Source organism: Hemitrygon akajei, chromosome 15 (genome assembly GCF_048418815.1).
Source record: "Hemitrygon akajei chromosome 15, sHemAka1.3, whole genome shotgun sequence".
NCBI classification, from domain to species: domain Eukaryota; kingdom Metazoa; phylum Chordata; class Chondrichthyes; order Myliobatiformes; family Dasyatidae; genus Hemitrygon; species Hemitrygon akajei.
In genome coordinates this window covers 56,859,968-56,932,056 of record NC_133138.1, presented here as the reverse complement: position 1 = coordinate 56,932,056, position 72,089 = coordinate 56,859,968, and the positions used below count along the sequence as shown (strand labels likewise).

Here is a 72,089-nt window from a genome sequence, read left to right as displayed (position 1 = left end):
GGGGCGAGGTTGTTGGGTCTATCTAAGACAGAGATTGATAGGTTCATGATTGGATATGGCATCAAAAGTTACGGGGAGAAGGCCAGGAACTGGAGTTGAGAAGGAGAGAGAGAGAAAGGATCAGCCATGACCTCTGTTGCTGCTTATAACCATGTCTGACACACAGCTATGAAGCCACACAAACTCTGGTCCATTATCAGGTAGTCCATTATCCAGGACAGTCCACGTCAACTAACTACATGCAAGCTCTGGAAGATGCTTTTGGCACTACTGAAAGTGCAGCCGATCTTGTGATGAAGTTTAGGCGCACATTTCAGGAGGAAGGGGAGAAGCTGTCCACCTACCTTTTCAGGTTGGAGAAACTGCTACACTGTTTGTGCCATAAAGGGAACCATCAACTGTCTGAAATTGCATGAGGATGGAGCAAGTTGTTAAGGTTACGCTCTCACATGACATCATTGGTCTACGTATTCAAATAACACACAGCATGCGTCTTCCTCCATCTTACTAAGTTACTCAGAGAAGTTAGGAGCAAAACATGATTGGGAAGTGGAACATTTCCAAAAGCCTAGTAATGTCTCAGTGGTACCCTTTGTTGTGAAAGTGACACCTGATGCCACAGAAATAGACCTTCTGAGGAATGAGGTGAAAAGCCTTCTAGCTGAGCTGACTCAATGGATGCTAAACATAACAAATACACTGAAAAATCCAACCCACCTGTAGTACTTACTAAGCAGAGGAATGCTGCTGAAATGGGTCTTGTGTCTGGAGAGGTGACTGGTATTTTCTTTTATAACTGTGAAGAAGATATTTCAAGTGAGACTGTGAGGGACAGGAAAATCTTTGAAGAGTAACTCAGCCGTTAATGAAGCAGAGAGAAAATAAACAAAACTATGGAGAGGCCCAGTAAAGGAACAGGCTGGCATCTCAGAGAATATATTCCAATCAGTGTATCAAGGGAAATACTAAAGTGCAAAACACTATTCCCAAAGGTTTAGTGAGAATACATCAGCAAGCTCTGATGTATCCATACGGATCTAAGGTGTTTGTGCTTAAGCCATACTTGACACAGTTCTCAAGTTACTTAATAGATCCTTTAACAACCATTATTTGACATATTTACCATTAACACCACTCAGTGCCTCTGAGATTTGGGGTCTTAGTACTGCTGATCACTCATACGATGGTTGCTTGTTGTTTAAAGTGAAGTTTTCAGAAGCAGAGAGTAGCTGAGACTATTGATACACTAGTTCTGGTTTGCCTGGATCTGGTTGAAAAGGGTGAAGCTTCCATCCTGGTGGGAACGAATACTCCCATTGTGAGAAGGCTCATGGGAGCATGCAAGAAGAGAAATGGAGAAAAACTTGTCCATTCACCTGGGGTTCAGAGCTGCTTTTGAGAAGGTGTTAAGTTCTTCCTAAGCAGGGTGATGAGCATAAATGAGGAACTGCATGGTACATCCAGTCTAAACCTGTCATGTTTCATCCTGGAGGAGTAGCTAGAGTAACAGAGGACACTGCTTTCCAAGAGAGGTCTTGCCAGTTAGCACCCGCGGAGGATGAAGATGTTCGGCAGTACCTGCTTAAACTGAAGGAAACTAAGTTCAGTCATGGAGCAAGGGGGACTGAAACACCAGGAGGTATGATTGAAACACTGGGAGGCATTGCCAAAGAAACAGAAATAATCATAAGGAGTGCCTGACCCTAAAGATGAGATAAGATGTCAGAGAGTCAGGAAATCCCCTGATAGGCTGGCATATGTTGCTCGGGGGATACAGTGTTATGTCCATCCCAATAGTGAGATATGTTACTTCCATTTACAAATCGATTGGGACTCCTGAAATCACAAGATTAATTTGAATACTGTGTTATTAATAATGCTTTTAATAAGTTCTAAATTCATGAGGACATTAGAATTTTTGGTTGGGAGAGAATGTAATGCCCTGGTTAAAATTTCTACTGCTATGCTGTGAGCTATTTTTATTTTAGCAGTTTTTTGCAGTTTCCTGTTAGTAAGACTGTTTTGGCTTCAGCTAAAGATAGAGAGCCACTTTGTCCAAGTTAGGAATATTGTGTTAGCCAATCAAGATTGTTTTGGTATGTGTTGTAACTTCCTTCCCAGTGGGTTGTGATGGAAGATTCAGGAGAGCTGGGTGGGATCGGAGAAGATCCTAAAAGGCAGGTCTTATGAATATTTGGAGAGGCATAATTTGATTAGGAATAATCAGCATAGCTTTGTCCGAGGCAGGTCATGACTTATGAGCCTGATTCAATTTTTCTGAGGATGTTACTAAACACAGTGAAGGTAGAGCAATAGATATAGTGTATACGGATTTCAGCAAGGCATTTGACAAGATACATGCAAGGCTTATTGAGAAAGTAAGGAGGCATGGGTCCAAGGGGAAACTGCTTTGTGGATCCAGAACTGGCTTGCCCACAGAAGGCAAACAGTTGTTGTAGACGAGTCATATTCTGCATAGAGGTCGGTCACCAGTGGTGTGCCTCAGGGATCTGTTCTGGGACCTCTTTGTGATTTTTATAAATGACCTAGATGAAGTGGAGGGATGGGTTAGTAAATTTGCTGATGACACAAAGGTTGGGGGTGTTGTGGATAGTGTGGAGGGCTGTCAGAGGTTACAGTGGGACATTGATAGGATGCAAAAATGGGCTGAGAAGTGGCAGAGTTCAACTCAGGTAAGTGTGAAGTGATTTATTTTGGCAAGTCAAATATGATGGCAGAATATAGTATTTAGTGGTAAGAATCTTGGAGGGATCTTAAGGTCCAAGTCCATAGGACACTCAAGCCTGCTGCGCAGGTTGACTCTGGTTAAGAAAGCATTGACCTTCATCAATCATGGGATTGAGGTTAGAAGCCGAGAGGTAATGTTGCAGCTATATAGTACCCTGGTCAGACCCTACTTGGAGAACTGTGCTCAGTTTTGGTCAGCTCACTACAGTGAGGATGTGGAAGCCATAGAAAGTGTGCAGAGGAGATTTACAAGGATGTTGCCTGGATTGGGGAGCATGCCTTATGAGAATAGGTTGAGTGAACGCGGCCTTTATTCCTTGGAGCGACGGAGGATGAGAGGTGACCTGATAGGGGTGTATAAGATGATGAGAGGCATTGATCATGTGGATAGTCAAAAGCTTTTTCCCATGGCTGAAATGGCTAGCACGAGAGGGCACAGTTTTAAGGTGCTTGGAAGTAGGTGCAGAGGAGATGTCAGGGGTAAGTTTTTTTATGCAGAGAGTGGTGAGTGTGTGGAATGGACTGCCGGCGACGGTGGTGAAGGTGGATACGATAGGGTCTTTTAAGAGACTCCTGGACAGGTATATGGAGCTCGGAAAAATAGAGGGCTATGGGTAACCCAAGGTAATTTCTCAGGTGAGGACATTTCGGCACAGCTTTGTGGGATGAAGGGCCTGTATTGTGCTGTAGGTTTTTCTATGTTTCTGGAGGATAGTAGTCAGAATTGGGGTCTTTTGGCAGGGTCTGCAGAGCAGGGCACAAGGGAAGATGCTCGTAGAATGCTGCTCAAAGGAGATAACCTGCTGTAAGAAGTACTTTGTGTAGATGAATGGTTCCAAGCAGGAAGTGCCTACACTCCTGAGTTAGCCAGTTCGTTCGAGATGGTCTTCGAGGGAAGTTCAAACTGTGGCCGGTGTCTTTCACGCAGAATGTGGGTTCAGCACCTGAGTACAGCAATATACTTCACTACTTCAGAAATGAGCTCCAACGTATATGTGCACATTGGACTGTTTTAACTGTAATGGGCCTTTTTAATCTTTCTTTTCCTGTTAACTGTTTGATAAAGTTGAAAAATCGGTAAATATACATTATAATTTTATGCCAGTGTACGATTTGTCATTTTTTGGTGACTGATAATTCTGTATGGAGCACTACTGAAATACTGAAATGCTGCTGATGATAATCCAAATATTGGATGTAAAATGAGCTTGTTAGCAGAGTGATAATTTAATTGAACCATTGGGTCTGTTTATTGGCGATACTCCAGTCAAGTTGGTGCTGAGCTATGGTCTTTGTTAAGGTTGTGCTATTTTTTAGGTTCATTCTGGGGACACAGAGTTAGGGTTTCTGTACCACTCCGTGTCTCATATTCAAAAGCCAGTGATGTGGATGTGCAACAAAGGGCATCTGTGGACAAATGTCAGCTTCCAAGTGCCGTGGACAATGACCAGAGAGGACCCCCCCCCGGCTGGTGGTTCCTGAGATCAGAGGTCAGTGGGCAGGAGGCACAAGGACCGGTGACCCCCTAGGTGTCCAGAGTTTGAGGCCTTGAGTTCACGGTCCTATCATTGGCAAGTCCAGGGGTTGATACCAAAGGTTGGAGGCAGAAGGTCACAGACAGAAGTCAGTGAGTCTTTAAGTCAATGCCCGATGGCTGAATCTATGGCCTGTGTGATTATGAGTCCATTGGGGAATGTGGTGAGTGCATGTCTTTGAATCCATTGGAGGCCTGGAGGTGACCTGTCCTGGGGTTAGACGATTGTCTGAGTGTGGGGATGGAAGGGAGGAAAGGAGATTATTTTGCTGTTAGTGTTTTGTTGCTGTTATTCAATGTTGTTACTTGTTCAGGACTGACGAAGGGTCTCGGCCTGAAGCGTTGACTGCTCGTTTCCACAGATGCTGCCCGACCTGCTGAGTTCCTCCAGTGTGTTGTACGTATTGTTTTGACCACAGCATCTGCAGTGTATTTTGTGTTTACAATTCATATTACTGTTTCAATGTACATGTGATTAATAAATGAATAGAAATTAATTGTCATTGGGCACTACTGGAGAACACATGTTGATTGAGGGACTAAACCGGCTACCATTAGAGCACCAGGAAAAGGTTGACTGATTACTGGGTGCTTTTATTGAAACTGTAGACAAACACTTTTCTAAATTTTCTATTTTGCAGAGATCCAAAGATAATTGTCACAGTCCAATCTAGGTTCACAGTTGTCAGTTTGGTCAGATCTGTTGCATTGGATCCTACTGTTAATCAGCAGTAATTTTTGTTGTCTTTGGATTTAATGAAAGTAACACTAAAAATAAACTTTAGTAAAGAAAGCAAAGAATAGCCATCCAGGGTCATCTGGAGAGAGTAAATTCAGGCCAACGTACAGTTAACTGTGTTAAGACTAAACACTGAGTTTCAGCAGATAATGAGGAAGGAACCTAATTGAATAATTGTTTCAAAGGGAAATAGATTAGGTCACCCATGTTCTTTGATTAATTCATTTTGCATTTTGCAAACAACAGATAAACATTTTCATCACATTTTCAGAACTAAAATTATAAACAGGACTCTGGGGTGAAAGGGATGTATACACTATATAACCACCAAGTTAACAAAAGCTCTTTAACAAGGTAATTAAATTACAGAGCAAAAGTTTATTTATTTTATAATTGTTAAAGCAATGATACAAATAATTTATTTGCAGTAGTACCCCACCAATATTCCAAAAGCTAATTACATAAGTTTGTCATGGTGTTCCTTCACTTCCCTGTCAAGTTGACAGACAAGGAAAGGTTGGAAAAAAGAAAATACTGAACAAAATAAAAGCACTTGGGATTGTAAAGTATTGTGTTAAAAGAGGTTTTGCAGGGACAGGCAGCCCTTCCCAGCATGATACAAGGGTGCGAGGATACAATGTTCGACCTTGCAAAATGGCCAATCCATTGTTTGTGGAGTTTGTAGAATGGGCCTTGCTTGAATAATGGCTCACAAAATCACCCCTTGTACCTGAGAATCTTATTAACCTGGATAGAAGTGGGAAACCTGGAAGTTCTGAGCTGAAAAATAAGATGATTGTTGGGGGGGAAACAATAAATCTGAATGGGGTAGATTAGCTTCGAGACAATCAGGGATTCAGGAAGAGAAACTTGTTGAGCTGGGGTGATAAGAGAAGATGAAGAGAAAAGATGGGAAGAACTGAGTAATGGAATGGGCTGTGGTGCTCAGAGAGAGTTTGTTTTTTAGGTCTGAGATCTGAGAGAGAGGGAACAAGGAACTTGAGGGAAGAAAGCATCAGAGTACTTTGGAGCGTCATGGCTATTACAGCTCCTGTCGCCCACGTTCAATTTAGCTGCTGTCTGTAGTCCCTGAGTACGTGGGTTTCCTCCGAATGCTCAAGTTTCCTCCCAGATGGGCGCCTTGGTGGTGTGGCAGATAGTGCCATGCTATTACAGCTTGGTCACTCTGAAGTTCGGAGTTCAATTCCAGCACCATTCTGAAAGGAGTCTCTGTACGTCCTTGCTGTGGAATGCATGCGTTTTCTCCCTCAGTCCAAGGACATAGTTGGTAGGTTAATTGGTCATTGTTTATTGCTCCGTGCTTCGGTTGGGGGTAATTGAGTTTGGTGAGGGTTTCTGGCTTAACGACCAGAAGGGGCTACTCAAAGTTCAAAGTAAAATTTATTATCGGCGTACATATCTGTCACCACACACAACCCTGAGATTCTTTTCCTGCGGGCATATTTAGTAAATCTATAGAACAGGGACTGTAAACAGGATCAATGGACAACAAACTGGGCAAATGCAGATATAAAGAAGTAGCAATAAATAACGAGTATGAAATAACAATACAAAAGAGTCCTTAAATGAGTGTAGTTACCCCTTTTGTTCAAGAACCTGATGGTTGAGGGGTAGTAACTATTCTTGAACCTGGTGGTGCAAGTCCTGAGGCACTTGTACCCTCTACCTGATGGAGTGTGAGAAAAGAGTATGCCCTGGGTGGTGAGGAATTTTGATGATGGATGCTGCTTTTCTCTGGCAACGGTTCATTTAGGTGTGCTCAATGGTTGGGAGGGTTTTACCCGTGAGGTACTGGGCCAAATCCACTACATTTTGTAGGTTTTTCTGCTCAAAGGCATTGGTGTTCCCATACTAGGCCGTAATGCACCCAGTCAGCACTTCCCACCATACATCTATAAAAGTTTGCCTCGGTTTTTGATGACATGCGAAATGCCTGCAGACTCCTGAGGAAATAGACGTGCTGTCATGCTTTCTTTGCAATGATATTTATATGACAGGTCCTCTGAGTTAGTCACACCCAGGAATTTAAAGTTATTGACCCTCTCCACCTCTGATCCTCCAATGATTATTGGCTCATGGATCTCTGATTTCCCTCTCATAAAGTCTGCTATCAGTTCCTTGGTCTTATTGACATTGCGTGAGTGGCTGTCATTATTATACCACTCAGCCAAATTTTCAGTCTCCCTCCTGATTCATCACCATCCTTGATATGGCCCACAACAATGGTGTCATCAGCAAACTTGTATATGCTGTTGGAGCTGTACTTAGCCACACAGTCACAGATGTAAAATGAGTAGAGCAGAGGGCCAAATACACATCCCTGCGCTGATGGAGATTGTAGAGATGTTTTTGCCAATCTTAACTGACTTCGGTCTACCAATAAGGAAATCCAGGATCCAATTGCACAAGGTTGAGGCCCAGGTCTTGGAGTTTACTGATTAGTTTTGAGGGAATGATGGTTTTAAATGCTGAGCTGTAATCAATAAAGAGTATCCTGATATATGCATCTTTGTTGTCCAGATGTTCCAGGGTTGTGTGAAAAGCCAATGAGATAGCATCTACTGTAGACCTGTTGCTTCAGTTGGCGAATTGTAGCAGATTCAAGTCACCACTCAGACAGGATGCTCAACACTACCCTCTCAAAACACTGTGGATGTGTGTGTCACTGACTGATAGGCATTTAGACAGGTTACCACGCTCTTGTTGGGTACCAGTACGATTGAAGCCTGCTTGAAACAGGTGGGTACCACACACTGTCAGCGTGAGAGGTTGAAGATATCCGTGAATACACCAGCCAGTTGGAACTTCAGGACTCGACCAGGTACACCGTCCGGACCAGACACTTTCCTTGGATGAACAGTCTTGAAGACAGCCCGCACATCAGATACTTATACCAAAGGATCATTGGGAGACATGAGGGGTGCGCAATGGTTCCTCCCTGTTCTGGTGGTCAACGTGAGCATTGAAGACCTGGAGCTCATCTGGAACCGAAGCCTTGTTGTCCCCAAAGTCATAAGATTTAACTTTATAAAAGGTGATGGCATTCAAACCCTGCCACACCTGTCAAGCCCCTCTCATTGATTCCAGCCTAGTCCAAAATCTCCACTTCACCTGTGAGGTGGCTTTCTGAAGATCGTACCTGCACCTCTTGTAGCATTTTTTGATGTCCAGACTTTGAATCTGTCTCTCATCAGATTCTCAATTCATTGTTCATGCAGGGCTTCTGATTGGGGAAACCCCTGAAAATTCTCTGCTATATTACTAAATAAATAAATAAATAAAATGAATTGCAAGACACATGGGTTAGTAGATTAACTGGTCACATGTAATTAGGCAGCGGAGGATCTGTGCTGGAAGGATCTGTTACAAGTTGAGTCTCAAAATAAATAAAGATATTGGGAAGAGATCAGTGAGGGAACTGAATTGTATCAATAACATGATTGATATGGGAGTGATTACTCCAGGCAGATACAAAGATAAAGGAGGAACTTACCTTGAGAAAAGTTGACATATTCTGCATTGTTGCTGGTGGCAAACAGGGCATATTTTTTCCCAACATAGAAGCAGATTGTAATCCTCTAGCTAAAACACCTGCTCCACTGACTAAAGTACAAGATGTTTGTGATTGAGTATACACAAAAATAGTGTGTGTGACATTAATTATGTCTCCTATATACCTTGATGGAAATTTTATGTATGCTCTTAGTGTTTAAAGTGTGCAATATGCACTCAAAATGAAATATTATTGTGCAATGTATAATATATGGGATTTTAAATTATTTTTCTCTATTATATTTACATAAGAATGAAATGAGTAGATCAACCAGTCTTGAGTCTGCTTCAGTATTCAGTGAGAGCATGGCTCATCTAATCTTGGTCTCATTGTCATGCTTTCCCCATATCCCCATATCCCAATTCCTTTAATGGGAATGACATTGGTTAGAATTGTACATAAACTATATAACCAGGTTCATTGCTTAATTTCTAGCAGCTAGTTTTTATGCAGAATATCTAAGGTTTTGCTGTAAAAAGGAAGACATGAAGAAAACAAATCTCTACAGAACCAAACTACTCTGTATAGTTAAATGTAAATGGAATCCAATGATAAGTGATAATTTATAATTTTCCTGGAATGAATTGTACATTAACAGTACATTAGAATTCTCATATACCTAAATTGCTTACATCTTTGGGGAAAAAAGATTTTTTCATTTGGTGTACAGAGTAGTTTGTTTTCAGGTCAATTGATTACAGTATTCATCTGACAATCATTGTATTCTATGGATATCCCTCATCAGAGATCCAGGTTTGTGATTTCAAAACTATGCAGTTTATGCTCATTAGAAGTAGACTGAAGGCTATTTCTTAGTTATAGATTAACTATACCTTCTTCTCTCTGGTAGGGAACAAAGCAAGTGAACAGTATATCACTGCCGTTCTGAGGTCAGCTTCCTCACTGTGGATTCAACAAACTTGTTCCAATTTCCACAGAGTTTCCACATTGTTTTCTTATTTGTTTGATTGTTTCATATTTGTTCACCATTCCATAAACTGTAAAGTCTATGTATTCTTTAAATAATAATCTTTCAGAGATTCCATATACAGTAGTTTATTTTGACCATTGCATTTAAGAGTCTGAAGTTCATCTGAGACCAAATATTAATACTTAAGGAATAGGTCAATAGATGAAAAAAATAGAGAAGAGACTTGGATATTTGAAGATCATTTGTTGAAGATGGCAGTGCCTTGTATGCACCACTGGAGATCAGAGTTTGTCAAAAGCAGTGTATTTTTAGGATTTTGTACATACATCAACAACATATTTGAGTTTTCCTGAACATAATGTTGTGGCTATAATGTAATGCTCCTTAGGATATTAAATGTAAACCAGTCTTCAATGAATAATCATAGGGGGAAAAAGGGGGGTAATTCACAGTAAAACATTATAGATAAACCAATCTTCCACACTGAGACTATGAGGAACTTTCCAGTTTCACTTTGACAGCTTTTTAGGTCAGAGTAATATTAATGAAGCAAGAACAGCACGTACTCTGCTTAAACTGATTAATGTGCAGATACAACAGTCTTTTCAATGTTTGTACTGATAACAAGCAGATGCTTGTCTGCTCTCTGCATAATCAGAACATTAGATTCATGCCCTTAGTGATATTTACCAATTTTGGCTCCAATTGAATTTTAGGCAAAAGCTGTTGTTGGTTAGATGTTATTATCAATAAAACAGGAAGAATCATTGCTGTAATAATTCAATATAAGTAAATGATTAAAACACTACTAAACTGAGTCAACATTCCCATTTGATAAGGTCCCACATAGGAGATTAGTGGGCAAAATTAGAGCCCATGGTAATAAAGGTAAGGTACTGGCATGGATAGAAAATTGGTTGGCAGACAGGAAACAAAGAGTAGGGATTAATGGGTCCCTTTCAGAATGGCAGGCAGTGACTAGTGGGGTACCGCAAGGCTCGGTGCTGGGACCACAGCTATTTACAATATACATTAATGATTTAGATGAGCGATTAAAAGTAACATCAGCAAATTTGCAGATGACACAATGCTGGGTGGCAGTGTGAAATGTGAGGAGGATGCTATGAGAATGCAGGGTGACTTGGACAAGTTAGGTGAGTGGGCGAATGTATGGCAGATGCAGCTTAATGTGGAGAAATGTGAGGTTATCCACTTTGGTGGCAAGAACAAAAGGCAGATTACTATCTGAATGGTGTCAAATTAGGAAAAGGGGAAGTACAACAAGATCTAGGTGTCCAACATGCAGGTACAGTAGGCAGTGAAGAAAGCTAATGGCATGTTGGCCTTCATAACAAGGGGAGTTGAGTAAAGGAGCAAAGAGGTCCTTCTGCAGTTGTACAGGGCCCTGGTGAGACCTCACCTGGAGTATTGTGTTCAGTTTTGGTCTCCAAATCTGAGGAAGAACATTCTTGCTATTGAGGGATTGCAGCGTAGGTTCACGAGGTTTATTCCCGGGATGGTGGAACTGTCATATGTTGAAAGATTGAAGCGACTGGGCTTGTATACACTGGAATTTAGAAGGATAAGAGGGGATCTGATTGAAACATATAAGATTATTAAGGAATTGGACACACTAGAGGCAGGAAACATGTTCCTGATGTTGGGGGAGTCCAGAACCAGAGGCCACAGCTTAAGAATAAAGGGTAGGCCAATTAGAACGGAGTTGAGGAAAAGCTTTTTCACCCAGAGAGTTGTGGATCTGTGGAATACTTTGCCTCAGAAGACAGTGGAGGCCAATTCTCTGGATGCTTGCAAGAGAGAGTTAGATAGAGCTGTTAAACATAGCAGAGTCAAGTGATATGGGGAGAAGGCAAGAACGGGGTACTGATCGTGGATGATCAGCCATGATCACAGTGAATGGCGGTGCTGAAGGGCCAAATGGCCTACTCCTGCAGCTATTGTCTATTGTCTATTTCCTAGGATATTAAACTGTCATTTACTCTTCTTGCTTTGTCTAACTGGCTACAAAAGAAATATTACATTGATAAAAGGAGGGTACAACAGCCTAGAAGGTACAGTATGTGTTAACTTTCAGTGGTACCAGGTAGGTCACCTCTATCAGTAACTTAAGGAGTTTTAATTTGAATAAACCCTTGCTTGAGGTTGCTGAACCATTTTTACCTTTTACCATTTTTACCATTTCATTCCAGTAGCAAAACACTTAATACTAAGAATCTAGATTTTTTTTTAAAAATCAGAAAAGCACCCAGCACCCAGCACCCAGGAAGAGAGAGTTAATTTTTCAGGTTGATGGCCTTTCAATAGAACTAAGAAGAATTGGAATTTTAGCATGTTTAAGCTAAAAGAACAAAGTGTACTTTAGACATAGAATAGAGAACATTACCCAGACTAAACAATAAATTCTTAGCGGTGCCAATTGAGAGGGTGTGTTTGGTTAGTTGCTGCCAAACTGAAGATGGAGACAAGAGACAAACAAGAACAGAGTAATTAAATAACTATTGTGAAAGGCAAAAAAAAGTAATGACAATAGGACAAGTAAGGACTGGACTGAGATGCAGTTGATTACAGCAGAATAGTAGAGGTGGGAAGGAAGCATTGAAAATCTGGCTATAAGGCGGCTCTCACATTTCAGGAATGCAACAATGTGCAGGTGAACTTAAATTAGTCTGTCTGAGCACCGCATCCAATACGGACGTTGGTGACCATGGTTTTCCATACAGATCTACCCCTTGTTATTTGGATGACTTCCATTTCCTCGATGTGTAGCCACCTGGCTAGGCTTTTGATGTACATTGGCCGAAGTCTTCCTCTAGGTTTGCTCCCCTTGATCTTTTCAGAGAGTGTGAGTTTTTCTAGTTCACCTTTCCACATGATGTGTCCTAGGAACCTGAGTTGTCTTTCTCTCATTGTAGGTATGAGTGACCTAACTGCTTGGGCTCTTCTGAGAACTTCTTCATTTGATGTGTAGTCCCTGATATTTTTAACATTCTCCTGTAGAACCATAATTCAGCTGCCTCTAGTCTCTTTTCCATTGCTGGGAAATTAGACTAGAAGCAGCTGAATTATGGATCTACAGGAGAATGTAAAATAAGTAGCGGAATCCAATTCAGTCATACCTCCTCAATATAGGGAAATATAATGCTTCATTATTACTAACTACAGTTTACCTGCCAGAAACATTGGAACTCTGCCCTAGAGGAAGAATCGCTCAACATTGGAGTCACAGAAAACAGAACATTAAAGCACAATACAGGCTCTTTGACCCATGACGTTGTGTTGACCTTATAACCTACTCTAAAATCAATCTAACCCTTCCCTTCTACATAGTCCTCCAATTTTCTATCATCCATGTACCTATCTCTAGAATCCCTAATGTATCTACCACCCCAGCAGCATATTGTACATGCCACCATTCTGTGTGGGGAAAAAACTACCTCTGACAACCCCCCGCCCCCACACACACACTTTCCTCCAATCACCTTATCATTATGCCCTATTGTATTAGCCATTTCCACCCTGGGAAAAATAGCTTTGGCTACCCACTCATTCTATACCTCGTCATCTTGTAGAGCTCTATCAAGTTGCCTCTCATCTGCTTTTGCTCCAAAGAGAAAAACACTAGCTTGCCCAACCTTTCCGAATGAGCCATGCTTTCCAATCCAGGTACTATCCTGGAAAGCACCTTACTAAAGTCCACTGCTCTACCTGAAATATGTTTATTCACATCCTCAAATTCAATAAGCCTTGTGAGGCATGGCCTGCACCACACAAAGCTATGCAAGACTACCCCCAATGTTCTTAAATCCTGTTCCTAATAACCTTCTCCAATCATTTGCCCACAACTGAAGCAAGTCTCTCTGGTCTATAATTCCCAGGGTTATCACTACTCCCTTTCTTGAGCATAGGAATGAAATTTGACGCTCTCCAATCAATTGGTCACCACTCCTGTGGCCAGCGAGGATGTAAAGATCATCAACAAAGGCGTAGCAATCCCTTCCCTCGCTTGCCTTAATAAGCTGGGGCATATCCTGTCCAGCCCAGTGGACTTATCTACTCTAATGTTTTTCCAGAAGTTCCAGTATATCCACTTCCTTAACATCAACATGTCCCAAAATATCAGCCTGTTTTATACTGTTCTCTCAAACGTCAAGCTCCCTCTCACTGGTGAATATAGAAGTCAAGTATTCATTGGTGAATTCCCCTACCTCCTCCATATCCAGCCACATTTCTTCTATCCCTGAGCAGTCCACCCTCGCTCTAGTCATTCTCCTGTTCTTTACATACATATAAAACACCTTGGGGGGTTTTCTTAAGTCCTCCTGACCAAGGCCTTCTCATGTCCCCTTCTAGCTTTCCTCAGTCCATTCTTAAGCTCCCTCCTGGTTATGTAGTAACTTTCTACTGCCCTATCTGATCTTTGCTTCCTAAACCTTAAGTAAGCTTCTTTCTTCCTCTTGAGTAAATATTCCACAACTAAATATTCTTGTCAACCACGGTTCCTTCACCTTACCATCCTTTCCCTACCTCAGTGGGACAAAACTATCCAGAGCCCCATGCAGGTACTCTCTAAACAATCTGTATATTTCCATCTGTTCTCAATTTACAAAGTTTCTGCCTAATAGCATCATAATTCTTCCTCCCCAAATTAAATAATTTCCCATACCGTCTCCTCCTAACCCTCTCCAGGGCTGTGGTAAAGGTCAGAGAGCTGTAGTCAGTGTCTCCGAAATGCTCACCCACTGACAGATCTGGCATTTTACTAGGCTCATTCCCTAGCACCAGATCCAGTATGGCCTCTCGTCCAGTCAGCTTGTCTACATATTGCATCAGGAATCCTTCCTGGATGCACCTAACAATCTGAACCTTTTGCACTAAGGAGGTACCAATCAATATTATGGAACTTGAAATCACCCATGACGACAATAGTATTATGTTTGCATCTTTCTAAAATCTGCCTCCCAATCTGTTCCTCAGTGCCTTTGTTGTTTTTGGGGATTTAGAGAATACTCCCAAGAGTGATTGCTCCCTTTTCTGACTCCTTTCTGGAGCTGTGACACTGTCCCTGATTAGCAATGCCACTCTGCCTCCCTCCCTGTTCCTTTTGAAACTTCTAAACCCTAGAACATGCAGCAGCTATTCTTTCCCTCATAACAGCTAAGTTCTGTAATAGCCACAAGGTCGTAGTTCCATGTACTGACCCATGTTCCAAATTCATTATCCTTGTTCCTGATAATTCCTGCATTAAAATAGACACACTTCAACCCATCCAACTGATGCAATGTTGTCCTGTCCTTCCTCAGTCTCAACACACTGGATCTACCTGCACATCAACTGCCCTAACCTCTGACCTATCACTGAGGTTCCCATCCCCCTGCTAAAGTAGTCTAAACTCTGCCCCCCAACATCTCTAGTAAACCTGCCCACAAGGATATTGGTCCTCCTGAAATTCAGGTGTAATCCATCCTTTTTGTACATGTCATACCTACCCCAGAAAAGTTCACAAACGTTGCCTAATGATATCATACCATGGTAACAAGTGGCAGGATCCATGTTGTCCAAAGGCTATGCATTTGTTGGTGCTTACCTTTGCTGAAGATGAGAATGATGGCTAGCACCACTGAAATACATTTAGTTTTGTAACCAAATATTACCATCTATTGGAATCTGCTGTCTTGTCTAGGAGGTGTAATAGACCACTAAACACAAACTCCTCTTGACTAAAAACTTCACTGATAAGAAAGCAAGAATGATACACGAATTAATTTTAATGCTGATCATCGGTCACTCATTCCATATGACTAGTTGAAACAATTTATTTTTAATGCATGTTTTAGAAGTTCCAATTATTTCATTACTTGGTGCCAAGAAAGATCTGTAATGCTATAAGTTCAAAGATGTCAGTTTGATGGCAGATTTAATGAGCAATCATTAAAAGGAATATATGAGTCCCATGAAAAATATGGTGTGATTCCATTATGTCAAAGAGAATGTTAAAAAAAAAACCACATCTGGATGGTGACAGAAAATTAGTTTGGTAGTACAATTTTTAACAGATGAAAAACATTACTTAAGAGCAAATTTCACTCAACAGTACTTGTACTAAGTTGTTCAATTCTAATTTTTAAATGCTTACGCAAGCCTTAATATATCCGTGATATATCCCTGAGCAATAATTATTGCAACTGGAGAGCAAGTTTGTAAATCTGGCGGGAGCAAAGTATGCTGGGAATGGTGAGGGTGGAGCATCGAGGGAGAGGAGTGAGATAAGCAGTAGAGGAGTGCCAGTGACAGGGGTTGGCACAGGTGCAGACATACCCAGCCCTAAAACACCAGGCAAGGTATTTTGATTCCAAACAATTGATTTATTGATCATTACAGAATATCTCTCTGATGCTTCCCACTCTCTCCCTTTTCCTAAACATGATTCCCTTCTCCCTGCTCCCCTTCCCACTCTGAGTCTACAATAGAGACCCATATCAAAATCAGGTTTATCATCACTCACATATGAAATGTGTATAACACCCTGGGAAAGGTTTCACTTTAATGTAATGGTCTTTCTGTAGAAGCACTGCTAATGTGATGGTTTTTCTGTAGCAGCAGTGTTTGGGATATGGCTAGAGATAACAGGGGCTTTGGAATGTGCGCTGTCCGATGAACGAAGTGTTTTCTACTTCTTGTGTGCCTGACACCAAGGTGATCTGAGTCTTTTGTTCAGCAGAAGATGAAGAGAGAAGATGCCAGAACGGAGAGGTCGTAGACGCCAGAAAGGAGTGGACTTGGAGTGGGGCCAGAAATCGACGAAGCCCGGAAAAATCAATGGAGTACCAGCAGAACTGAAACCATTTGCTCCAACTTGTGCACATTAGAATGTTTCATTAAAATGAGCCATTTTCTTTTAGTTTTACTTTACTAATTCCTTGGGCAAATTAAGAATTATAAAGCTACATCGTTTAATTGCATATGGTGTACTGTCTGTTATTTTGTGGTAATGATTTATAACAGGGTGACACATCATGCAATATCCACACAAGCAGGTTTTGTACTTCAATCTCATATATTTGGTGGGGCCAGAAATTGTCTTCCTTAGACTTACACAGCTGACAGAACCTGACGGTTACAATTGTGAGGGCTCGTCCGGGATTGGCTTTGTGAATGCTGTGTGATTGCCTTGAGCATTGAACCAGTGGGCTGTGTGTATAAGTCTGTGCTAAATTATTGTCCGGTAAAATGATTACGATACGTGGGTATGGATGCTGCCAGGGCTGAGTGGTGCTGTGCATCCACGGGGTTACCGGTAACGAATGTGTGGGTGTTGATTGGGGTAGATATTCATACTCCTGATGAATTGTTAATTCAACTTTTAAGTACTGTTAAACCTGTAGGCAAATTTACGATTGTGAGGCAGAGATTTGATAAAATGGCAGGCACAGACTTTGTTTTAGTGCAGACTAGTGCTGACGTGATGGCAGTGGATTGCCTGGTACTATTGGGGCCCCAGGAGAGGGGGGCCATGGACTGTCCACACTTACTGGGAGGAGGAGAGTGTAGGTGAGCGGGTCAAATCGCAAGTCGAGTCTCCCGTAGCTGGGGGCAGAGACTTCAAAGACAGGGTTCTCTCATTTCTGCTTAGCGAGGGGAAGGAGTGGTCAGATTTGGAATGTCTAATTAGTCCACGTCCCCCAGTGAAGAGTGAGAATTCTGAGTTAGTATCCGCCCTTACCTCTCTGGCGAATAAATGGAAAACTGCCCAGGTCCTAAGTCCCAGCTATCATAGGCTCCACCTATTCTCTGGGACGAAGCTCACCCCTAAAGGGGAAGAGTATGAGACTTGGGCAGAGCAGACATCTCAGTTGTTAGATGAGTGGCAGTGCTCTGATGATGTAAAATGTCAGGGATTGGTTGAAAGTTTAGGTGGGCAGGCTGCTGACATAGTGAGAGCCATAAAGATGCAGAACCCCCTTGCCACATCTGCGGCCTACATGCATACACTAGAAAAGGCATTTGGCACAATGGAAAGCTCAGTGAAGCTCATGATGGAGGTTTCAGAACATATGTCAGGGGCAGGGGGAGAAGCTTTCTGCCTGGAGAGGCAGCTAAATTGCTTGCAGCACAGAGGGGCTATTCAGACGGCTGAGGTGGATCAGTTAAGGATGGACCAAATAGCAAAAGGCGCACAGTCCCACAACCTGATCGCTTGGGGTCTCAGACTGTCTTGTAAGATGCACACCCCCCCCGCCCCCCGATTATTGAGTTGATCCGTACGAGAGGAGGAGAATGCGTCGGAGGCGCAGGAGGCCTCTGTCAGCAGGGTACAGTTCTCAGTAGTGCTCCCGTGTGGTGAAGTGACCACAGACAGCCTGTCCCGGGGAGTGGTAGAGGAGATTGGGGCAGAGTTGAGAACTGAGATGTCCCATTGTTATCAGCAGGTGTGCCCCCCCCCATATGACGGAGCTAAAGGGAGGTGGATCCTCTAAGGGGACAGACTATGCAGAGGACTGCTAGCAGCCGGTGTCCCGTGAGAAGAGGAGCAGCCAGTATCGTCTGTTATAACTGTGGTGAAGAGGGACACTTCAGGAAGGAGCGTAAATGACGGGAATCCCCTCGGAGAGTGAGTCCCCGGGTACCTAAGCAGAGAGTCTCATTGGAAAAACTTAAAAGAGAGCCAATAAGGCAATGGCCTGGCATATCTGGGGGGAACACATTCCCAGCAATATATCAAGAAACAACCTAAAGCAAAAAAACATATTCCTGAAGGCTTAGTGGGGCCAAGCTCCAGTGTATGGCAATAGATAGAGGGTATTTATGCTAGAGCCATACTTGACACAGGATCGCAGGTTATTTTCCTGTACTGTTCATTTTACAACCAGTATTTGACACATTTACCATTGACACCATTCAGTGCTCTAGAGATCTGGGGTCTTAGTGTGGATGATTATCCATATGATGGTTATTCATCAGTGAAGCTGGAGTTTTATGGAGTTTAATGCCCTTGATACATTAGCGCTAGGCTGTCCAGAGGGCAGCGTTTCAATTCCTGTGGCAACCAACATTCCTATTGTGAGGAGGCTCATGAGAGCCTGCAAGGAGGCTTCCTGAGAACATTGTCCATTCACCCAGTGTTTTGAGCTGCTTTTGAGCAAGTGTGGGGTTGCTTTGGGCCGGATAATGAGTTTAGGCGAGTAACTGTGTGGGTCACACCGCCCAAGCTAATTGTGTTACGGCCCGGGGAAGTAGCGAGAGTAATGGGAAACCCCAAATTTCCAGGGATGCCTGAGGGCGAGGCGCTCTTGGATGCTCTGGAGGAGTACGGAGAGGAGTTGGGACAGCCTGCTGGGGTACTGGTGAGACCCGAACTGCAGAAGCCCACGGTTGTACAGGTGAACAGGATGTCAGTGATTGTCAGGAACACTACAAAAAGGGAGGTCACCTTCAAGCAGGGGATGCCCTTGGCACATCTCTTCCCAGTGATGGCAATGCCTAGTGTCCCTGTGAGACAAGCCGGGGAGAAACTGTCTGAAAAAAGGGGGAAAGTTGACCACTGAGTCATTCAATTTTGGGGACTCACTGGTACAGGTGGGTTGGAAGAGGAGGTTGGTAGAGAAGATGTTGAAACTGGAAGGTGTCTTTTCCACTGACGAGTTTGATGTGGGCTGTTCCAACAGGACTCGTCACACTATCCGGGTGACCAAGGACACCCTGTTCTGAGTGAGGTCGTGGCGACTGGCCCCTGCAGAGGTAGAAGGCCTTCAATTTGTGTAAGTTGAAGGAAGCTGGGATCATCACCGAGTCCCAAAGCCCCTATGCATCCCCAATTGTAGTGGTCAGGAAGAAGAATGGGAAGGTACAGATGTGAGTGGACTATAGGACTCTGAACAGACGTACCATCCCTGACCAGTATACAGTCTCAAGGATCGAAGACGCGCTGGCCTGTCTGAGTGATGCAAAGTGGTTCAGTCTGCTGGACTTGAGAAGTGGATATTACCAGATCCCCATGAGTGAGGCCAATAAAGAGAAGACGGCATTTATATACCCACTGGGATTCTCCCAGTTCGAATAAATACTCCAGGGCGTATCGGGAGCCCCTGCAACCTTCCAGCACGTCATGAAGAAAACAGTGGGGGACATGAGCTTGCTTGAGGTATTAGTGTAACTGGATGTTCTCATGGTATTTGGATCCACCTTGGAGGAACATAAAGCAAGGTTACTGAAGGCGCTGGGCTGCCTGAAAGCTGAAGAGTTAAGCTTACCCTGGACATGTGCCAGTTCTGCAAGACATCTGTCAGCTACATTGGGCACATAGTCTCAGGGGATAGAATAGCTATGGATCCATCTAAGATAGAGGCAGTGACCACTTGGTCAAGGCCCCAGACTGTGAGTGCTTTGCGCTCGTTCCTTGGGTTCTGTGGTTAAAATCGGAGGTTCGTGAGAGGCTATGCAAAAGTGAGTCATTCTTTAAATCAGCTTCTGTGTGGTTACCCTTCCTTGGGGAAGAAAGGGAGGATGACAAAAGGAAACAAGGGTAAAGAGTATCTCAGTCCTTTGGAGCCTTTTGGACTGAGATGGGATGTGAAATGTGGAGGCCTTTCAGTCGCTGAAGGACATGCTGACCCAGGCACCTGTGCTGACTTTTGCAGTCCCCTTATTTCCAGATGTACTGCATATGGATGCCAGCAGAGAGGGCTTAAGGGATGCCCTGTATCAGGATCAGGGCACTGGGTTGAGACCTGTTGCATTTGTCAGTCGGCATCTGTCACCCTCTGTAAAAAACTATCGCACGCACAAGTTGAGTTTCTGGTGTTGAAATGGGCTGTGGTGGATAAGTTGAGTGACTACCTCTATGGTGCCAAGTTTCAGGTGAGGATGGACAATTCCCTAGCTTATATCCTGACCTCAGTGAAATTGGATGGCACAGGCCAGGAAGTAGGAACATTGGTGCTGATGCTTTGTCCCAATGTGCACATAAAAGGCTGGACAGGGCTGAAGAGTGGGAGAGTGTTCCTGCCCCAGGAGTGTAAGGCATGTGTGGGTTTACCATCACAGTGAAGGCTAACAGAAGGCAAGGGCAGGATCGAGCGGTAGATCAATTGGGAGCTTCTAATGATACCATTCCACAAGTTTACTGTAACCTGACTGCTCAGAAGACAAATCAGTTACTGGAATTGAGTCCTGGGGAAGTGGCAGCTGCTCAGCAACTTGACCCAGGCAACCGTACCATTTGGTCAGCGGTCGAAAAGGGAGACATGGCCCAAGTGGAGAAGATGAAACACACTGCATTACTGAGAGAATGGCCCAGATTAGAGTTGAGGAACCAGAGCCTATACCGGGTCATGTCGCCTCCTGATCATCCTCAGCATTTCCCGCTGGTTCTGCCTGAGAAGTATCGGAGGATTGTGTTGAAGTCACTTCATGATGACTCTGGACATCTGGGGGTTGAAAAGTCCTATGGATTGCTGAGAGATCAGTTTTACTGGCCCCGAATGAAGCCAGAGGTTCTAGAATGCTGCAAGTCACGCATTCCATGCATGCGGAGGAAGACGCTGCCTACAAGGGCAGCTCCATTGTCCCACTTGCAGAGTACAGGGCCCCTTGACCTGGTGAGTATGGATTTCCTGCCAATAGAGACAGGTGCCAGCAACATGGCAAATGTCTTAGACATCACAGAGCACTACACCAGATATGCACAGGCTTTCCCCACCAAGGATCTGAGAGCATCCACGGTGGTCAAAGTGTTATGGGAGAAGTATTTCATTTATTATGGCCTCCTCAGGCCATAGTGATCAGGGAAGGGATTTCAAGAGTAGGCTCATACACGAGTTACAGAGCACACTTGGAGTCGAGAAGTTGAGGGATACTCCTTGTCACCCACAGGGAAATCCCCAGCCAGAGTGGTTTAATCGGACTTTGCTAGACATGCTCAGAACCTTGGAAATCAGCAAGTAGAACAAGTGCAGTCAACATATTGGACATCTGGTCCACTGCTACGACTGTACACAAAACGAAGCTACCGCCATACCATCTGATGTTTGGGCACCAGGTTGCCCATCGACCTTTGTTTTGGGACCAGCAAGGAAGACCTACCACCGAAGGTTTAGCTGAAGTATGTCTGATATGAGAAGGAAGCTCTGAAAAAGGTTTATGAATTAACTGAGGTGGTATGATCAAAAGGTTAGGTACCCCTAACTCATGCCAGGAGACCAAGTCCTCATAAGGAATTTGGGGCTACCTGGAAAGCATAAGTTGGCTGACCACTGGGCAGCTACATCCTATGTAGTGAAGTCAGATGCCAAACCTACCAGTTTTCAGGCTGAAACCACAGTTTGGGAATGGGCCTGTCAAGATTCTCCATTGGAACCACCTTCTGCCTCTAGGACAAGAGGTGTAGATGGACCGAGAGCCCGAGCTGGAGCCTACACCTAGTAAGAGGACTCTGCGGTGACGCAGGCCAACTGAAGGACCCATAGCAGGAGAGATTAGCCCCCGCCTCTGAATGGGATAGTGATTTGGAGGATGAGGATATGGGGGTGTGGTATATGCTGCCTTTTGCTAACTCCCCACTGATTGAGGAAGAGATTCCCAACCCTTCTCACACTGAGTCAGGTGACATGGGGGGGGGGGGGGGGTGTCTCTATCTGTGGACAGCCTGGGCTTCAGCAGGACCCTGCAAGGGATGAAGCGTGGCTCAGCCAAGGGACTGAGGAGTCTGAGTTGCAGGAGGGCACAAGTGATAGACCGGGGGAGGCCTCGCCAGGTAGACCAGAAGTATCCCCAGTAGTGTCAGAACATGAAGAGGTAGATGAGGGGGTACAGAGGTCGCAAAGGATCAGGAGACTGCAGGATAGGCTAGCCTATGTAGCACCAGGGGAACAGAGTGTGGCCCCTATCGCTTTGGGGAGCTATGTCACTGCCTTTTACACCTGGGTTGGACTTTGTGCTTTACATGAAGGATTGGCAAATTATCTTAATGCCATGAGGACATGACTAAATTTGATTGGGGGGGGGGGGGGGGAAGAAAGAGTGTAACCTCCTGGGAAAGGTTTCACTTTAGTGTAATGGTCTTTCTGTAGAAGCACTACTAATATGATGGCTTTTCTGTAGCAGCAATGTTTGGGTTATGGCTAGAGATAACAGGGGCTTTGGAATGTGTGCCATCCGATGAATGGAGTGTTTTTTACTTCTTGTGTGCCTGACACCAAGGTGATCTGAGTCTTTTGTTCAGCAGAAGATGAAGAGAGAAGATGCCAGAATGGAGAGGTCGTAGACACCAGAAAGGAGTGGACTTGGAGTGGGGCCAGAAATCGACGAAGCCTGGAAAAATCAATGGAGTACCAGCAGAACTGAAACCATTTGCTCCAACTTGTGCACATTAGACTGTTTCATTAAGACAGGCCCTTTTCTTTTTGCTTCACTTTACTAACCCTTTGGTCAAATTAAGAATTATAAAGCTAAATCGTTTAATTGCATATGGTGTACTGTGTTATTTCGTGGTACTGATTTGTAACAGGGTCACACATCACGCAGCATCCACACAAACAGATTTTGCACCTCAATCTCATGCACTTGGTGGGGCCAAAGATCGCCTTCCCTAGACTTAGGCAGCCAACAGAACTTGAGAGTTACACGTATTTTTTGCAGCAGCAGTAGAGTACAATACATAAAATTACTACAGGACTATGAAAAAAATCATATATGCACACACATACATAAACAATATTGATACAAAAAGAAAAAAGTAAAATAGCATGAAATAAGTCAAAAAATTATGTCCATGTTTATTTAAACAGATACAGACAGCACAGGCAACTTTACTAGTAAACACATATCCTTCTAGTCTCTCTCTCTCTCTCTCACACACACACATCACTTTACACAAATTGAAGTGCATTAAGTTGTAATTCTTTAAAATTACTAACTATAATTTGGATAACCAAAAATCTCTGACTTTGATAGTCCATTAATTTAAGTTTCTTTCCATTAGCGACTGGAAACATTAAAGAAATTTTCAGTATATCCTTATTGGTGCAAATTAGCATTTGTGGGATTCAAGTTTTTCCATACTGGTTTTAATTCTACAACGGAATTCAAATTCTTTTTCCCTTCCAAATCTCTCTTCTCCTAGTGTAAAAATAAAATCTCTACACATTGATGCAGTTAGATACAACAAAATGAAATTTCATAAGATGAGCAGCAAGTTAATATCATAATACATTTGAATTAAGGGCAAACACGTTTATGCAATTTATATTAAAATCCAGTTGGAGCTATAACATTTAGATCTCTGCATTCTACTTGATGACTGCGAACAGAGTGTTTTTGCCTTTCTAGTATGGTTAGATCCATTTTGGGTGGGTTTAAATTTGCATGATCTTCTGCAATTTTGGCAACAGTCCCCTGAGTACGCATGATTTCCATAGGTGAAGGTTTTTGCATGCCTTTATATTTCTGCATGGCAAAAGTACCTGCAAAGAAATAACCCATCTGTTAGGATAAAAAATTGGCATTTCATTAAATTAACAGTTTTAGGATAAAATAAGTTAAAATAATAATCTTCCCCTTTTTCTCTGTTTCAGCCACTAAAGCTATACCTCATAGCTTCAGCAGCCAGGTTCAGTCATCATTTCCACCCTTACCTGTGTGCAGTTTGTATATTCTCCCTGCAACAAGTGCTCTGGGTTGTCTCCAACTCAGACAAGGGTGCAAGGTCAGTATGTTAATTGACCACTACAAATTGCCTCCAGTATGTAGAATAGTGGTGTAATTTAAACACATTAATGGGACTATGGGGAGAATAAAAAAATCATGGGAAATTGTCAGATTTAAGCAGATGGATGCTTGATAATCCACATGCATTTGATGGGCCTAAGGATAGGATACTAAATTTTACATAGCAATGCTAAAATCTATAAAATATTAAGAAAAATGCATTCAACAGCCACTTTACTGGAAGCTTTTATGTTCAACTTCTTCAAAGAAAATGCTTTGACTGAACCAGTTTAATATTCTTTTTTTGTAACTGATGTTCCACTAAGTGAGAAATAAGTTACTTTGAAAATAATAACAGGACTTGGCAGCTAAATCAGAAAAGATTTTTGCATTGTAAAATTATGTTTGACAATCAGATTATAAAACATAGGAGCAGAATAAGGTCATTCTGCCCATTGAGTCTGTTCTGCCATTCCATCATGGCTGATTTATCATCCCACTCAACCCCATTCTCCTGCCTTTGCACCATAACCTTTGACACCTTTACTAATCAAAAATCTATAACTTCTGCTTTAAATATACCCAGTAACTGTCCCCACCGCTGTCTATGGCAGTGAATTCCATAGATTCACCACCCTCTGACTAAAGAAATCCATTCTCATCTGAAGGGGCATTATTGTATTCTGAGCCTCTGCTCTCTGGTCTTATACTCCCACACCATAGTGACATCTTCAACACTTCATTCATCCAGGCTGCTGTCCCTACATGCTTCAAATCAGCCAACATCATCCCTGTATTAAATAACTCTACACCTTTAGAACTAATGAACACCTCCCAGTGGCAATGATGCCAATCATTATGAAGTGCTTCGAACAGCTGATCATGGCACACATCAATTATACCATTTCTGCCACAATGGACACTCACCAATAAACTTACTGACAAAACTGCTCTACAACAGATGCAACAGCATACCTGCCATGCACTTGGCCCTGACACCGCTAGAAAACAAGAATACGTATGTCAGAATGCTGTTTCTGAATTTCAGTTCAGCATTCAAGACTATTGTCTCACAAACCTTGGTAAACAAACTCCTACTCATTGGTCTAAATACACCACCAATCAACTGACCTCACATAGTCAGGATGCACAACCACTCCTCAACAAAGGAGCTGCGTGCTGAGCCCACTGCTGTACACTCTGCTCGCACTAGACTGCACAACTCTAAGTCAAGTTCACCAATGACACAGCAGTGGTGGGGCTTATCACCAACAATGAGATAGCCTTCAGGCTAATAACCTCTTCCTCAATGTCAACAAGACAAAGGAGATGGTTATTAACTTCAGGATAACTCGCACCCCACTTTACATTGGTGGCAAAGCAATGAAAACTATAAGCAGTTTCAAACTCCTGGAAGTACATATCTTGCACAACTGCCAAAACACATGCTTCACAATCAGGAAAGCTCACAAACACCTCTAGTTTCTGAGGAGCTTGAAGAGAGCTGGACTACACAATCCATACTCAAGTCCAGCTACAGATGCACAGTAGTTTGCACATCCTAACATGTTGCAACACTGCAGTGGACAGGAAGGCTCTACAACAGGTAGTCAAAACTGCCCAACATTTCACTGGCACCAGCCTACCCACAATCAAGGACATATCAAAGTTCAACGTACATATACAGTGCCTATAAAAGTATTCACCCCCTAGAAAGTTTTCATGTTATATTTTTTACAACATTGAATCACAGTGGATTTAATCAGCTTTTTTTTTACTCTAATCAACAGGAAAACTCTTTTGTGTCAAAGTGAAAACAGATCTCTACAATGTGATCTAAATTAATTTCAGATACAAAAACACAAAATAATTCTAGTCAGTATTTAGTAGATGAATCCTTGGCAGCAATTACAGCCTTGAGTCTGTGTGGATAGGTCTCTATCAGCTTTGCACATCTGGACACTGCAAATCTTCCCCATTCTTCTTTACAAAACTGCTCAAGCTTTGTCAGTTTGCATGGGGATCATCAGCGAACAGCCCTTTTCAAGTCCACAAATTCTCAATGAGATTGAGTTCTGGACTCTGACTTGCCCCTCCAAGACATTAACTTTGTTGGTTGTAAGCCAATCCTGTGTAGCTTTAGCTTTATGTTTGGGATCTTGTGCAGACTGCATCATGTTTTCCTCCAGGATTTCCCTGTATTTTGCCGCATTCATTTTACCCTCTACCTTCACTGGCCTTCCAGGGCCTGTTGCAGTGAACCATCCCCACAGCATGATGCAGCCACCATCATGCTTCACGGTAAGGATGATGTGTTTTTGATGGTGTGCAGTGTTTGGCCTATACCAAACATAGTATTTAGTCTGATGCCAAAAAGCTCAATTTTGGTTTCATCAGACCATAGAACCTTCTTCCAGCTGACTTCAGAGTCTCCCACATGGCTTCCGGCACACTCTAGCAGAGATTTCAGTTGAGTGTTTTCTCAGGAGTAGCTTTCTCTTTGCCACACTCCCATAAAGCTGCGACTGGTGAAGCTCCCAGGCAACATTTGTTGTATGCCCAGTGTCTTCCATCTCAGCCTCTGAAGCTTGTAACTCCTCCAGAGTTGTCATAGGTCTCCAGGTGGCCTCCCTCATTAGTCCCCTTCTTGCATGGTTATGTGGCGACCCACTTCCTAGCGCACTCGAACTAGCTCACAAATAGCCAGCACGCCAGCACAAAGGCCAGTCCCAAAAGGGCGCTAGGTCTGCTTCACCAACAAAGGGAAAAGCCTGCGGGGGATTGTGAGTACGTGCCCCTTACAGCATCCGCGCCCAGGGAGGGCGGGATAAGGGAGGCTTTAAAGCAAGGCTGTGAAGTTCGAATAAAATCTTCTTTAACTGCAGTTTACCGACTCCGTGTCGTTATTTCAGCGCTGCGTGTAGCACACCGCTACAATTGGTGACCCCGACAGTCCAAACGATATTTGGACCGGAGATAAACGACGCCGCATCTGTTCATGCGGTTTCATTGAAACTGCCAAGCTTCTGGATGCTGCGACCTCACCTATGGTTCCAGCAAGCAGAAGCCCAATTCCACGTTCGGCAGATAACCTCGGATGCCACACGTTACTACTACGTGGTGAGCTCCCTCGACCAGGAGACAGCCGCCCAGGTTGAGGAGTTCATACAGTCGCCCCTGGAGGACAGCAAATACACGGACTTCAAAGCCCTACTCATAAGGACTTTCGGACTCTCACAGCGCCAGCGAGCTGCCCGCTTACTGCACCTGGATGGTTTGGGAGACAGACCTCCATCGGCTTTAATGAATGAGATGTTGTCTCTGGCCGGCGGACACACACCCTGCCTCATGTTTGAGCAGGCATTCCTGGAGCAGCTGCCCGAGGACATACGCCTGCTGCTGTCCGACGCGGATTTCAGTGACCCCCGGAAGGTGGCAGCCCGGGCGGACTTGCTGTGGAACGCCAAGAAGGTGAGTGGGGCGTCCGTCGCACAGATCACCAGGCCACGCTCCCAGCAGCAAACCAGACCAGGCCCGGCCTCAGAGCCCACTAACCCCAGAGGCAGGGGTGAGGAGACCAACGAACAACGGTGCTTCTACCACCAGCGGTGGGGCACAGAAGCCCGCCGCTGTCACCCGCCCTGCAAGTTCCCGGGAAACGCCAGGGCCAGCCGCCGCTGGTGGCTACGGCGGCTGGCCATCGGGATAGCCTCCTGTATGTGTGGGACAAGAGGTCGGGACGCCGTTTTTTGGTCGACACCGGTGCTGAGATCAGCGTCTTACCTCCGACGAGTTACGACACCCGCAGCAGGGCATTGGGTCCCCCCCAAGGGCTGTGAACGGCAGCACGGTAAGGACCTACGGCACCCGTACGGTGCAGCTACAGTTCGGCTCCAGCCTCATGTGGGACTTCACACTGGCCGCCGTAGCCCAACCGCTTCTGGGTGCGGATTTTTTGCGGGCTCACAGCCTGCTGATCGACCTGCCAAGGCAGAGACTGGTCCACGCCGAGACTTTTCAGACGTTCTCCCTGGGTGCAGCCCAGTTGCCAGCCCCTCACCTCGACTCCATCACGCTGTCCAACAACGACTTCACCAGGGTCCTGGCGGATTTCCCATCAGTTCTGGCACCGCAGTTCACGGCAGCCATGCCCCGACACGGCGTACAGCACCACGTCCTGACCCAGTAACCACCCCTCCACGCCCGTGCTCGGCGGCTTCCCCCGGACAAGCTCCGACTGGCGAAGGAGGAGTTCAAGAGGATGGAGGAATTGAGGATCATACGGCGGTCCGACAGCCCATGGGCCTCCCCCCCCTGCACATGGTGCCCAAAGCGACAGGGGGCTGGAGACCGTGCGGTGACTACCGCAGGCTGAACGAGGCTACAACACCGGACCGCTACCCTGTGCCGCACATTCAGGATTTTGCAGCAAACCCGCACGGCGCACGGATCTTCTCCAAGGTAGACCTCGTCCGGGGATACCATCCAATCCCGATGCATCCGGATGACGTCCCCAAAACGGCTCTCATCACCCCGTTCGGCCTTTTCGAGTTCCTCCGCATACCGTTCGGCCTGAAGAATGCCGCACAGACGTTCCAGCGGTTAATGGACGCGGTGGGACGCGACCTGGACTTCGCTTTCATCTATTTGGATGACATCCTCATAGCAAGCAGCAGTCATCAGGAGGATGTGTCCCACCTCCGTCAACTCTATGCCCGACTGAGTGAATACGGTCTAACAATCAACCTGGCCAAATGCCAGTTCGGGCTCGACACCAGCGACTTCCTGGGCCACAGGATTACTAAAGACAGGGCAACCCCTCTGCCCACTAAGGTAGACGCAGTCCACCATTTCCCCCGACCCACCACAATCAAAGGCCTTCAGGAATTCGTGGGTATGGTAAATTTCTACCACCGCTTCCTCCCTTCAGCTGCCCGAATCATGCGCCCCCTGTTCGCCCTGATGTCGGGTCCGGGCAAGGACGTAACCTGGGACGAGGAGTCCGCTGCCGCTTTCATTAAAACGAAAGAAGCCTTAGCAAACGCCGCAATGCTACTGCACCCCAGAATGGACGTCCCTACCGCCCTCACAGTGGACGCATCTAACACGGCAGTCGGTGGGGTACAGGAGCAACTCATCGCGGGTCGCTGGCAACCCCTGTCGTTTTTCAGCAAACACCTGCGACCACCCGAGCTCAAATACAGTGCTTTCGACGGGGAACTGTTGGCGCTATACCTGGCAATCCGGTATTTCAGGTACTTCTTAGAAGGTAGGCCCTTCACCCCGTTCACGGACCACAAGCCGCTTACCTTTACGTTCACGATCCCTGGTCGTCCCGCCAGCAGCGTCATCTGTCCTACATCTCTGCATACACGACGGATGTCCAGCACGTCTCGGGTAAGGACAATGTCGTGGCGAACGCGCTCTCTCGCACTAACATTCATGCCCTTTCCCAAGGGGTAGACTTTGAGGCGCTGGCGGAGGCGCAGCAGGCAGACGAGGAGATCCCAAGTTACAGAACCGCACTCTCCGGTTTGCAGCTCCAGGACCTCCCCGTAAGCCCAGGTGAGAGGACCCTACTCTGTGACGTCGCCACCGGCCAGCCCCGTCCCGACACCTTGGCGGCGACACGTTTTCGACTCCATTCATAACTTAGCGCACCCCTCCATCCGCACTACCGTCCGGATGGTCTCCAGCAGGTTCATTTGGCATGGACTCCACAAGCAAGTCAGTGAATGGGCCAGAACGTGCATGCACTGCCAGACGGTCAAGGTACAGTGGCACACCAAAGCTCTGCCGCAGCAGTTCCACCCCACCCTCCGGCATTTCGACCACAATCATGTGGATATCGTGGGCCCCCTGCCAGTGTCACGTGGCGCGCAGCACCTCCCAACTATCGTGGACCAGTTCACAAGATGGCCAGAGGCGATCCCGCTCACCAACACCATCTCCGAATCTTGCACCCGGGCACTGATCGCCATCTGGGTGTCCCACTTTGGTGTACCGGCCCACATTACCTCCGGCCTGTGGTCAGCTATGGCCAGCCTTTTGGGGACACAGCTGCACCACGCAACTGCCTACCACCCACAGACGAACATTTCCACCGTCACCTAAAGTCGGCTCTCATGGCCCGCCTGAGAGGAGCTAACTGGGTGGACGAGCTTCCCTGGGTCCTACTCGGCATCCACACGGCGCCTAAAGACAATCTGCACGCCTCGTCGGCCGAGTTGGTGTACGGCACACCCCTGGTCGTCCCCGGGGAGTTCATACCAGCCCCAAGGGGGCACAAGGCAGAACCCGCAGCAGTCCTGGGCAGACTACGCGAGAGGCTCGGCAACCTGGCCCCCATACCCACTTCGCAGCATGGGCAGAACCCGACCTGCGTACCCAAAGACCTGCAGAACTGTAAGTTTGTGTTTGTACGACGGGGCGCGCATCGGCCACCGCTGCAACAGCCCTACGAGGGGCCTTTTACGGTGCTCAGGAACAACGGGTCCACCTTCATGCTGGACGTTGGGGGGAGAGAGATGGTTTTCACGGTGGACTGACTCAAACCGGCCCATGTGGACTTGGCGCAACCGGTCGAGTTTCCGGCACGGCGGCACAGAAGCCGACCTCCTAAACAGGGTCCGGCCCAGACTGTGGACATTGGGGGGTGTATCGCCGGTTCTGGGGGGGGGTTATGTGGCGACCCACTTCCTAGCGCACTCGAACCGGCTCACAAATAGCCAGCGCGCCAGCACAAAGGCCAGTCCCAAACGGGCACCAGGTCTGCTTCACCAACAAAGGGAGAAGCCCGCGGGGGACTGTGAGTACGTGCCCCCTACAGCATCCGCGCCCGGGGAGGGCAGGATCAGGGAGGCTTTAAAGCGAGGCTGTGAAGTTCAAATAAAATCTTCTTTAACTGCAGTTTACCAACTCCGTGTCGTTATTTTAGCGCTGCGTGTAGCACACCGCTACAGTTACATAGTTTTTGAGGATGACCTGCTCTATGCAGGTTTAAAACTGTGACATACTCTTTCCATTTCTTGATGATTGACTTAACTACTCCAAGGGATATTCAGTGACTTGGAAATTTTCTTCCATCCATCTCCTGACTTGTGCTTTTCAATAACCTTTTCACAGAGTTGCTTGGAGTGTTCTTTTGCCTTCATGGTGTAGTTTTTGCCAGGATACTGACTCACCAGCAGTTGGACCTTCCAGATACAGGTGTATTTTTACTACAATCAATTGAAACACACAGTGATTTCCATCTAATTATGTGATTCCTAAATCCAATTGGCTGCACCAGTGATGAGTTAGTATGTCATATTAATTTGTAATTAATTTAGATCACTTTATATAGACAGGTTTTCACTTTGACACGAGTCTTTATCTGTAGATCAATGTCAAAAAAAGCCAAATTTAGCCCACTGTAATTCAACATTGTAAAACAATAAAACATAAAAACTTCCAAGGGGAGTGAATACTTTTCATAGGCACTGTATGTCACCATAAACAGCCCTAAGATTCATTTTCTTGCAGGAATATTAAGTAAATCCAATAAACACAATAGAATCAATGAAATACCACACCCAACAGGATGGACAAACCCATCAATGTGCAAAGGACAACAAACTGCAAAAATGAAAAAAAAATTAAGTAAGTCAGTAGAAGTAAGTGGTAAATATCCAAAACATGAGATGAAGAGTCATTGAAAGTGCGTCCATAGGTTGAGGGAACAGTTGAGCGATGGGGCAAATGAATTTGTGTGAAGGTACCCCTTCTGGTTCAAGAGGTATGTACAAAAAGCTACAGCAAAAGGGTCAGAACATCAAACAATCCCACCCTGCCTTCTCCTCCTCCTCTCATCAGGGAGAAGACTATACAGCATTCATGCCAGGGCCACAAAACTCAAATACAGTTACTTTTTACAAGCAGTAAGGCTGAACAGCTCAACCCACAAACTCACCCACCACACCCCCTGCCACCAACACTACTTTATCATTTCCTGTCAGAGTTAACTTGCCTGGTGTCAATTTATGGATAAAATCTATGTTATATATTCTTTATCTTACTGTATTTTTGTGTTGCATTGGATCTGGAGTAACAATTATTTTATTCTTCTTTACACTTGTGTACTGGAAATGGCCTTAAACACTTTTGAGTCTGTAGGAAACATCTTCTCCATGTCAACTCTAGGCCTTTCAATATTTAAAAGGTTTCAATAAGATACCCCTCATTCTTTTAAACTCAAGCAAGTACAGGCCCAGAGCCATGAAATGCTCTTCATACATTAAGCCTTTCATTTCTGGGATCAATTTTATGAACTTCTTCTATACCCCTCTAATGCCAGCACATCTTTTCTTAGATAAATTGCCCAAAACTGCTCATAATACTTCACATGTGGTCTGACCAATGCCATATAAAGTCTTGGCATTATATCTGTGCTTTTATATTCTAGTCCTCTCAAAATGAATGCTAACGTATATTTGCCTTCCTTACCACCAACTCATCCTGCAATTTATCCTTTAGGGAATCCTGCACAAGCAATACCAAGTCCCTTTTCACCTCTGATTTCTGAATTTGCTTCAATTTAAATATTGTCTTAGATGTTTATTTTTTTGTCTTCTGCATTAGTGAGTCAGTTTAAAAGAGCAAAATTTAGATTTCTATACATTCATTTTCAAAAAAATTAATTATTAGTCTTTTTGTTTATTTAAAGAAAGTAATATACTAAGTAATAAATCACTTTACAAATAAAAACTTAATTACTTTATAGATATAGCCCAGTGCATGATTAAGCAAAGAAACAAACAGGTGCTAATGATCAATGACATAATGAGTTTAATACACTAAACTGATTAAATAAAACAGAAATGGGTGTAGAAAGAACTAAACTGGGTGAAGGACAATCAAATGAAAAGGGGAGGGTGTGGCAAATGTGATGGTTTAACCTTCAAATCATCAATTCTTACACCATGGCAAAAGTGAACATAGCAAACAGACCGAATGTGGTCATCCTGCATCAGTAAGGTTTCTCCCAAGCAGAAATTTTGTGTAAGAGATTCAAGATGTATGTCCAAGCTCTTCTGAAGAAGCACAAAGAAATGTGCAATTTTGAGGACTAGAAACACACTAGTCAGCCATGGAAACTGAGTGCAGCAGATGAGAGATACGTCAAACTGATGTCCCTTCTGAATCAGAAGTCGTCCAACATTGCTATCAGCTCTGAACTCGCAGAAACCACTGGTACACAATTAGACCACTCTATACGTACAAACAAGCTGGATGAACTCAGCAGGTCGGGCAGCATCCATTGAAATTTCCTTAATGCACCCTAATGCGACCTGCTGAGTTCATCCAGCTTGTTTGTACGTGTTGATTTGACCACAGCATCTGCAGTGTACTTTGTGTAGACCACTCTACAGTCTGGAGAAGGCTTGTCAGAAGTGATATTCAGGGAAGAGTTGCTGCTAAAAAGCCAATGCTCTGAAGTGGAAACAAGCCCAAGAGACCTATCCACAAAAACACCAGGCCTGGGTTATGAAAAATAGCAGCAAAACCGCTGGACTGATGAGCGAAAATTTGTAATTTTTGCCTCAAACAGGAGGCAGATTATCCACAGAAGTGCGGGAGAGAGTTACATGGATGAGTGCTTTCAGCCAGAAGTGAAGCATGGTGGCGGTTCCCTGCAGATTTGGGGCTGCACTTTTGCAAATGCAATTCATGATCAGAATTAATGGATTCCTCAATGCTGCAAAGTACAAGCAGATTGTAATCCATCGTGCAATACCATCAAGGAGATGGCTGATCGGTCCCAACTTCATTCTCCAGCAGGATAATGGCCAAGGTCATAAAGAACTACCTTCAGCGAAAAGAAGAACAAAGTTCTGCAAAATCTGTAGAATTGTGGAAAGATCTCAAATGCTTAAAACCCACCCGCTGATTTTCTTATAAACTGCATGATAGTGTACCTAAGAGAATGTATGCAGTTTTAAAGGCAAAGGGTGGTCATACCAAATATTGATTTGATATAGGTTTTGTTTTTACTGTTTACTGCTCTTTATAGTAATTTTTTATATTTAGGAACTTTGTATTTCATTATTTTTGAAAGCATCTTCACTTTACAGATTTTTTTATACATGTGCCGAAGACTTTTGCACAGTACCATAAAATGTGAAGAGGTCCCAACACCAGCTCTTACAGACCGCTACTAGTCACCGGCACCTAATCAGCAGAGTCCCCCTTTATTCCTCTCTCTGCCTCTTGCCAGTCAGCCAATCCCTATGAAATCTTTCAGGATATAACAAACAAATTAGACAAGGCTACAGTATAGGTTGTAAGATGCAGAGGATTTACACACACTAAGTAAAAGGGCAATAGATGGCAAATGGTTTAAAGAAGTAAGAAGAAGTGGTGTCACACATTGACAACAAAAAAAAAGCAGTGTTTTTTTAAATGATGTGAAATTGAAACATCACTATGGTCGAAGGAACCTAAATGTCCTTGTACACAGATCATTGAAAGATAACTTGCAAGCACAACAGGATATTAAGAACACAAATTACATGGTAGTCTTTACTGCAAGGGGATTCAAATGCAAAGATGGCCTACTGGAATTGTATAAGGGACTACTGTCTATAGAATCATACGACTGGATTTTCTGATGAAGAAAACTTAAGCAGACTAAATTCAATATTCCCTTGAATTTAGAAGCTCAAATGGCTTTCTCATTGAAGTAAACAACTCTTACAGTTCTTAATGGGTTGCCTCTAAAAGAGACATTTAGAACTAGAGGCCACAGCCTCAAAATAAGCTTTGATTTAGATCTGAGATGAAACAGAGTAGGGCCATTCCCCTCAGCAACAAGCATATCCCTTTGGACACTGTTTTGGGGTGAGGGGTGTGTGGCCTATCAGGGCACAGCAAGGCCAGTTGCATTGGCCAGTAGCCAGTAACAGGCAAAAGTAAAGTCAGGATGTTAGTGATAGGAGACTCGATAGCTAGGGGGAATGGACAGTAGATTCTGTGGCCATGAAAGAAGCCAGGATGGCATTGTAGCAGTGTGCTACACGCAGCGCTAAAATAACGACACGGAGTCGGTAAACTGCAATTAAAGATGATTTTATGCGAACTTCACAGCCTTGCTTTAAAGCCTCCCTCATCCCGCCCTCCCCGGGCGTGGATGCTGTAAGGGACACGTACTCACAAACCCCCACAGGCTTTTTCCCTTTGTTGCGGACTTGGCCTTTGTGCCTGCGCGCTGGCTATTTGTGAGCCGGTTCGAGTGCGCTAGGAAGTGGGTCGCCACATAACCCCCCCCCCCCCCCCCCCCAGAACCGGCGATACACCCCCCAATGTCCACAGTCTGGGCCGGACCCTGTTTGGGAGGTCGGCCTCTGTGCTGCAGTGCCGGAAACTCGACCGGTTGCGCCATGTCCACATGGGCCGGTTTGAGTCGGTCCACCGTGAAAACCTCCTCTCTCCCCCCAACGTCCAGCACGAACGTGGACCCGTTGTTCCTGAGCACCGTAAACGGCCCCTCGTAGGACCGTTGCAGCGGTGGCCGATGCCCGCCCCGTCATACAAACACAAACTTACAGTTCTGCAGGTCTTTGGGTACGCAGGTCGGATTCTGCCCATGCTGCGGTGGGTATGGGGGCCAGGTCACCGAGCCTCTCGCGTAGTCTGCCCAGGACTGCTGCGGGTTCTTCCTCTTGCCCCCTTGGGGCTAGTATGAACTCCCCGGGGACGACCAGGGGTGCGCCATACACCAACTCGGCCGACGAGGCGTGCAGATCGTCTTTGGGCGCCGTGCGGATGCCGAGTAGGACCCAGGGAAGCTCGTCCGCCCAGTTAGCTCCTCGCAGGCGGGCCATGAGAGCCAACTTTAGGTGACGGTGGAAACGCTCCACTAGTCCGTTCGACTGTGGGTGGTAGGCAGTGGTGTGGTGCAGCTGAGTCCCCAAATGGCTGGCCATAGCTGACCACAGGCTGGAGGTGAACTGGGCGCCTCTGTCGGAGGTAATGTTGGCCGGTACACCAAAGTGGGACACCCTGGTGGCGATCAGTGCCCGGGCGCAAGATTCGGAGGTGGTGTCCGTGAGCGGGATCACCTCTGGCCATCTTGTGAACCGGTCCACGATAGTCAGGAGGTGCCGCGCGCCACACGACGCTGGCAGGGGGCCCACGATATCCACATGAATGTGGTCGAAACGCCGGTGGGTGGGGTGGAACTGCTGCGGCAGAGCTTTGGTGTGCCGCTGCACCTTGGCCTTCTGGCAGTGCATGCACGTTCTGGCCCATGAACTGACCTGCTTGCGGAGTCCGTGCCAAACGAACCGGTTGGCTACCATCCGGACAGTTGTCCTGATGGAGGGGTGCGCTAAGTTATGAATGGAGTCGAAAACACGGCGCCACCAGTTTGCCGGGACGACGGGACGGGGCTGGCCGGTGGCGACGTCACAGAGTAGGGTCCTCTCACCTGGGCCTACAGGGAGGTCCTGGAGCTGCAAGCCGGAGACTGCGGTTCTGTAACTCGGGATCTCCTCGTCTGCCTGCTGCGCCTCCGCCAGCGCCTCAAAGTCTACCCCTTGGGAAAGGGCATGAATGTTAGGGCGAGAGAGCGCATCCGCCACGACATTGTCCTTACCCGAAACGTGCCGGACATCCATCGTGTATTCAGAGATGTAGGACAGATGGCGCTGCTGGCAGGACGATCAGGGATCGGACACCTTCGTGAACGTAAAGGTAAGTGGCCTGTGGTCCGTGAACGGGGTGAAGGGCCTATCTTCTAAGAAGTACCGGAAATGCCGGATTGCCAGGTATAGCGCCAACAGTTCCCGGTCGAAAGCACTGTATTTGAGCTCGGGTGGCCACAGGTGTTTGCTGAAAAATGCCAGGGGTTGCCAGCGCCCCTCGATGAGTTGTTCCAGCACCCCGCCGACTGCCGTGTTAGATGCATCCACTGTGAGGGTGGTAGGGACGTCCATTCTGGGGTACACTAGCATCGCGGCATTCGCCAAAGCTTCCTTTGTTTGAATGAAAGCAGCGGCGGACTCCTCGTCCCAGGCAATGTCCTTGCCCGGACCCAACAGCAGGGCGAACAGGGCATGATTCGGGCAGCTGAAGGGAGGAAGCGGTGGTAGAAACTGACCATACCTACGAACTCCTGAAGGCCTTTGATCGTGGTGGGTCGGGGGAAATGGCGGACCGCATCTACCTTAGCGGGCAGAGGGGTTGCCCCGTCTTTAGTAATCCTGTGGCCCAGGAAGTCAATGGTGTCGAGCCCAAACTGGCATTTGGCCGGGTTGATTGTTAGACCGTATTCACTCAGTCGGGCGTAGAGTTGACGGAGGTGGGACAGATGCTCCTGACGACTGCTGCTGGCTATGAGGATGTCATCCAAATAGATGAATGCGAAGTCCAGGTCACGTCCCACCGCGTCCATTAACCGCTGGAACGTCTGTGCGGCATTCTTCAGGCCAAACGGCATGCGGAGGAACTCGAAAAGGCCGAACGGGGTGATGAGAGCCGTTTTGGGGACGTCGTCCAGATGCATCGGGATTTGATGGTATCCTCGGACGAGGTCTACCTTGGAGAAGATCCGTGCGCCCTACAGGTTTGCTGCAAAGTCCTGAATGTGCGGCACAGGGTAGCAGTCTGGTGTGGTAGCCTCGTTCAGCCTGCGGTAGTCGCCGCACGGTCTCCAGCCCCCTGTCGCTTTGGGCACCATGTGCAGGGGGGAGGCCCATGGGCTGTCGGACCGCCGGATGATCCCCAATTCCTCCATCCTCTTGAACTCCTCCTTCGCCATTCAGAGCTTGTCCGGGGGAAGCCGCCGAGCACGGGCGTGGAGGGGTGGTCCCTGGGCCGGGATGTGGTGCTGTACGCCGTGTCAGGGCATGGCTGCCGTGAACTGCGGTGCCAGAACCGATGGGAAATCCGGTGAAGTCGTTGTCAGACAGCGTGATGGAGCCGAGGTGTGGGGCTGGCAACTGGGCTTCTCCCAGGGAGAACCTCTGAAAGGTCTCGGCGTAGACCAGCCTCTGCCTCGGCAGGTCGACCAGCAGGCTGTGAGCCCGCAAAAAATCCGCGCCCAGAAGCGGTTGGGCTACGGCGGCCAGTGTGAAGTCCCACGTGAACCGGCTGGAGCCGAAATGTAGCTGCACCGTACGGGTGCCGTAGGTCCTTACCGTGCTGCCGTTCACAGCCCTCGGGGGGGACCCAGTGCCCTGCTGCGGGTGTCGTAACTCGTCGGAGGTAAGACGCTGATCTCGGCACCGGTGTCGACAAAAAAACGGCGTCCCGACCTCTTGTCCCACACATACAGGAGGCTATCCCGACGGCCAGCCGCCGTAGCCATCAGCGGCGGCTGACCCTGGCGTTTCCCGGGAACTGGCAGGGCGGGCTACAACAGCGGGCTTCTGCGCCCCACCGCTGGTGTTAGAAACACCAGTGTTTGTTGGGCTCCCCAACCCTGCCTCTGGGGCTAGCGGGCCTGGACTGGTTTGCTGCTGGGAGCGTGGCCGGGTGATCAGTGAGATGGATGCCCCACTCACCTTCTTGGCATTCCACAGCAAGTCCGCCCGGGTTGCCACCTTCCGGGGGTCGCTGAAATCCGCGTCGGACAGCAGCAGGCGTATGTCCTCGGGCAGCTGCTCCAGGAATGCCTGCTCAAACATGAGGCAGGGTGTGTGTCCGCCGGCCAAAGACAACATCTCATTCATTAAAGCCGATGGAGGTCTGTCTCCCAAGCGATCCAGGTGCAGTAAGCGGGCAGCCCACTCGCGCCGTGAGAGTCTGAAAGTCCTTAGGAGCAGGGCTTTGAATTCCGTGTACTTCCGTCCGCCGGGGGAGACTGTATGAACTCCGCAACCTGGGCCGCTGTGTCCTGGTCGAGGGAGCTCACCACGTAGTAGTAACGTGTGTCCTCTGAGGTTATCTGCTGAATGTGGAATTGGGCTTCTGCTTGCTGGAACCATAGGTGAGGTCGCAGCGTCCAGAAGCTTGGCAGTTTCAACGAAACCGCATGAACAGATGCGGCGTCGGTCATCTCCGGTCCAAAAATCGTTTGGACCGTCGGGGACACCAATTGTAGCAGTGTGCTACACGCAGCACTAAAATAACGACACGGAGTCGGTAAACTGCAATTAAAGATGATTTTATTCGAACTTCACAGCCTTGCTTTAAAGCCTCTCTCATCCCGTCCTCCCCGGGCGCGGATGCTGTAAGGGACACGTACTCACAAACCCCCACAGGCTTTTTCCCTTTGTTGCGGACCTGGCCTTTGTGCCTGTGCGCTGGCTATTTGTGAGCCGGTTCAAGTGCGCTAGGAAGTGGGTCGCCCCAGCATGCTGTTTCCCAGGTGCTCAGATCTAGCACATCTCAGAGTGGAGGGAGAGCAGCAGGTTTTCTAGATTGGTTGTGGGAGGGATTAAACTAAGTTGGCGGGAGGATGGCAGCCGGAGTGATTGGGCTGAGGATGTGGTAGTTGGATTACAAACAGAAGCAGTACATAGTGAGAATGCTAGCAAGGACAGGCTGATGATAGGACAAAATTGCAGTCAAAGGGATGAGCTGCAATCAAAAGGGACACAAAATTGAAAAGGGTGATGAATGCAGGACTGAAGGTGTTATGTTTGAATGCACACAGTATATGGAATAAGGCAGATGAACTTGTAGCAGTTACAGGTGGGCATGTATGACATTGTGGCATCATTGAATCATGGCTGAAAGAAGATTATAACTGGGAGCTTAACATTCATGGATATACACTGTATCAAAAGGACAGGCAAGTAGGCAGAGGGGGTGGATTAGCTCTGTTGGTAAAAAATGAAATCAAGTTTTTGGAAAGAGGTGACATAGGATCAGATGGTGGAAATAGTTCTGGGTAGAGCTAAGAAACTGCAAGGGTAGTAAGACCCTGATGGGAGTTGTATAGAGTAGCAGAGATGTGGTCTACAAATTACGTGATAAAAGGATAATGTTATGATAGTCATGGGAGATTTTAATATGCAGGTAGATTGGGAAAATTAGGTTGGTGCTGGATCCCAAGAGGGGTAATTTCTAGAATGCCTACAAGATGGCTTTTTACAGCAGCTCATGGTTGAGCCCACTAGGGGTATTAGCTATTCTGGATTGGGTGTTGTGCAACAAACCAGAATTGTTTAGAGCTCAAGGTAAAGGAACTCTTAGGGGCCAGTGATCATAATATGATAGAATTCACCTGCAATTTGAGAAGAAGCTGAAGTCAGATGTATCAATATTACAATGGAGTAAAGGGAATTATAGAGGCATGAGAGAGGCCAAATTGATTGAAAGGGAACACTAGCAGAGATTACAACAGAACAACTATGGCTGGAGTTTCTGAGAGTAATTCAGAAGGCACAGAATAGATACTGTACATCCCAAAGAAAAATAAGTACTCTAAAGGCAGGGTGACACAACCGTGGCTGACAAGAAAAGTCAAAGCCAAAGAGAGAGCATATAACAGACCAAAAATTAGTGGGAAGTTAGAGGATTGGCAAGCTTTTAAAAACCAACAGAAGGTAACTAAAAAGGTATAAAGAAGGAAAAAGATGAAATACAAAGGTAAGCTAGCCAATAATATTAAAGTGGATACCAAAAGTTTCTTCAGATGTATGAAGTGTAAAAGAGAGGCGAGAACAGATATTGGACCACTGGAAAATGATGCTGGAGAGGTAGTAATGGAGGACAAGGAAATGGCAGACGAAATGAATAAATATTTTGCATCAGTCTTCACTGTGGAAGACTCTAGCAGTACGCCAAAAGTTCAAGAGTGCCAAGGTCAGAAGTGAGTTAAGTTGCCATTACTCAGCAGAAGGTGCTTCAGAAACTGAAAGATCTAAAGGTAGGTAAGTCACCTGGACCAGATGGTCTACACCCCAGGTTTCTGAAAGAGGTGGTTGAAGAGATTGGGGAGGCATTATTAATGATCTTTCATCTATCAATGGATTCTGGCATGGCTCCAAAGGACTGAAAAATTTCAAATGTCACTCCACTCTTCAAGAAAGAAGAGGCAGAGAAAAGGATATTATAGGCCTGTTATTTAGACCTCAGTGGTTGGAAGATATTGGGAGTCGATTATTAAAGATGTGCTTTCTGGGTATTTGGAGGCACGAGGTAAAATAAGACTGAACTCAGCATGGCTTCCTCAAGGGAAAATCTTGCCTAACAGATCTGATGGAATTTTTGAAGAAATAACAAGGAGGACAGACAAAGAATAGGTGGAGGTTGTGTACATGGATTTTCAGAAGGCCTTTAACAAGGTGCCACACATGAGGTTGTTTAACAAGTTAAGAGTCCAAGGTATTACAGGAAAGCTACTAGCATGGATAGAGCAGTAGCTGATTGGCAGGAGGCAGAGTGGGAATAAAGGGTGCCTTTTCTGGTTGGCTGCCAGTGACTAGTGGTGTTCCACAGGGGTCTATGTTGGGACTGCTTCTTTTTACATTACATGTCAATGATTTGGATGATGTAATTGATGGCTTTAGGGCCAAGTTTTCAGATGATATGAAGATAGATGGAAGGGCAGGTAGTGTTGAGGAAGCAGAGAGGCTAAAGAAAGACTTAAGACAGATTAGGAGAATGGGCAAATAAGTGGCAGATGGAATACAGGTTTCCCCCACAATCCGAAGGTGGAGCATTCCTATGAAACTGTTTGTAAGCCGAAATGTCATAAAGTGAAGAAGCAATTACCATTAATTTATATGGGAAAAATTTTTGAGCGTTCCCAGACCCAAAAAATAACCTACCAAATCAAACCAAATAACACGCAAGACCTAAAATAACACTAACATATAGTAAAAGCAGGAATGATATGACAAATATGCACCCTATATAAAGTAGAAATATTGTAGGTATGGTGTAGTTTCACTTATCAAACTCAGGAAGACAGTGAGCCAAAATTGATTTGGAGAAAAAAAACGGCATGTAAACGCCTACGCATGCATATGCATACGCACGTACAAGCATGCGCAAACAACTACCCGCACAAGGCTTCACCATCATTGTAGTCTTTCTCAGGGTAAACACACGTATAAAGCAGGCGTCTTTTTTTCATAAAAGTGAAAATTCTCTTTGGTTAGTGAAAACAGGTACTAATGTAGGTCTTTCGTAACAGCCAGCTGTCGTAAAGCGAACGTTCAAAAAGCAGGGGACACCTATACGATGTCAGGCAATACACGTTCATGCAATTTGGTAGAAGAAATAAAAGTGTAGAATATTTTCTAAATGGAGAGAAAATTCAAAAATCTGAATTGCAAAGGGACTTGGAAGTCCTCAAGCTGGATTCCCTAAAGGTTGATTTGCAGCTTGAGTCGGTGGTAAAGAAGGCAAATGCAATGTTAGCATTTATTTCGAAAGGACTAGAATAAAACAGCAAGGACGTAATGTTGAGGGCTTATAAAACAGTGGTGACGCCTCACTTAATCGTGAGCAGTTTTGGGCCCCTTATCTTAGAAAGGATGTGCTGAAACTAGAGAGGGTTCTAAGGAGGTTCAGAAAAATGATTCCCGGATTGAAAGGCTCATCACATAAGAAGCATGGGAGTCTAAGACCAGAGGACACAGCCAGAATAGAAGGATGTCTATTTAGAACAGAGATCAGTAGAAATTTCCTTAGCCAGAGAATGGTGAATCTGTGGAATTGTCACAGATGGCTGTGGAGGCCAAGTCATTAAGTTATTTTAAAAGGAGGTTGATAGATTCTTAGTTAGTCATGGTGTCATAAGTTAAGGGGAGAAGGCATGGCAATGGGGTTGAGAGGGATAATAAATCAGGCATGGTGGAATGGCAGAGTAGTTTTGATGGGAGTAATAGCCTAATTCTGCTCCTATGTATTATGGTCATGTGGTCTAAAATATTTTCATTCAGATAGTGAACCTTTGGAATTCTCAACTGAAAGATTATGAGGGTGAAAAGAAAAAAGAAATTGCAGACTTGAATAATTAACAAATTGCATTGATAAAGGAAGTGCATTTCAATTTTGTTAAGGAAGTTTGATTTACATGTCTATTCTTTCTTTAAGTAATGAATTTAGATATTAAAAATCAGAGTTATAAAACACAGAAATATGACCCTTGGTCCACCATATCCACATTGACCACCAAGTACCATCTATACTAATCCCATTCATGAGCACTTGGTCCATGCCTTGGCAACTCTCAGTGCTCATCCACATACTTCTTCATTGTTGTAAGAGTGCCTGAAACTATCATCTGAAAGTGTAATACAGACAGCTAGCTGAAAATTATCTGCATACATGCTTGTAGTTGGATCTCAAACCAACAGCTTCAGTTTCAAATCAAAAATGGAAACAACTGAACGGCACTCGGTATGTAGATCGAAACTATGCAGATCAAAACTATGCTTAGCAAATAAATTTTAATGCTTGTCCTACCTTGTTCAATTCCTCTGTAATTTTGTGAACGCATAAAAGGCCTCCATTTTTCAGTGGTGGCTGTTTCACTAACTGATGTGGTGGAATCTCCTTCTAGACTTTTACTGCTCAAATCAGAAGATGCTCCATGACCAAACAAAGACCTGAAGCCATCACCAGAAAGGGAATAAAATATTCCTTCTCTTCTAACACAATATAGTATTAATTAAAATAATGAACCAAAAAATGCAATGTGTATAAAATCATAAATTAAGACAGTTCTCTGCATGTTTGTTGCAAGATTCTATTAAGCATTACAATTCCAATATTCTATTAAGTATTAAGTTTAAAGCCTTGTAGTTCCACGCATGTACACACGTACACACACACACATATATATGTACCGTAGATTCCGGATTTTAAGCCGCTACTTTTTTCCCACATTTTGAACAGCTTTGAACTTTGCGGCCTTTAAAACAGAGCGGCTAATACATGATTTTTTTCATGCCGCCTCGTAAACATTTTGCCTCATAACAGTAGACCAATAAAATTGATGAGTAGTTCACAGAGGTCCAATGAAATTGTACGATAAATCAAGCGCACTTTCACAATTAAATTATTGTAAATCAGTCATTTGTACTCACCCTCATCAACATGGAAAACACTCGAAGAAAAGCATTGTGCTGCCTTTATGGCAGTTATTTAGTTTATAATATTTTCGCTTAGTAATTCATTTTCTAGTTAAAGTTAGAAGAGTTTTAACTATATTTGTTTTCTGTACTACATCACGGGATGCTATGACGTCACACCCGGTTTCGCCGCGTCTTGTGGGAAAAATGCCGTTTGCGATAAACGGAAAGGAGGGGGGGGAGCACATTACGCGAGCGGCTTTGGATCTGAGTGAACGCTGCTTTTAAGTTAAAGGCGATCAATAACTTTTCCTGGTAGGCTGCAGTATATATATTTTTTACCAGTCGTTAGGAGATATTGGAATGTTGTTCAGTAAAGAAGTATACGCAACGTATATTTAAAAGTAACCGCGTTACGGGCACGGTTCGAAAAAAAGCATTTGCAATATGTATTTGTTTTTGTTACCATATGGATTTAATTAAAAGTTAAAAAATCCTCACGTGTAATATCTTTCTGTGTAAATATCTCATATTACAACGTGGGACACCTGCGGCCGAAAATCCGGTGCGGCCTTTACAAGTAAAAAATTGATTATATTTCTAAAATTAGAGCCAGCGGCTTTTAATCAGGTGCGCTCTGTAGTCCGGAATCTACGGTATATATTTTCTAGGAGATGGGACAGAGATATGGATTGACAATCATTAACAAAGAATGTTTAAAGAAGGAACATAGCTAATGTAAGACATTTGACATTATCTGTCTCAGAATCCTGTAAGTGGCCCAGGTAATGCCAGGGTTCAATCCATTTAATGTAACTGCAAACCAGTGCTCTACCCTCATTTTAAGACCTATTTCAATGTGCACAGCCTGCACTATACATAGTAGAATTTTACAGAGGATATTAAAGTAAGTTTTATACCACATCTGGGTCACTAGCATTTCCCTTGCATAGGTGGATAAACAGAGGATGCTGGTGTGACGATTTGACATAAAATGCCCAGATATACATTTTAAAATAGTTGCACTATACAGTAGAATCTTTAGGCCATGAAATCTAGTTAAGTAATCCTCCCCAAGGACATTGCACCTAATATATAAAATGCATACATTTCAATCATAAAAATGGATTGTATAAATGGACAACTTCAAGCTAAATTATTAATGTGCATTATGTTGAATAAATTAGTAAATGAGCACACATGTTTACAATGTTTTTTCCAACCACAATCAGTAAATTGCCAATAACCTAAACCTGTAAAGTATGATTGAGCTCTCCCTTAACAAAGAATCTCTATGTTTACATGCCTAACTGTTGCAAAGTAAGTTAAATGACAGAGTATATCCCAACAAAAATCTTTCATCACTGCTAACAACTTTTAGCAATTTCACCTCTATTATGGATAGCAATATGGATGCCTTACCATTAATCATCACTGTAGAGTAATTAAAGGTCCAAACAGTATAACTACCGTAGATTCCGGACTACAGAGCGCACCTGATTATTAGCCGCAGGCTCTAATTTTAGAAATAAAATCAATTTTTTAATTGTAAAGGCCGCACCGGATTTTAGGCCGCACCGCTACTTTTAAATATACATACGTATCGGTAACACAAATTACGTTGCATATACTTTTTTACTGAACAGCACGAACAACATTCCAATATCTCCTAGCGACTGGTAAAAATATATATATTGCAGCCTACCAGGAAAAGTTATTGATCAACTTTAACTTAAAAGCAGCGTTTTCGATCGGGTCTAATCGGGTCTGACGCTTGCGCAATGCGATCGGGTCTAATCGGGTCTGACGCTTGCGCATTGCGATCGGGTCTAATCGGGTCTGACACGCTTGCGCAATGCGATCGGGTCTAATCGGGTCTGACGCTTGCGCAATGCGATCGGGTCTAATCGGGTCTGACGCTTGCGCATTGCGATCGGGTCTAATCGGGTCTGACACGCTTGCGCAATGCGATCGGGTCTAATCGGGTCTGACGCTTGCGCAATGCGATCGGGTCTAATCGGGTCTGACGCTTGCGCATTGCGATCGGGTCTAATCGGGTCTGACACGCTTGCGCAATGCGATCGGGTCTAATCGGGTCTGACGCTTGCGCAATGCGATCGGGTCTAATCGGGTCTGACGCTTGCGCATTGCGATCGGGTCTAATCGGGTCTGACACGCTTGCGCAATGCGATCGGGTCTAATCGGGTCTGACGCGCTTGCGCAATGCGCTCGGGTCTAATCGGGTCTGACGCTTGCGCATTGCGATCGGGTCTAATCGGGTCTGACGCTTGCGCAATGCGCTCGGGTCTAATCGGGTCTGACGCTTGCGCAATGCGCTCGGGTCTAATCGGGTCTGACGCTTGCGCATTGCGATCGGGTCTAATCGGGTCTGACGCGCTCGGGTCTTGCTTCGAGTATTTTCCATGTTGATGAGGGTGAGTACAAATGACTGATTTACAATAATTTAATTGTGAAAGTGCGCTTGATTTATCGTACAATTTCATTGGACCTCTGTGAACTACTCATCAATTTTATTGGTCTACTGTTACGAGGCAAAATGTTTACGAGGCGGCATGAAAAAAAAACCATGTATTAGCCGCTCTGGATTATAGGCCGCAGAGTTCAAAGCTGTTCAAAATGTGGGAAAAAAGTAGCGGCTTATAATCCGGAATCTACGGTATTCCATTTCATGTAGGCTCTTTAAAGTAATATTTGACAAAAGCTGTAGCAATTTTATATAAACTAAATGAACAGATAATCTACTCATTTCTATGACTACTTTCTATACCTGCGATTTGGCATTGGCGAAGACTGTGGAGATCCACAAGGAGTTGATTGAGAGGAGGATATCGACTTATCGTCTTTACTTTGGTCCACACTCTGGGCTTTGAATTTCTGAAGAATCACAAGTCACAAATAGAAATACTCAGTGTCATCTGACAAACCATCCATCCAGTTCACAAAGCTCAGTTAGTAAAGGTAATCAATAAATGACTCAAAGTCCAGAAAACTTTAATGCTTTCCCCAGTTAAATTAGCAAAAGGAATGGATTATAAGCTTAAGGCAAAATGATTGTGAAACCTTACTTCAAAAAGTGCAGAACACTGAAAAGAACACAGAAATTGTCCATTCAAGACTATCTGCAATTCAGAATGTTTCTGACTGATCTAGCTCCTCGATTCCATTTTCCATCCCCTCTCCATATCCCTTGAAGCCTTTTCTATCTAAAAATGTATCTCCTTCTTAAACAAAATTAGCCCATCATATCTCTCCTTATTCTTCTGGAGTGAATAAAGACCACATCAACAGAAATTCTCCTAATACAACCCAGGAATCTGTTGAACCTTTGTTGCACTCCTTTGATGCCAAGCATATCTTTTTTTTTTAAAGTAGTAAGATCAAAGCTGCACACTTAAGGTTTAATCCTTACATACTCCAAATGTAAACACCCAAAAAGGGTAAAATTTAAAAATAGTCAATATTTAGGTTTAAAACTGTAGAATAGCAATTAAAAGATAATAGCTGTTGACAACTCAAGTACAACACTGACCAAGACACACCTCTGCAGTGATTTCATATTCTACATGAGGCCGATTTGATTTTTTTCTAATAGGTTCAGTATCAATAGAGATAAAAATAGTCTTTTTGCTAAGATTGTCCTACCATCACTGACAAAAATGGTTTCAACATAGCTCTGAAGCAAAAGTACTAGAAGATTAATCACCAAATCATCCTTTAGTGTGGACGGTTTTGCTCATAACAGGAAGGTTTAATCTGCATTGCACATTGCCATACCTGAACTGGGATGCAGTTCATCTGATTTATAAATGTAAAAGAGCCCCACTATTACCTGTAATGCCTCTCCTACGCGGTGATAGCTGGCCTCTTCTGCAACTAGACCTTTGTGTGGTTGGTAACCAGCATCCATTAGACCTGCCTGCTTCTCAAACCGTTGTATGCTTTCCTGTGTCTGCTCTGGTAATCAAATATAAAATTATACAAATCAGAAATATTAACACTTTACCAACCAGAAGTATCAAGAATAATCAGTGTACACTGATGAACAATTAACATAAAAGAGCTCATATTTAACACATATTTCCCTTCAAATATACCTAAACTATATCACAAAAAAAACACTCAACTTCAAATGAAGTCTCTGGGGGACATTGGAAGAATTTTTAAAAATAGTTAAACACTAAGTGAGAGCTCTAAAATGCCTTTGTAAACAGAACTGAGATACAAATGGCAACAAAAGAGGATGAAATAAACAGTATGAATGACATACAAGTTAAACAGTTTTTGTGTTTCCAACAGCAACTGTGTGTTTAGTATCAGTTCTTTATGTCGATTTTTAGTAATACAAGGAAGAAACTGAAAGGACAAATACACAAAAACTATATAATTAGGATAAATGTGCAATGTACTGTAGATTTTAAATCATTAACTGATAACTAAATGAAAATCAGGAAATTGGAAACAAAATTGCATGATTGCTTTGCATCAATATTACAAAATCAACAACATATCTTTAGAAAATTAATACTAAATCAGGTGCAGGGAACACAAACAAAAGCAAGGAAGACTGGATGGCACCAAAAAATGTCCAATTCCCAGGACCTGATGGTTTCCATCTCAGGAATTTCCATAGATGGAATAATGCAGAAACTTTAATTATAATTCACCAGAAGTTGACACTATTCAGGAAGCTTCACCAGGTCTTTGCCATTGGATGACCTGCCTGCTAAATAGAAGTGGACACAGTGTAGACAGAGCTAAGCAACTGTTAAACCAACAAATCAGATCAAACATATGTAATCCTGTGACAACTATTTGTGAGACATGATGGATGATTAAATAGATAAAAGGAGGTTGCTCCATGACCAATAACACGGTCCTTGCGCATGAATACTAAAGATTGAACTCAAACAATTTTCAAGCAGATTAAGTGGATGATCCATGCAGCTGCTTAGAAGGGCTCAAGATAATGGAACAAATCTTTATCAACCTGATCCACTCCATGAAACATCAAGGAATGGCTGGCAAAGCCAGAGACCCAATAGCATCCTTACTGCAACACTAAACAGAACACGCCAAGAAAAAATGAGGTACGAAGGTAAACTAGCCAAGAATATAAAGGAGGATAGTAAAAGCTTCTTTAGGTATGTGAATAGCAAAAAAATAGTTAAGACCAAAATTGGGCCACTGAAGACAGAAACGGGTGAATTTATTATGGGGAACAAGGAAATGGCAGACGAGTTGAACAGGTACTTTGGATCTGTCTTCACTAGGAAAGACACAAACAATCTCCCAGATGTAATAGTGGCCAAAGGAACTAGGGTAAAGGATGAACTGAAGGAAATTTATATTAGGCAAGAAACGGTGTGGGATAGACTGTTGAGTCTGAAGGCTGATAAGTCCCCGGGACCTGATGGTCCACATCCCAGGGTACTTAAAGAGGTGGCTCTAGAAATCGTGGATGCATTGGTAATCATTTTCCAATGTTCTATAGATTCAGGAACAGTTCCTGCTGATTGGAGGGTGGCTAATGTTGTCCCACTTTTCAAGAAAGGAGGGAGAGAGAAAACAGGGAATTATAGACCGGTTAGCCTGACGTCAGTGGTGGGAAAGATGCTGGAGTCAATTATAAAAGAGGAAATTATGACACATTTGGATAGCAGTAGAAGGATCAGTCCGAGTCAGCATGGATTTATGAAGAGAAAATCATGCTTGACTAATCTTCTGGAGTTTTTTGAGGATGTAACTATGAAAATGGACAAGGGAGAGCCAGTGGATGTACTGTACCTGGACTTCCAGAAAGCTTTTGATAAAGTCCCACATAGGAGATTAGTGGGCAAAATTAGGGCACATGGTATTGGGGGCAGAGTACTGACATGGATTGAAAATTGATTGGCTGACAGGAAACAAAGAGTAGTGATTAACGGGTCCCTTTCGGAATGGCAGGCTGTAACCAGTTGGGTACTGCAAGGTTCAGTGCTGGAACCACAGTTGTTTATAATATACATTAATGATTTAGATGAAGGGATTAAAAGTAACATTAGCAAATTTGCTGATGACACAAAGCTGGGTGGCAGTGTGAAATGTCAGGAGGATGTTATGAGAATGCAGGGTGACTTGGACAGGTTGGGTGAGTGGGCAAATGTGTGGCAGATGCAGTTTAATGTGGATAAATGTGAGGTTATCCACTTTGGTGGCAAGAACAGGAAGGCAGATTACTATCTAAATGGAGTCAAGTTAGGAAAAGGGGAAGTACTACGAGATCTAGGTGTTCTTGTACATCAGTCAATGAAAGCAAGCATGCAGGTACAGCAGGCAGTGAAGAAAGCTAATGGCATGCTGGCCTTTATAACAAGAGGAATTGAGTATAGGAAAGAGGTCCTTTTGCAGCTATACAGGGCCCTGGTGAGACCCACCTGGAGTATTGTGTGCAGTTTTGTTCTCCAAATTTGAGGAAGGACATTCTTGCTATTGAGGGAGTGCAGCGTAGGTTCACAAGGTTAATTCCCGGAATGGCGGGACTGTCATATGTTGAAAGATTGGAGCGACTGGGCTTGTATACACTGGAATTTAGAAGGATGAGAGGGGATCTGATTGAAACATATAAGATTACTAAGGGGCAGGAAGCATGTTCCTGCTGATGGGTGAGTCCAGAACTAGAGGCCACAGTTTAAGAATAAGGGGTAGGCCATTTAGAACAGAGATGCGGAAAAACTTTTTCACCCAGAGAGTGGTGGATATGTGGAATGCTCTGCCCCAGAAGGCAGTGGAGGCCAAGTCTCTGGATGCATTCAAGAGAGAGTTAGATAGAGCTCTTATAGATAGCGGGGTCAAGGGATATGGGGAGAGGGCAGGAACGGGGCACTGATTGTGTATGATCAGCCATGATCACAGTGAATGGCGGTGCTGGCTAGAAGGGCCGAATGGCCAACTCCTGCACCTACTGTCTATTTTATCAGAGCTGTTCACACCTTAAGACCAGTTATTTAATAGGTACACTTAATGTCAGAGAAATGTATACAATATACATCCTGAAATTTCAGCACAGTTTTAACATTATTATGAATTCAAAGTAGAACTGTGTCCATAAATGCTAGGATAAAACTAAAACACAAGAAATTCTGCAGATATAGGAAATCCAGAACAACACATACAAAATGCTTTCGGAACTCAGGTCAGACAACATCCATGGAAATAAACAAACAGTTGATGTTTCAGTGCCAGACATTTCTTCAAGAGCTTCATCAAGATACTACTTATCAACTACATTCAATACCATCAACCCTCCAAACTAATCAGTAAGCTCCAAGACCTTGGCTTCAATACATCCTTGTGCAATTGTATCCTTGATCTGCTCATTTGCAGACCCCAGTCAATTTGGATTGGCAACAACATCTCCTTCATAATCTCCATTAGGTTAGCCCCCTGCTCTACTCACTTTACACATGACTATGTGGCTAAGCACAGTTCCAATGCCATATTCAAGATGGCTGATGACACCACTGTCATAGGCTGAATCAAAGGTGGTGGTGAATCAGCATAAAGGAAGGAAATTGAAAATCTAGCTGAGTGGTGCCATAACAACAACCTCTAACTCAATGTCCCCAAGACCAAGAAGCTGATTATTGACTTAAACACCTCCGCTTCCTTAGCAGTATATCTACTGGCTGCATCACAGCCTGGTATGGAAACACCAGTGCCCTTGAACTGAAAATCCTACAAAAAGTAGTGGATATGGCCCAGTCCATCAAAGATAAAGCCCTCCCCACCACTAAACACTTCAACACAAAACGTTGTCGCAAGTAAGCAGCATCCATCATCAGTGACCCCCACCATCCAGGATACCTCCTCTTGTTGCTGCCATCAGGAAGAAGGTACAAGAGCCTCACGACTCACACCATCAGGTTCAGGAAGAGTTATTACCTCTCAACCATCAGGCTTGAACCAAATGGGATAGCTTCACTCAATTTCATTTGCCCCATCATTGAAATGTTCCCACAACCTATGGGCTCACTTTCAATGACTCTTCATCTTATGTTCTCGATATTTATTGCATATTTATTAATATTTCTTCTTTCTTTTTGTATTTGCACAGTCCTTTGCGCACTAGCTAAACACCCAAGTTGGTGTGGTCTTTCACTGATTCTGTTATGGCTATTATTCTACTATCTAATTATTGAGTAAGCCCGCAAGAAAAGGAATCTCAGGGTTGTACATGGTGATATAGATGTACTCCGATAATAAAATTAATTTGAACTTTGAAGAGAAAGGGAAGGCGGTGGTGGGGTGGGGGAAGAGGGATAGTCAGAAGCCCACCCACTTAGCTTTATCTATCACCTTCTTGCTATCCCTCTTCCCCTCCCCCCACATTTTTATTCTGGTGTCTTCCACCTTCCCAATCCTGAAGCAGGGTCTCGACACGAAATGTCAACCGTTTGTTCATTCCATGAATGCTAGCTGACTTGCTGAGTTCCTCCAGTATTCTGTGTAGAATAAATCAAATCCAGCTACCATCACATTGTCATGAATCAGCAGGAAACACAAGGTTGAAAGTGCTACCAAGTGGTATCTATTGATGAATAATACTGACATTCAACTTAAATTGTAACAATTGTACTAAACTCCAGACCTCAGTAAATTTTTGGATCCAAAAATGGGCATACAGCAAGAGCCAAGAAAAGAGCGGATGTCCCGCATCATCAAGGCAGTGCCTGATCTCTGAAGTCAAAGTAAAAAGGTTTTCACTGACTTGAAAACATATCGTGCTCAATGGAAGATTATTTTGGTTGCTGAAGGATAATCATCTCAATCCCGGAACATTTTACCAGCTTAACAGAGATTCCACTCCTATCACAATTAATCTGCAACATCTGTGGAAAGCTAATGTTTCTGGTCAAAAACCGTTTCGATCTTTGGAAAAGGGACTTCAATTATAGTTATTAATTTTGTTCCACAGAACTGCATGTTCTGCTGAGTAGCACACACAAAATGCAGGTGGAACGCAGCAGGTCAGACAGCATCTATAGAAAGAAGTACAGTCGACGTTTCGGGCCAAGACCCTTCGTCAGGACAAAGTATCTCGGCCCAAAATGCCGACTGTACTTCTTCCTATAGATGCTGCCTGGCCTGCTGCATTCCACGAGCATTTTGTGTGTGTTCAGATTCAGTTTATTGTCATTTAGAAACCACAAATGCAATGCAGTTAAAAAATGAGACAACGTTCCTCCAGAATGATATCACAAAAGCATATGACAAAACAGACTACACCAGAAAATCCACATCACGTTTGGCAATCCCCAATCCAGAGTCAGGAGAGGCCGCTGCGTATTAATATCGCGCTACCGTCTAGCGCGTTCCCCGGAAAGGAGCTCCAAATCCACCAAACAAAAACAAGACCAAAAACTAAAGCTACAAGATCTACACAAAACCACATAATTACAACATATAGTTACAACAGTGCAAACAATAGCATAATTGATTAAAAAAAAGACTATGGGCACAGTAATAATAGTCCAAGAAGTTAAAGGACTGTAAGTTCAAAAGAAATCACCACACAGTTTCCACAAGTCCCCAGGGTCCCGAAAGACTCGCCATCCCACGCCGGCGGCAGAAGGGAGTACCCCCCCCCATGGACTTCCAAAGCGCCGCCCGACTCAGCTTCGCAGACACAGCACACAATGGAAGCTCCGTCGAAACCAGCCTCGCAGACGCAGCACACACCGAAAGCGACCTGAGTCCGTCGAACCTCTGAGCCGACAACCATCCCTTCCGGCACAGCTTCTCCAAGCACCATCCTCTGCTGAGTGTATTAAGACGGCCCCGCCAACGGCCATCGGCAACGCGACCCCGAGGACTGGGGGCCTGTTCTTCCCAGCAGAGTCCCAGACCTCACAGCAGCAACAGCAATGAAGAAGGTCTTCCTGGAATTTCCCAATGTTTCTCCGTGCTTCCACGTCCGTTTTCAATCGATTATGATTGCACACGGCACCCCACTTCACAAATAACAGATAAGCAGTTCCGGAGTGGCCGCTGCAAGCTGCGTCGCACCGCCATCTTGGATCATCTCTTGTTGCTTGAATTTCCAGCATCTGCAGATTTCCTCATGTTCTGCTGGGTGTTTCCAGCATTCCTTACTCTAATTTGCATGGTCCAGTTTGTCCATCACACCAATACTGACTGCTTAACCTTGATTTTAATGTTTTCATTCTTGTTCCATGCTCTGGAATTGAACATGGAATCCCACCCCACCCCTCTCTTTCTTTAAATTATATCTGAATTCCTTGGTTGTGAACTAAATTTTTAATCACCTTGCTTTTTTGTTTAAAATTCCAATGAAAGATGTGATAAAAGTTCAGAAACTCACTCTCTCTACAGGTGCTGCCTATTATGATTCAGATTTCCAGTATCTGCAATTTGCTGTTTTTTCATGTTGTATTTGACAAGAATATTTAGAAGTAATCGCATAATAAATCCAAAAATGTTATTAAACTAAGATTTAGTCAGTGAAAGACAGCAAATACAAATCAAATCAGATCTGACAGTGAATCAACAGGCTTGTCAAATACCATATTCATTCAATCAGTGTTATGAAACCAAGGTTTAAACTCTTGAAATATCAAAGTCCTTGTACAAGGATCTGTGAAATTGACAGATCAACAGTGTAAATGGAGCAAGTAAATAAATCAGTGGCAAAAGATTGAAATCAGCAGTTCAACCCAAAATTGAAACAATCAATTCAGTAATATTCATACTTCAGGATTGCATAACTGTTTGATGACAGGATGGTTGAAAGGAAAGAACTAGGGATCAATAATGAAGTAAATACTTAAGATTATCAAATTGGTAGAAGCAGTTTCCTGAAGTAGTTTCCTTAAGATCTTTCCCCTGAAGTTAAGGTTGACAATCAACATAGCAATTTAAAATTTCTTACGTGTCATAAGTGACTTCATAATAACAGACGTTGCTTTGGCTTTCACCACATGGACTTTGCTTGGGTTTACACCCGATGATGAAGCAACTACCGAAGATGGAACATTGTTTTCTCCATCTTCTATCTACAAAAAAAACCCACAAAAAACTGAACTATTTTTCTTAATATAAACTATTAATACAGGTGTAATATAGGCCCAGTATTATGATGAAAGCAATAAAACCAATTGGTACTTAGTGCTAATGAGAATAGAATAAATATACATACACCCAGTTAAATACAGAAATCCAGAAAATATTGACAGCTCATTTACAAAACATGCTTTTACAACTTTTTCTTGTGTAATTGGCAAGAAGTTGAAATAGTTGGTAAGATGACATGACCTGCCATTCAATATAATCATAGCTGATTTATGATGGCCATGCCTGCGCTAGTTTATCATATCCCTCAATTCACTGCTCCTTCAAATATTTAGCTTTCTCCATCTTAATTATATCTAATGATGTGGCCACTACCATTGTTAGAGGCAGAGAAATCCAGATGTTCACTGCCCTCTGACAAAAGGTACAAAAGTAAATGGCATTAAGATATTAAGAAAGGTACAGAGATCATTGATTCTTTTTGAGCAAACCACAGAATCTTGACTAGTGCATTTTTTTTGCAGATCAGGAAATCTTCACCCACAGGCTTTTTTGGGTTTTTTTTGGCAACGCAAATCAGCATTTACATTAATTGTAAGTACAGAACATTTTCAAAACTGTACAGTATCTGACTGATACACTTTTGTATAACTTCTGTGATATTCATTGTACAAATCAGTGTATTGCTGTACCAGCTACAGATGAATTTTCTCAATTGTTTCCCTAATCTGATAGGAAATTATTGTTAATGTGAGTTAACTGAGTTATATTTAAACTGTTAAAAGACAGTTGTACAAATAAGCAAAATTACAGAGATTTTCTCCTAGCATATGAGTTAATTGAAGGTCTAGTATTGAAATCTATAATGCCCTGAGCTAAAATTTACAGGGTTGTGGGGAACAGAAGGAAAATAGGAATGATAGGATTGCTTAATATGAGCCAGGATAACCATGATGGACTGCATGACTTTGCTCTATATCCTGTACAGTTCTGAAGGGCTGTAAAAGTTTGGAGATCACTTTTGAAGATCACATAAATATCAACCTTGTGAAATTAATTTTAACTTAAAAGATTAAACCTATAATTTGTCAATCTTAGAAAGCTCAAAGTACAACACAGCTAATAAAACAATATCACAGTAGCTGGTGTCTACAGAAATAGTTTCTATACTTTTTCTATGGAAGTCCTTTTCCTTCACACTTGGTAAAAAATGTACCCACTATATAAACACCCAATGACATAATGGGCCATAACTTTAAAGAAGCTGGGAAAGTCCTGGGGAACACCAGCACTGCCGGGCTCAGGTCATCCAGTGCGCCTAGTATACATCTTTTAGAATTTATTTTCACATTTTTTGTAAGCTGTATAACAACCTTACCTCAATATTATTTAAACCTCATGGGCTTACCTTGTCACATTGGTCCACAAGAGGGTCATGCACCCTAGGCTGAAAGGCCACTGTTCTACTGTCAAATTTATGAGACACAAAGTCTTCTAGCCCCCATAACAGAGTTTAGGAAATTAAAATATTTAATAACAGCTACTAACCATGCAGAATTACATATTACATGCAGGTAATTGGCTACAACTAGCAATATCACAAATAAAGCCAGAAAAGACGGGGCTGAAAATTCTAAATTATTTATTAAAATGCAGTAGAGATTAGGCCCTTCCTGCCCTTCGTGACACTTGTGGGACCCAGCAATCCCACGATTTAATCCTAGCCTAATCACAGGACAAACTACAATGACCAATTAACCTACCAACTGGTACGTCTTTGGACTGTAGGAGAAAACCAGAGCACATGGAGGAAGCCCATGCAGTCGTGGCAAGAACGTACAAACTCCTTACAGGCCTGGTAGGAAGTGAACTCAGGTTGCCTATGCTAACCACTACTGTATCATCCCTTCAGCCACATCCTGTATTACTGCAAGTGCAATGAAAGCACCATACAAATGGACAACATTTTAGAGAAGTCAATTCAGTTTCATTAACAACAGTTACCCAATGCAACATATTATTAAAATGTTATAACATTGGTTTTAAATAGGCTGTACCATGTCCCACCAATCCAGACTGAAATCCCATCCTGACTCTAAGCCACTGGAAGATGCTGGCTTCATCTGACACCAAGAAAAGGTCAACAGAAACTGACATAAATACATTCATAGTAACACACAAAATGCCAGAGAAACTCAGTAAGTCAAGTAACATCTATGGAAAGGAATGAAGAGTCAACCTTCTGTGCTGAGACACTTCATCAAGATACATCTGTAATTAATCTGAATTAAACTAATTAATTCCTGGTATTAAACAAAGAACTTGTTTTTAATTAAGACATTTGTAAATGGATAATGTTCATAATTCCCCATCTTCTATTCAAACCTGCAAATAATTAATTGCAAAGTTACTACTTTGTGGAATCAGATACAAATTGTAGATATGAACACAGCATAAATAAATATACCATAGATAATTGTTGGTATTTCCTCGCAGGTATAACTGGTTGTTTCCACAAAATATTGCTTCCCATATCAGAAGGTGGAGGAGTCATTGGCGACAAATCTTCAAAGGCATCATCATAACTGAATGCCCTGCGGTGTATCCCAATCGGCAAGGACATCTTTTCCAGTAAGCCGGAGGAATGTTCGATTGCTGCAATGTACATTGAAGCTATATTTAATTCTATTTATGTGCCAGCTGCAACGGCGACGTTTCTAGAACACACGCATGATTGATTAATAAGGCTATGCTTTACTACACAAAGTTGCTTTAGAAAAGCAAAAGAAAACAAGTTTCAAAACGCAAATAATCCACAATGGCACTGCAAACAAAAACAGGAGTTTGCCTTTAGAAGCACAGAAGTGAGAACAGAAGTGATTCTAAATTACCAGGCATGCTGTGGTCATCTGAAGCCATGATAGCTGTGTTAAAGTTAGAACAGCCCAAAGTAACTGCACGAAAGACTTTAAATTGCTCCACCTGCTGAGACAGAGAAAAGGGAAGCATTAAATCTCTTATGGTGGAAACAAACAGTTCGTTTACCATCACCCCACCCCAGTTCCTCAGAGCAGACCCAGTAAATGCGGGCAGTCAGGAACAGGGCGGGAGGGTGACTGTACCGCGCCCCTCGGCTCTGCACTTACCGGGGAATGCAGCAGGCTAAGAATAACGGAGATGGTCTGGAGAACTACCCTAAGGCAGCCGGGCAGCGCGTTGCGGGACGGCCCCGGAAAGGAGCCGACTGCACTGAGGCATCGCCGCCAGATGCGACAAACAAACCGGGCTTCAGAGCCCGCTGGATTCCGCCACCGGCACGTAATGAGGGACCGGCGGCGATACTGCGGTCGGTAACGGCGATCACAAACAGCTCGGGAACTAACGGCTGCCCGCTCCAGCTGTGACGTCCAACACACGTCGTTCCCCGAACATCCAATCAACAGAGGGCTTAGGCTCGCACCCCCGACTGCCATGGCAACAGTGGACTGAGCGCGTACGCTTTTGGCTCCAGTGACGTCGAATCGGATGGGGCATGGTTCACGGGTTTTTAATAGTTCGGCGATTTCGGTAGGATTAGATGGCTTTTCTTTCAAGATTTGAACACAATGTTGATAAAAATATAAGGGTAGGTATGGAAAAGAAAGGCCCTGAGTGAGACTTTCGCCAAATTCCCCAACCCCTTCTCCGACCAATAACGTCACCTAAAGGTGGGGGGGTGGGGGGGGGGGGATGGTGAGGATAGAATAGTTCCGCATGCGCACTAACCCTGTTTACAACATAAATCAGCAGCAGACACGGGAGCCATTTGGACTTCTTGTACAGTATCTGGTTTCAGAGCATTCTCACCTTCAAGTCACCTGCGTCCCTGGCACAAACCCACCAACTGACCTTTGATTCTTTTTTTTCCATTAATCTACTTCAAGTAAATAATTGACCATCAGAACCCATTTAACAGTCGTCGACATAGGCAGCAGTATTTAAAGCTCTGCTCTGGCAAAGTCAGAGAAAGAATTTGCATTTTGGCATCCATCGTCTGTTTTCATCCACTTTGCATGAATTATTTCAAATAACTAGTTATTCATGGAGGGTAGATAGGTGTAGGACTATGGGTAATATATATTCAAAGTTAAAAGTTCCAGGTTGAGTGAAGTTATCCCCACTGATCCAAGAGCCTGATGGTTGAGGGGTAATAACCGTTCTTAAACCTGTGTAGTGTGAGTCCTGAGGCTCTGGTAGCTTCTTCCTGATAGCAACAGTGAGAAGAGAGCTTGGCCTAGATGGTGGGGGTCCTTGATGCATAAGCACTCCATGTAGATGTGCTCATTGGTAGGGACAACTTTAGCAAAGCCTTTAAAAAGATCCTACGTGGCAATTTGGTCTGGTAGGTTAGGTCCCATGAAATCCAGACAGAACTAGTCAGGTAGATTCAAAATTGGCTCAGAGGTAGGAAGCAGAGACCAGTGGTGTGATGCGGAGGTTGGTGTTGGGAACCTTGTTATTTATTATTTATGTAAATGATTTGGATAAGAATGCAAAAGGCTCGATCAGCAAGTTTGCAGATGAAAAGAAATTATGAGGTGTTATAGACAGTATAGGGTATTATAGATTACAGAGGGATCTTAGTCAGTTAGGAACGTGAACCAAGGAGTGGCCATCAGATTTCATACAGATAAATGTGAGGTGATACATGGACCCGCTGCAATTTGCCTATCATGATAATAGGTCTACAGCAGATGCATTCTCACTTTACCTTGGATCACCTGGCCAATAGCAATTCCTATGTCAGGCTGTCGTTTATTCATTACGGCCACATGTTCAATATAATCATATCCTCAGATCTAATCAACAAGCTCCAAAACCTGGGCCTCTGTAAGTCTCTCTGCAACTAGATCCTTCACTTCCTCCACAGGAGACCAGCGTCAGTGTAGTTCGGAAATAGCATCTCCTCACTGACAGTCAACACAGGCACACCTCAAAGGTGTGCATAGCACACTGCTCTACACTGTCTACACTCATGACTGTGTAGCTAGGCACAGCTCAAACACCATCTATAAATTTGCCCATGATACATCTATAGTTGGCAGAATTTCAGATGATAATGAGGAAGCATACAGGAGCAACATAGGTCAGCTGGTTGAGTGGTGCCACAAACAACTGCCTTGACCAAGGAATGGATTGTGGGGAAGTCAAGGGAACACTGATGCACCACCAATAACTCACGCCGAGACTTAGGAAGTGAGATATCGGCTTTTATTGACTGAAGAACAACACTACATCCTGGGAAATGAGAGAGAGCAGCAGGCCACAGTCGCCTTTATACAGGGGTCTGTGGGAGGAGCCACAGGGGCAGTCAGCAGGGTCTTGGGAGGAGCCACAGGAGCAGTCAGACAGTTATATCTAGTTCACCACATTCACCCCCCCTTTGTTTAAAAAAAAATTCCCAAGCATATTTACAGGTTAAGTCGATCAGGTGGTCGAATCGTTCGCTGCGATCTACGTAGCTCCGGCTGCAATTGCACAGGAGCCGGAGGTGATGACGGCACAGGTGCCGGAGGTGGTGTGTGCTCCGGAGGCGGAGAGTGGGTTAATTCTGTCCCAACAGGAGGAGTCAGGGATCCCTCGCGTGTGAGCGAGGTCCCTGGAACAGACGCATACGGAGTCTGTGTGGGGCACGGTGCGCGCGGAGTCACCTCGGGTACAGGGTGCATAGTTACCGTGGAGTGCTCAGGGTAGTGGTCTGCTGCTCCGGCGGGCGCCAGGTCGCGGACAGAGACCGTGTCCTCCCGCCCATCAGGCAAGACCACGTAGGCATACTGGGGATTAGCATGCAGGAGGTGAACCTTCTCGACCAGTGGTGAGTACTTATTACTCCTCGCATGTTTACGCAGCAGCACTGGCCCCGGGGACGTCAGCCAAACTGGCAGGGTGGTCCCAGTGACAGACTTCCTGGGAAAAGAGAATAAGCGTTCGTGAGGGGTGGCATTAGTGGACGTACACAACAGGGAGCGGATAGAGTGGAGTGCCTCAGGGAGGACCTCCTGCCAGCGGGAGACCGGCAACCCTTGTGACTTAAGGGCTAAAAGTATGGCCTTCCACACTGTGGCATTCTCCCTCTCCACCTGGCCATTCCCCCGGGGATTATAACTCGTGGTGCGACTAGTAGCTATGCCCCTAGCAAGCAGGAACCGGCGCAACTCGTCACTCATAAAGGAGGACCCTCTATCACTGTGGACATAGCAGGGATATCCGAACAGAGTGAAGAGCTGGCGCAGGACTTTTATGACCGACATGGTAGTAGTGTCGGGGCAGGGAACGGCAAAGGGGAATCGCGAGTACTCGTCAATAATACTGAGAAAGTAGACATTGCGGTCGGTGGAGGGAAGGGGGCCCTTAAAGTCAATACTCAGTCGCTCAAAAGGGCGGGTGGCCTTGACAAGCTGCGCAGTGTCAGGACGGTAGAAGTGCGGTTTGCACTCAGCGCAGATCTGGCAGTCCCTGGTCATCGTCCTGATGTCCTCCAGGGAGTACGGCAGGTTCCGGGCTTTAATGAAATGATAAAACCGGGTGACCCCCGGGTGGCAAAGTTGGGCATGAAGGGCATACAGCTGGTCGAGCTGGGCACTAGCACACGGTCCCCGGGATAGGGCATCAGACGGTTCATTGAGCCTGCCAGGCCGGTACAGGATATCGTAAGTATAGGTGGAGAGTTCTATTCTCCATCGCAAAATTTTATCATTTTTGATTTTGCCCCGCTGTTGGCTGCTGAACATGAACGCAACCGAGCGCTGGTCGGTCAGCAAGGTGAACCTTCTGCCGGCGAGATAGTGCCTCCAGTGCCGAATAGCTTCCACTATGGCTTGGGCTTCTTTCTCCACCGTGGAGTGCCGAAGTTCAGATCCTTGAAGGGTACGAGAAAAAAACGCCACTGGCCTGCCTTCCTGATTGAGGGTAGCAGCCAGCGCGACGTCAGAGGCGTCACTCTCTACTTGGAAGGGAATGGTCTCGTCTACCGCATGCATCGTTGCTTTGGCAATGTCCCCTTTAATGCAGCTGAAGGCCGCGCGGGCCTCGGCAGAGAGGGGAAAGGTGGTAGACTTGACCAGGGGGCGGGCCTTGTCCGCGTAATGGGGAACCCATTGGGCGTAATAGGAAAAAAAACCCAGGCACCGCCGGAGGGCCTTGAGAGTAGTGGGAAGAGGGAGTTCTAACAGGGGGCGCATACGGTCGGGGTCAGGGCCAATGACCCCGTTCTCCACGACATACCCAAGGATAGCGAGTCGTGTGGTTCTGAACACACACTTGTCCTTGTTATAAGTGAGGTTCAAAGCATTGGCCACCTGGAAAAAACGTTGGAGGTTGGCGTCATGGTCCGACCAGTCGCGACCACAGATGGTGATGTTATCTAGATAGGGAAATGTGGCCGTCAGTTTGTACTGGTCCACCATCCGGTCCATCTCCCTCTGGAAGACTGAGACCCCATTTGTGACACCAAACGGGACGCGCAGAAAGTGATAGAGCCTGCCACCCGCCTCGAAGGCGGTGTAAGGGCGGTCCTCTGGGCGGATGGGGAGCTGGTGATAAGCGGATTTCAGATCAATTGTCGAGTACACCTTGTACTGAGCTATCTGGTTGACCATATCCGCGATGCGGGGTAGGGGGTACGCGTCAAGCTGCGTGAATCTATTAATGGTCTGGCTGTAGTCCACAACCATCCTATTTTTCTGCCCAGTCCGAACAACGACCACCTGGGACCGCCATGGGCTTGTGCTTGGCTCAATGATCCCCTCCCTGAGCAGCCGCTGCACCTCTGAATGAATAAAGGCCCTGTCCCCCGCACTGTACCTCCTACTTTTAGTTGCCACAGGTTTACAGTCGGGGGTCAGGTTGGTGAACAGCGATGGGGGAGGGATCTTGAGGGTGGAGAGGTTGCAAATAGTGTCAGCAGCACAGCTATCGGCATGGTGCTGGGCGGGATGTGTGGTTCGGTGTGTATGTGTGTGTGGTAATGGAGTATATGGCGAAGTCCCACCAAACTGAGGATTCCTGACAGTGAGCGGTGGGAGAGGCCCGTCATATGCCATAGTCACACTTTCGAGATGGCTCTGGAAGTCCAGCCCCAATAGCACAGGTGCGCACAGCCGAGGCATGACCAGGAACGCAAAGTTCCGATATTCTGTGCCCTGCACCACCAATGTCGCTACACAACCCACCCGGATGTCTGTGGAATGCGACCCTGAAGCCAAGGTGATCTTCTGACGGACCGGCCGTGTCACGAGTCCGCAGCGTTTCACTGTGGCCGGGTCAATAAAACTCTCAGTGCTGCCTGTGTCAAACAGGCAGCTAGTCCTGTGCCCCTCCACCAGGATGTCCATCATCGACCTTGCGAGCTGGTGCGGAGCGCTTTGATCGAGGGTCACGGAAGCCAGCGTTGAACGGGGCGTGTCGGGGGCGGGGCCTGGTGACGCCAGCAAAGTTGGCCGCTCACATCCGGGCATGCAAGATGGCGAGGCGGGGGCGGGGCCTGGTGACGCCGGCAAAGATGGTTGTCCACATCCGGTCATGCAAAATGGCGGCCCCCAGGTCTCAGACGCAGCGCTGCTCGACCCCGGGCGCGGTTTAGACTTACATACTTTGGCGAAATGGCCCTTCTTCTCACAGCTGGAACAAGTCGCTTCGCGCGCCGGGCAGCTGTTTCTGGCATGTTTCAGAAGCCCACAAAAGTAACAGAGTTTCATACCTGGTGAATTCGTGGGGTTTGAGATACCGCGACTGGCAGCGGCGTTGGCGAATTCGCTCGGAACCGGGGAATCGCGCGGCTGGACCTCTTCGGCGTACAGCTGCGCAGCCTCTATCGAATCGGCCGTCTCTATCGCGGAGCGTAAGGTAAGATAAGCCTTTTCCAGCAGCCGCTGGCGGATACACACTGACCGAACCCCAGTCACAAAAGCGTCTCGGACCAAGAGTTCCTTATGCTGTTCTGCTGTGAGCGCTTGGCAGTCACAAGCCCGCGCGAGTGCCTGTAGTTCGCGGAGAAATTCAGCAGTCGACTCCGTAGGCCGCTGTTTTCGTGTTGCCAAGCGGTGCCGTGCATAAACTGGATTTACTGGCCGCAGGTACTGTCTTCGGAGGGCGGCAAGCGCCTCCTCGTAGGTGGATATGTCCCTGATGAACGAATAAACTTTTGGGGCGACCCTCGAGAAGAGAAGTTTGTGCCGAACAGCCGAGTCGGTGGCACGAACCTCCTCTAAGTACGATTGGAAGCACACCAGCCAGTGTTCAAAGGCAAGAGCTGCTCCAGGGTCTTGGGGGTCCAAGTCTAGGCGTTCTGGGCGTAAAGCGGTTTCCATGTTGTAACATTCAGTCAATAAAATTGATGCACCATCAATAACTCACGCCGAGACTTAGGAAGTGAGATATCGGCTTTTATTGACTGAAGAACAACACTACATCCTGGGAAATGAGAGAGAGCAGCAGGCCACAGTCGCCTTTATACAGGGGTCTGTGGGAGGAGCCACAGGGGCAGTCAGCAGAGTCTTGGGAGGAGCCACAGGAGCAGTCAGACAGGTATATCTAGTTCACCACAAACACACACCAGTCCTCATTGAGAGATCAGCAGTGGAAAGTGAGCAGTTTCAAGTTCCTTGGTGTCAATATCTTTGAAGATCTATCCGAGGCCCAACACATTGATGCCCAACAAAGAAGGCATGACAGCAGCTATATTTCATAATGAGTTTGAGGAGACTTGGTGTGTCTCCAAAGACTCTCAGATTTTCTACAGATGTAGTAATGGGAACAAAGACAAACTTAAGTATTTTGTGTCAGGCTTCACTATGGTAGACGCTAGCAGTATGTCAGAAATTTGAGAGTGTCAGGACATAGAAGTGGGTGCAGTTGCTATTACTGAAGAGAAGGTGCTTGGGAAGCTGAAAGTCTAAAGGTAGATAAGTCACCTGGACCAGATGGACTATACCCCAGGGTTTTGAAAGAGGTAGCTAAAGAGATTTTGAAGGCTGTTAGGGTTAATTCGAGACTGCCATTACAGGTCAGGAGTGGCTCACGTAATGCAAGGGAGGGGGGGAGCGAAACTGGGGATTCCGCTACACCGAAACTACCAGTGTCACGCGATTCAGTAAACAAAAGAAACAGGTAACTCGTGAGTGTATGGCGTCGGGCCAATAAGATGGACACAAGTGCCCGATATTACCTAATATGTAGCGGGGGGTTGTGCTGGGGGGAAAAGGGATATAAATAAGAGCAGATTGTAAGGGGAAGTTGGAACGCGCCTTCTCCAGCGACTCCGTCGATTCGCTGTGCCAGTTACGAATTCTGCAATAAACCCAAGTTTTGTAATATTCCGGTGTTGGTTGTCTCTCTTCCTAAACGAACACAGGGCAGAATTTCAAGCCCAACATTTGGTGACCCCGACATGGGGAGGGAGAGACAACACAGGCTGGCGGGTCCGACAGCAGACAACTTGCGGCCGCAAGCTCGACTAAGGTCAGGAAGTGCCTGTTATATCGAAGACTTCCACTAGATAGTTAAATCACTGAGTTAGATCTTGTCTGCTGACGGATCCTCACCAACCCCAAATTACCCTGGGAGAGATCATTCCCGGTGCAGAATCGTGACTGGTAAGTACTAACTCTTATCTGTTTTTAGGAAGATCCTCTGCCCGTGGAAAAGTCTTCTGAGTGAGGGTACCCGCCGCCCACGAAGGGCATAAAAGTCTCAGGAGTGAGGAGGAGAAGAGAAAAGTGTCGCGGTACACCGTAGTACACAGGGATACTGACAGCGCCTACATTAGACTGGTTGTTAAGAGGAGAAATCTCCCACGCGAAGGTCAGGTTTTGAAAGGCAACCGTCCCACATTTGATCCTCTCTGTGTACTAGGGAGCCATGGAGCACTTCAATTTCGAGTTACCGAAACTCAAACATTTGTGTGTTGAGTAACAGAGTATATGAGAGTTTTTAGAAATATGGTAAAATTGATAGATATATAGATAGATAGATAGATAGATAGATAGATACTTTATTCATCCCCATGGGGAAATTCAACTTTTTTTCCAATGTCCCATACACTTGTTGTAGCAAAACTAATTACATACAATACTTAACTCAGTAAAAAATATGATATGCATCTAAATCACTATCTCAAAAAGCATTACTAATAGCTTTTAAAAAGTTCTTAAGTCCTGGCAGTAGAATTGTAAAGCCTAATGGCATTGGGGAGTATTGACCTCTTCATCCTGTCTGAGGAGCATTGCATCGATAGTAACCTGTCGCTGAAACTGCTTCTCTGTGCGAGTTCAATAATCTAACAGTGAGCAGCCGCAGGGGTCGGACACCATCAAGGTAGGAGTGGAAGTGTTCCTCCGAGGCCCGGGGAAGCTCACCTGGAATGGAAAACGGTGGCATGGTCCATACCCTGTCACCGAGGTCTCCAACAGGGCATTAAAAGGTAAGAAGGGAGGGGGACAATAACTGGCATCATTTTCTACTGGCTAAATAAGACCTCTGGCAAGTGGGGAGCGTTTCTGGGACAGTCGGCTCTAGGACTGTCTATTTCAATTGCTATCTTTATTACGTGTGGTTGTTGTTGCGGGACTATAGATCGAGCCTTGACCGGAAAGGATGGACCTCCACCGGCGTACCAGGCACCCTTGTTCCCGGTGGAAGGGGAGGACACGGCCCTCCCGGAAAGCGGACGCGCTATGGGAGGACACGGACTGAAATGGACCATGGCAAGGGGGGGATTGTGAATTTGTTCTTGAATAAGTTTTCTGAAATGTTGCATGCTACTTGTAAAAATTGCGGATGTTTAGGGAACCCCTACCCATATTTTGTGATCCTAGGTCGGACAAATCAGGATAAGCAAATAGGGAGGACACGCCAAAGAGTGCCGGGGGACGCTCACCTCCCTGCCTGATCCCGGCAGCCGCGGAAAAGCTTGTAAGGGATGTGGCCTCTGGGAGGCCAAGGGAGGGAGTGTTAGGGTTAACGTTAGGGTTAATTCGAGACTGCCATTACAGGTCAGCAGTGGCTCACGTAATGCGAGGGAGGGGGGGAGCAAAACTGGGGATTCCGCTACACCGAAACTACCAGTGTCACGCGATTCAGTAAACAAAAGAAACAGGTAACTCGTGAGTGTATGGCGTCGGGCCAATAAGATGGACACAAGTGCCCGATATTACCTAATATGTAGCGGGGGGTTGTGCTGGGGGGAAAAGGGATATAAATAAGAGCAGATTGTAAGGGGAAGTCGGAACGCGCCTTCTCCAGCGACTCCGTCGATTCACTGTGCCAGTTACGAATTCTGCAATAAACCCAAGTTTTGTAATATTCTGGTGTTGGCTGTCTCTCTTCCTAAATGAACACAGGGCAGAATTTCAAGCCCAACAAGGCATTAGCACAAGAAGCACTATATTCAGATTCAGTTTATTGTCATTTAGAAACCACAAATGCAATGCAGTTAAAAAATGAGACAACGTTCCTCCAGAATGATGTCACAAAAGCACATGACAAAACAGACTACACCAGAAAATCCACATAACGTTTGGCAATCCCCAATCCAGAGTCAGGAGAGGCTGCTGCGTATTAATATCGCGCTACCATCTTAGCGCGTTCCCCGGAAAGGAGCTCCAAATCCACCAGACAAACAAGACCAAAAAACTAAAGCTACAAGACCTGCACAAAACCACATAGTTACAACGTATCATTACAACAGAGCAAACAATAGCATAATTGATTAAAAAAAACAGATCATGGGCACAGTAAAAATAGTCCGAAGATGTTAAAGGACTATTAAGTTCAAAAGAAATCGCCACACAGTTTCCACAAGTCCTGGGGGTCCCGACAGACTCGCCATCCCACGCCGGCGGCAGAAGGGAATAACCCCCGCTACGGACTTCCATGGCGCCGCCCGACTCAGCCTCACAGACGCAGCACACTATGAAAGCTCCGTCGAAACCAGCCTCGCAGACGCAGTGCACACCGAAAGTGACCTGACCGCAGCGGACTCCGAGTCTGTCGAACCTCCAAGCCGACGACCATCCCCTCCAGCACAGCTTCTCCGAGCACCATCCTCTGCCGAGCGTATTAAGACAGCCCTGCCAACGGCCATCGGCAACGTGACCCCAAGGACTGGGGGCCTGTTCTTCCCAGCAGAGTCCCGGACCTCGCAGCAGCAACGAAGAAGGTCTTCCTGGAGATTTCCGGATGTTCCTCCATGCTCCCACGTCCGTTTTCAATCAATTATGATTGTGCACGGTACCCCACTTCACAAATAACAGATAATCAGCTCTGGAGTGGCCGCTGCAAGCTGCGTTGCGCCTCCATCTTGGTATATTCTGGAATGGTTCAGGATGACTGGAAAATTACAAATGTCATTCCACTCTTTAGGAAGGATGGGAGGCTAAAGAAAAGAAATAGACCAGTTAGCCCAACTTCAGTGGCTGGGATGATGTTGGAGTCCTTTATTAAAGGATGAGTTTTTGGGGTACTTGGAGGCACATGTTAAAATAGACCAAAGTTGGCCTGTTTTCCTTGATGGGAAATCTTGCATGACAGGACTGTTGGAATTCTTTGAGTAATTAACAGGCAGTATAGACAAAGAAGAGTCAGTAGATATTGTCCTGATGAAGGGTCTTGGTCCGATATGTCGACTGATTACTCTTTTCCATAGATGCTGCCTGGCCTGCTGAGTGTGTTGCTTTGATTTCCAGCATCTACAGATTTTCTCTTGCAGTGTGTATTGTTTATTTGGATATTCAGAAGGCCTTTAATAAGGTGCTACACATGAAGCTGCTTAACAAGATAAGAGCCCTTGGTATTACAGGAAAGATAACTGCATGGATAGAAGATTGGCTGATTAGCAGCAGGCAACAAGTTAGAACAAATAGGGCCTATTCTGGTTGGCTGCTGATGACGAGTAGTGTTCCATCAGTGGGGTCAGGATTTGTCAATGATTTAGATGACAGAATTGATGGCATTGCGGCCAAGTTTGCAGATGATACAAACATAGGTGGAAGGGCAAGAAGTACTGAGTAAGCAGACAATCTGCAGAAGGACAGTTTTAGATAATGGGCAAAGAAGTGGCAGGTAGAATACAGAGTAGGGAAGTATGTAGTCATGTACTTTGGTAGAAGTAATAAAGGTATAGACTTTTTTAAATGAGGAGACAATTAAAAAATCAGAGATGCAAAGGGTTGAGGGAGTCCTTGTGTAGGATCCCCTGAATGTTAACTTGCAGATTGAGTCAGTGGTAAGGAAGGCAAACGCAATGTGTGCATTCTTTACAAGAGGACTCGAATATAGGAGCAAGGATGTGCTGCTGAGGCTTTATAAGGCACTGGTCAAACTGCATGTGGAGTATTGTGAGTAGTTTTGCACCCTTCATCCAAGAAAAGATGTGCTGGCATGACAGAGGGTCAGGAGAAGTTCACAAGAATGATTCCAGGAATGAAAGCCTTAATGTATGAGGAGCTTTTGATGTCTGTGGGCCTGTTCTCACTGAGTTTAGGAGAATGGGAGGGGATCTCATTGAATCCTATCTAATATTGAAAGGTTTAAAATATTGCAGAATACTGATAGGTCAGGTTGGCTGTTTGGAGGTTTTGTTGATCACCGAGCTTGGCAAAATGTTTACAGACATTTTGGCTCCAATCAAGAAAACATCATAAGTGTGCATTTGAGGGTGTTGTTTCCTCAGAATGCCGGCTTATATACTCCTCTGGGGTCCAAATGAATATTGGTAAGATGTTGTGATCAGATTGGTTGGTTCAAAACACTGTGAACAGTTTAGTAGTAGCAGATCCTGACTGGCTAGATTCGATGGAGGTCCATTGGAAGTATTTGCTTTGCTGTCCAGATCCCGAGATTACTGGTGATTCATTGATTGTTGACATCACGACCAAATCACAATATCAATATTCATACGGATCACAGAGGAGTACAGAAACCAGCATTTTGAGGAAACAATACCCTCAACAGTGCACTGTTTATGTATTATTATTATTATTATTATTATTATTATTATTATTATTATTAATGGTTTTATATTGCTATATTTCTTCACTATTCTTGGTGTGGCTGTAATGAAATTCAATTTCCCTCAGGATCAATAAAGTATGTCTGTCTGTCTGTCTGTTGATGGTTTCTCAATTGGAGCTGAAATGTCTGCAAACATTTTGCCGAGCTTGGTGATCAATCAAACTTCCAATATTGAAAGGCTGAGATAGAGTGGATGTGGATAGACTGTTTTCTATAATAGGTGAGTCTACGACCAGGGAGCATAGCCTCAATAGAGGGATGACCATTTAGAACAGAAGAGAAACAATAGCCCTTAACTCGGCAGTGGAGTATCGGGGCACTGTCATGATGGTGTTTCCATAGCAAGCTATTCTTGTTTTTACGAGGCCGAGTTGCTAGCTCGACGCTCAACCTGACTTAGATGTGAACTCAGGAACCTTCACTCCGGAGTCCAGAGCTGATGTTATTGCACCACTGAGTGGGACTATTTAGAGATGAGAAGGAATTTCTTTCACCAGAGGGTGGGGAATCTGTGAAATACATTGTCCCGGATGGCTGTGGAGTCCAAGTCATTGAGTATACTTAAAGTGGAGGTTCTTGGTTAGTCAGGGCATCAAAGGTTATGGGGTGAAGGCAGGAAAATGGTTTTGAGAGGGATAATAAATCAGCCATGATGGAATGGTGGAGCAGACTTGATCAAGTGGCCTAATTCTGCTTCTATGTCTTATGGTTTTATAGTCTTACGGTCATGGAGAGCATTCTAACTGGTTTCATCTGGTTCTAGTACAGTGGGACCACTGCATAGGATCAGAAAAAGCTGCAGTAAGTTGTAAACTCAAATAGCTCCATAATAGGCACTAGCCTACCCAGCATCGAGGACACCTTCAAAAAGCAGCTTCCATCTCAGGATTGTATGTGGTGACATGTATGCACTCTGATAATAAATTTTACTTTGAACTTTAAGGACCCGCACTTTAAGATCCACATCTCACTGCTACCACCAAGAAGGAGGTACAGGAACCTGAAGACACATGCTCAACATTTCAGGAACAACTTCTTCCCCTGTGTCATCAGGTTTCTTACTGGACATTGAACCCATGAACACTTCCTGACTACCGGTAATTTTTTTGCTCATTTTGCACTACTTATTTAATTTTTATATATACTTATTATTGTAATTTATAGTTTTATCATTATTATGTATTGAATGTACTACTGCTGCAAAACAATAAATTTCACAACATATGCCAGTGATATTAATTCTGATTCTGTTTCTGAACTGATCTCTATCCCACTTTGGTAACCTTCTATATTATTCACATCTTTGTTTACATTGTGATTTCTGTCATGATCACTCTTCCTTTTTTTTTATAAACTTTTTTTATTGTTTTCAAATAGTTACAGAATAAATGTGCATGAAAAGAAAAAGTGTTACCCAGCCCCCCTCCCCTTAACCCCTCCCCCCTAACATCCCTATTAAAAAAATAAGAAAGAAAAAAAAAGGGAATGCCTGGACGTTGGAAGATCCCCACATGCTCCACGGAGTTCTCATTTTTTTTTAATATATGTTAAAATTCTTTTTCTTTTTACTGGCCCATTAAGCCCATTAACATTAAAACTTAAAAAATTTAGTAGATTAGTCATTATTTTTTTTTATTATATTAATCTTTCCACTTTCGTGGTATCCTGGGAAATCTTTATAAAAATCTCCATGT

At 44.9% G+C, this 72,089-nt stretch overlaps 1 protein-coding gene across 2 annotated transcripts; it reads right to left on the bottom strand.

Annotated features, from left to right (window-relative positions):
* Positions 1–23,292: 23,292 nt before the first annotated feature.
* On the bottom strand, positions 23,293–58,762 carry kiaa1191 (KIAA1191 ortholog). 2 transcript variants are annotated; one of them, XM_073067616.1, is made up of 8 exons: positions 58,494–58,762; positions 58,239–58,332; positions 57,815–58,002; positions 55,208–55,331; positions 48,110–48,234; positions 47,048–47,154; positions 43,652–43,794; positions 23,293–24,003 (listed from the first exon to the last, which is right to left on the bottom strand). In XM_073067616.1, the coding sequence occupies exons 2-8, from the start codon at positions 58,264–58,266 to the stop codon at positions 23,789–23,791; spliced, it is 930 nt and encodes a 309-aa protein (XP_072923717.1). In that variant the 5' UTR covers positions 58,267–58,332; positions 58,494–58,762; the 3' UTR covers positions 23,293–23,788. The 2 variants fall into 2 exon arrangements, with proteins under 2 accessions (XP_072923717.1, XP_072923718.1); XM_073067617.1 differs by having other exon boundaries at positions 58,239–58,329.
* Positions 58,763–72,089: the final 13,327 nt, after the last annotated feature.

What these genes read in the sequence shown, in the direction of transcription:
- kiaa1191 (XM_073067616.1), bottom strand. Translation starts at nt 58,266, where the DNA reads ATGGCTTCAGATGACCACAGCATGCCTG. An exon ending in AGATGACCACAGCATGCCTG is followed by an intron (nt 58,003 to 58,238) that starts GTAATTTAGAAT and finishes TGTACATTGCAG; the next exon opens with CAATCGAACATTCCTCCGGC. An exon ending in TATGAAGTCACTTATGACAC is followed by an intron (nt 48,235 to 55,207) that starts GTAAGAAATTTT and finishes TTTGATTACCAG; the next exon opens with AGCAGACACAGGAAAGCATA.